At 42.5% G+C, this 71,885-nt stretch overlaps 4 protein-coding genes across 6 annotated transcripts in view; 3 read left to right on the top strand and 1 right to left on the bottom strand.

Moving 5' to 3' along the window:
- The window catches only part of LOC139910690 (prostaglandin D2 receptor 2-like), a 9,993-nt gene extending 3,860 nt beyond the window's left edge, over positions 1-6,133 (bottom strand). Inside the window, exons 1-2 of the mRNA XM_071898068.2 lie at positions 6,009-6,133; positions 101-2,840 (exon numbers count right to left, since the gene is read on the bottom strand). Of these exons, the coding sequence (XP_071754169.2) occupies positions 1,457-2,833 (1,377 nt within the window). The 5' untranslated portion in view covers positions 2,834-2,840; positions 6,009-6,133 and the 3' untranslated portion in view covers positions 101-1,456. The remainder of the gene's footprint in view (positions 1-100; positions 2,841-6,008) is intronic.
- A 10,994-nt stretch (positions 6,134-17,127) lies between these two features.
- On the top strand, positions 17,128-26,700 carry vwa11 (von Willebrand factor A domain containing 11). The gene is made up of 17 exons (XM_071898067.2): positions 17,128-17,310; positions 18,022-18,158; positions 18,357-18,501; positions 18,741-18,834; positions 19,356-19,484; positions 20,164-20,347; positions 20,515-20,684; positions 21,067-21,179; positions 21,317-21,433; positions 21,623-21,796; positions 21,966-22,095; positions 22,598-22,750; positions 23,644-23,736; positions 24,431-24,702; positions 24,854-24,987; positions 25,167-25,326; positions 25,596-26,700. The coding sequence occupies exons 1-17, from the start codon at positions 17,128-17,130 to the stop codon at positions 25,974-25,976; spliced, it is 2,769 nt and encodes a 922-aa protein (XP_071754168.1). The 3' UTR covers positions 25,977-26,700.
- A 9,614-nt stretch (positions 26,701-36,314) lies between these two features.
- On the top strand, positions 36,315-39,761 carry LOC139910685 (uncharacterized). Of its 2 annotated transcripts, none has more exons than XM_071898063.2 (4): positions 36,315-37,074; positions 37,340-37,470; positions 37,748-37,853; positions 38,117-39,761. In XM_071898063.2, exons 1-4 carry the CDS (start codon positions 36,801-36,803, stop codon positions 39,280-39,282), a joined length of 1,677 nt encoding a protein of 558 aa, XP_071754164.1. In that variant the 5' UTR covers positions 36,315-36,800; the 3' UTR covers positions 39,283-39,761. The 2 variants fall into 2 exon arrangements, with proteins under 2 accessions (XP_071754164.1, XP_071754162.1); XM_071898061.2 differs by having other exon boundaries at positions 38,111-39,761.
- Positions 39,762-41,932: 2,171 nt separating this feature from the next.
- Positions 41,933-46,745, top strand: LOC139910684 (uncharacterized). Of its 2 annotated transcripts, XM_078282587.1 has the most exons (5): positions 41,933-42,077; positions 42,311-42,649; positions 42,960-43,102; positions 43,349-43,457; positions 44,442-46,745. In XM_078282587.1, the coding sequence occupies exons 2-5, from the start codon at positions 42,346-42,348 to the stop codon at positions 45,674-45,676; spliced, it is 1,791 nt and encodes a 596-aa protein (XP_078138713.1). In that variant the 5' UTR covers positions 41,933-42,077; positions 42,311-42,345; the 3' UTR covers positions 45,677-46,745. The 2 variants fall into 2 exon arrangements, with proteins under 2 accessions (XP_078138713.1, XP_071754161.1); XM_071898060.2 differs by lacking the exon at positions 41,933-42,077 and having other exon boundaries at positions 42,262-42,649.
- Positions 46,746-71,885: the final 25,140 nt, after the last annotated feature.

Here is a 71,885-nt window from a genome sequence, read left to right as displayed (position 1 = left end):
AGCCACACGTCATGCATGTCATGTATGTCATGTAATATACTGTTTAACACTAGAAAACAGTAAACTGACAGCTTTTTAGAACTGAAAAACAGTATCTCACCTTTCAAAATGTCACTCTATAACTTTCCTCAGACCCACTGTAACCCCGTCCCTCCAGTCATCCCCCAGTGTCATGTTCACAGGAGACAGGAGACAGGTTGGCATGGATCCTTTGGCAAGGTTTCTAAGGAAGGGAGGGATCCTTCCTCTCTTCTCACCTCTGCCTCTTAGTCTCTTTGCACATCACTTAACTGAAAGTCTTCCCCTTGTTTGCTCTGCCACGGAAAGGCAAAAGGAGATAGAAAGAGAGAGAGAGACGGCTTATTGAACAGTCACAAAGACATGGGATAGAGAGACACATAGAGGACTGGAGAGAGAGAAGAGAGAGAGACTGGAAGGGAGGGAGGCAGAGAGAGAGGAGGATAATCTGTTGGAACTGCATGGCTGAGAGGAAAGTGGAACTGTGTATGTCAGTCTGACCCGTTAGGTTTAATCCTGCTCTCTCTTTATATTCTGGATCTTCACTCTCTAATATTCTCTCTAAATTACAACTACCTCCATGGTAATCCCACACTGCTGTGGCCTACATTACACCTCACCCTGTGTGTGTGTGCGTGTGTGTGTGTGTGCGTGTGCGTGCGTGTGCGTGTGCGTGTGCGTGCGTGCCTGACTGTGTGTGGTGCAGGCAGACAATTGGAGTGGCAGTGTTGAGACAGGGAATCATAATGTATAGCATAAATTATAAAATACAATCACACAGAAAGGTAGTCAGAAGTTCAGTGGTTCAGGCTTTGAATGGTCCTGAATTACAGGACCTGAAAAGCATAATCTGTCAGTCTACATAATCATAGGCTGCTCTCTGGTGGTTGAAATCTGTATGCAGATGCCAAAGCAAAAAGCAGTTTGCATCTCTTCTTTTTACGATCATAATTACATTTGACTGTGTCAAAGGGAAAAGAGGAGGAATTTCTGATTGGGAATTCAGGATATAGGAATGTAATGATTACATGAGATTAGTTATAGTTATTTGTGGTTTCTTTCTTAAATGTAAATATACAGGATACAGTTGCACACAAGCACAATTGCACATGGTGGACAAAATATCCAAATAACCAAATGAGAAAAAAATATGATTTTCAGTAACAACAGTGACTGAAGCCATTAAATACTGTGCAAAATATTTTGGCTCCAAGCAAAAATATCAGTGTCAGTGTCACCAGACCACTAACTTCTGTCCGTTCCAAATGCTTTTCACTTTAATTCCAAAGTGATCAAGTGACAAGCTTGCAGTGGCTTTCATTAAATTAGTCATATAATTAAGTCTTATAGACAAATATCTGGCTCGGTTACAGTTACATCAAGCCTCAGTCTTCCACTAAATCAAACATAAAGCTGTAAATCCAATATTTTGAAACTTTCAGACATGTTCCATCCTATTTTTCTCCTCTTGTCCTGCCTCCTCCATGTCACTGGCTTTGAGGCTACGTTGAAAGTTGGGGGAAGAGGGTGTGGAGGGGGCTTGGGGTGAACCTGGACTGTTTGGGGACACTGGAGTTGCTGAGCTCCCCCTCCTCCTCTTACTCCTCCCTGGGACCAGTGTTATCCCTCCTCCTCCCTCCTCTACCAGTCCTTCAAACAATGCACTTAGACTCTGTCGTATCCTCACACAGAAGTGGGGGCAGCTGAAGGCGTACAGAATGGGGTTCAGCACTGGGTTCAGGAATGCAAATGTTGTGGCTATGGGCAGCCCCTCCTCCACCAGAGACAGACACTGGGGCCGGTACTGGGCTGCCACCTCGATCATGCAGAAGACATGGTAGGGAGCCCAGCACAGTGCAAACGCTGCGATCACAGACGTCACCATCTTGGTGAAGCTCTGGGACAACAGGCCCTGATTGGTCTGGTTAGACAAGGTGGATGGGAACAAGGAAGTAGGTGTCAGGGGCAAAGTTTGTTTGGAGGCTAGAGGCTGAAGTGAGATATTTTTAGTTTTTGTGGTCCCAGGGGTATTTGTAGTTCTTGATGCCCCATCTGGGTTTGGCACAAGCAGTGCTCCATTTTGCCTGTGGACACTCTGCTTCCTCTTCCTCCTCCTGTTTCTTAGACTGAGACCAAATAGGATGTAGCTCCCTGCAATCACCACCAGGGGGACCAAGAATGCTAGCAACAGCTTGGAGATGGCTGTTGCTGCCTGCCGCACCTTACAGTCCCTGTCCAGCGTGTCTTGAGTAGATGAATACAAGGCAAAATGGTGATAGCACAGTTTCCTCCCATCCGCCTTCTTGGTCACTGACCGGAACATGAAGTAAGGAAATGCATTAATTGCGGCCCACAACCAACCCAATATGCACACCTTCCACGCTCCTGCCACTGACCGATGATTCTGGCTCCATACTGGCTTGGCTACCAGAAGGCAGCGGTCCAGGGAAATGGCTGCCAGCAGGAAGGCAGACACAAACATGTTCAGGAAAAAGATGGAAGCCTGGGCCGAGCAAAGCGGGCCACCCAGTTCCCAGCTGTGGGAGGAGTGGAGGTAGTGGGTGAAGAGGGGGAGCGTCAGGGTGGCCAGGAAGTCGGACATGGCCAGGTTGAGCACCCAGACAGAGGCCACGGTGCGGCGGTGCAGGCGGAAACCCACCACCCAGAGGATCAGGGCGTTCTCCAGAATGCCCAGGCAGGAGACCAGGCCGTGGATGCACACCACCACCATATTGGCCTTTGTGTTGTTGTTGAGTGAGTGCGCCTGCATGGTCTGTAGCAGGGGACAGAACAGCCCCCCCGTGATGTTTGACATCAGTGCTCTGAAAGAAAAGAGGAGAGTGGTGTTATGTGAAATGCACCAAGAGTTCAAAGAGCTAAAAGAGGAGGCCGAGAAGCAGAAGAGCAGGAAGAAGAACAACAAGAATGAGAGGGAGGGAGAGAGAAGATAAAAGAGAAGAGAGGCAAATCTGTATATTGGTGTAAAGACATTTTCACGTTTTCACTTCAATTTCATTTTAAATATGGCACAGTTATGCTTTGGCGTGCAAAGTTTTCAGTTTAATTTTCATTTTGGCAGTAATAATGCTTTTTCAAACATGTAAATCTATTTCATGATTGTATTTGAATTTTGTCACTTCTCAACTTCCATACAAGAAGCCTACAGTATGTACGATACAGTCAAATAGACCCAGCTATGCATGCATATGACGTGCATCACTGAATCACCGCAATGGAAAACTGATTACAACAAGAAGTTGGTGTACGTGCCTCTTCTTGTTCGAAAGTGATTTTGTGGTGAGGTCCAATTTACCTGTAAATCGTAATACCATGATGGTGATATGATGATAACGATGATGATATTGATACTGGATGTGTTCTTGCCTGCAGACAGCTGACAAATCTCCACTCAATACCCTATCCCTCTTTATATGACTAAATCAAATCAAAACAGCATAATTGTCTCTCTTGTTAATCATTTATGAATCACTTGCAAATTCGCTTTACTGCCTTGGATATTGTGGAAAGAAGATCTTATCTTAATTATGGTAATTAAGTTGATGATAGTAAGAATTAAATAAACAATATCACTGACATGAGTCAAGATAATTAATCATGTTGAAGTATTATTTCTGGCAGTACTGTCAAACTTAGTCCACTAACCGCAAATCAGCACTGCTGCAAGCTGCTGATAATATTGCCTTTTCATTTTAGATATTTAGCTGACACTGAGGCATTTTAGACATCAGTTGACTCTCATTTTAAGTCACTCCAGTGTGGCTCATAATGAGTACAATAGTATATTAGGCTTAAATTCTTAGATCTTCAATTATACAAGCAGCCAATAATAACAAGTACAAGGAAAGTTGCACTTAATGTATCATATCCTGCTCTACAGCCGTAGAAGTAGTATGATGACATGGCAACTGAATGACTGTCCTTCGGCTACACATAGACTGCACTCGACAAAGGCCAAGGGCAATTTCCTAACATACCAGCTGGTAGGTGTGAACCCAATCTCACACAATAACACTATTATACTGTATATATCACATTGGCACACAGTTTTTGTTTTGTCCCTTGTTCTTTAAAAAAAAAAGGAAAAAACAAAACAAACAAAACAAAAAAAACCTAGATCGTCCTGAATCTTTTTTCCTGGGCTGCAGAATGTCCTGTTCCCCATCAGCAGAAGCAGCATGTCAAAGCCTGTTCCCATGGCCTAGCCACATACCAGCTCTTGGGCAACTGCATGCTTTGGCAATTGTCAGGGAGTGTTAGCGAAGCCAAGAAGACAACAACATGCTACTGTCAGGGGGGGAGTGATGCAATGCTTTTTTTGTTGTTGTTGAGATAATGACTTAATGCTATGCCTTTTTCAGTAATAATGCTGTGTTTACATTTGTATGGGGGCGATGAATTGTGTTAAATCACACAACGCATATGCACACGCACTCATACACACGTACACCAACACCAACACACATACTTAGTCACAGCACTTGATGCTGACTGCCCAGACAAAATAAATACAGTGCCATGTCTGCACATGAAGACCCAGACCTCATGTATGAGCAAATTCACCCATGATGCAACACTGACGTGACCACTTTCACACTCCCACTCTCCTATGAGAGAGTGGTCTTCTTGGTGTGTTTCAACTGTTTATGGTACAGATGCAAGTGATAAATAATATGTGACTTGAATATATAGAACCTTGCAAAGGTCTTAGGCACCCTAGATGTTTTATATAAATTTTGTCTTAGATGATTATTTATTTATTTTCTGCATTAGTGTCAGTAGACTGCTCTTTATAGTATTTATTTTATATTTAGAAACGTTTCATTTCATTATTTTTGAAAGCATCTTCGCTTTACAGATTTTTTTTTTTTTGCACAGTACTGTAGTATGGCCATAAATCAGTGGTTGCAATTTCTAACAAAGTAATTGCAATGTATTTGGAGTTATGGATGTATTGTTATTAATATAGGTTCTGCCTTTTAAATCAAAGAAAACCTGACTAACACAATCTGAGAAGCAGATGTCTCCTGGCAACGATGATCATTCAGATGAATTAAAGGGCAAAGTGACCCACTCAATGGCACAACTGTTATAAATAACTAAAATTGTCTGTTGTCACTACCAAACTATTGAACCAGCAAGGTGTATCAGACAGTGCAGCTTCACCTTTTTATTATCACACTCCCTCCTCATGATCAGATTTCTACCCACACAGAGTTCTGTCCTTGCATCATGGGTCACTGTACTGGCTTTATTAATGTGTAAATGTGAGCCAGCAGTGCATTTAATGTAATTAAGTGCTATATAAGAAATTCCATTAATTATTGTGTCTGCCTAAGATCTAGGGCTGCTGGGGATCTTAGGCTACTGTTCTTAGACACACACACGCACACACACACACAAATATTATTGTTGACATAAAAATTACAATTACCTCCGAACCTCTCTTGTCTTTCACACTGTACTCCCTCCTCCTTATTGGTTTGCTCTGTTGTTGTTTGGACGCTTTTGACATTTGGTATACATTTAAATATTCATGCTCATTAAAAATGTACATGCTATCATAACTATTCCCGTTGTTATACCAAATTATATTGTGACTATTGTGCCAAATATGCCAATGGGGGAAACATACCACACTGTGCGTGCCAGTATGACTACAGCACTTTTGTTAACAAAGTTCCTATGTGCTGCATAGGAACAGGAACAAGGAACTAACATGTTAACAACAGGCTAATAAAGGGAAGACTTGCACTGCTGGCTTCATTAAGGCCCACTCAGCAGAGCAAAATAGACCATGAAAAGTCAATATTATCATAACATGCAATGACAGGGATACTGTAATAGGCATAGTTCATCGGACACACACAAAGGCGGCAGACTTCAACTTATTGCTAATGTGATCACAACTACATTCTTCCTCTGGTGAACTATGCAGCGTGAATAAATTTAGAAGTTGAGGTAGCACTCACCAAGATGTTGCTTTGCATTCACAGAGCAGAGAGAAAGCCAAAAATCTTTCAGTCCAAATTCCCGTTCTCCCTTCCTCTTTCTCTTACGGTCACAGACACTCATCCCTCCAGTTCTGTCACTTTCTACACCTTTCGACACCGACAGTTGCAGAACACACCACCCCCTAACCCCCCTCAACCCCTTTGCCCCGCCCCATATGCTGACAAACTGGCTGATGAGTGTGTGAGCATGTGTGTAAATCTGAATGGACTTGGAAATAGATTCAAACAGGTATAGGGAGATAGACAGAAGCAGCAGGATACGGGATGACAGAGAAAAACAGAAATATGATATGTGTAAACAAAGGCTTCGATTGGATTTCAGCGTCTGTCATGTGTGACAGATCATCATTCCAAATCTAGACTTGTGTGAACTAGTTCCCATCACACACACTGCATCAGGGTTAGTTTGGGATTTTTCAGAAGTCTTTAGTTTTATATAGTTTTCAGTTTTTATTTCAATGTCAGTTTAGTTTTAGTTAGTTTTCGGTGTGGGTTTGGTATTTTTGTTTAGTTTTTATTTTTATTTTACAGATGTTTACTTTTAGTTTATTCAGTTTTAGTTGTAGTTTTAGTATTTTTGGTAGGGGTGTTAGGTATAACAGTGGAAGTTCAGAACAGGTATTTTGCGTGTTTGCCACAGGTATTGTGTAATACAAACAATAAATCATACATTATTTTAAAAATGTATTTACATTCATTGTTCAATGTCAAAATAGCCAAAATTCTCCACCCCAAATTCTTGAGAATGAAAGATGAAAATGAAAAAAACATTTCACCTATATTTTTATTTTATTTTAGTTAGTTTTACTAGTAGACAAGATAGTTTTAGTTCAGTTTTAGTTTTTTCACAGGGTCTCCCTTTTATTTTTAACACTTAGTTTTCATATTAGTTTTGGTTCATGATAACCTTGCACTGCATCAACACAATATAGTCCATCTTTCTGACATAACCAATACATATACATTTTCACAAATTTTACTTAACACTGACATCCTCTGTTACATTTGGGAATTTAATAAAGCTGTCCTTAACTGTCTTTTATCCATAAGGACAGAATATAAGCTTACCTAATTGACCGTATTAACCGTATCTATAGGAGTGAAGTATAGGGAGAGGAACATTTTGTTTTGCTTGGGGGTTGCAAACATTTCTGTCACCATCTAGTGGTGAACTCTATTCTAAACAGAATAATTTTCCCCCATTTTCTCCGTATCAGTATGCCACTATTGTGCTTTAACACAGAAGAGGTCACAGATGTTTAAAGATCAGAGACCAGAAAGTGTCATAATTTGTGAATTAGACTGTAATTTTGAGTAAACAAAACTTTAGGAACATCTATTCTTTCTATGAAATTGAACGTGAGCTAAGGCTAAAGCTGGAATCTCTCACTATTTTTATCAGCTAAATCCACCTCAGTCATGAAGGGAGGATATAGATGGAGGCAAGTAGACAGGTAAAAGAAAATTTTGAAGCCTTGGGTCAGTTGAGACATGGACTTTGCAAAACAAGGTGCAGCTCCACCTTTAGAAAACATTCCTAATATTTTGGACTGTCAGTGTACACCTGACCCACACGGGGGGCTTTAATCCACAGATAGCGTCCAGTCTGATTATAAGATGTGTGGCTGAGTTGTTTGTCCTCCCTTGCTTCTCCTCCCCTTCCCTCCTCCTCTCACCTTGTTGCTCTCCTCCTCTCACACTCCTTTGCTCTGCCCTCGTCTGCTTTTCTTTCCCTTGACCCATCCCTCCCCCCCCCCCCCCTTCCCATTCATTCCCATCCCACACTCCCCCTCTCTCTCCCACTGCTCTCTCCCCGCCCTCTGTGGTCTTTGGACCTGGTAATCTGGGAGGAGATGGGATAGGGTGCAGCGAGGCATCTAAATATAGGTGGAGGTTTGGGTACAGAGTTTGTCCAAGAATGTTGTAAGGAGATGTAAAGGCAGTAAAACCGTTTCTGCCCTTGTTACAGTAACTGTTCATTGGGGTCACTTGGCTGGACTTAAGGATGGCACCTTACAGTTTCTATTTCATTTTTTTTTTTACAATTGGTTACAATAATTTCTTAATACTGAGTTCACTTTTTCAAAACTCTTCATACAGTTCTCTGCACCAACATGTAGCTTGGCAGAACAGTTCATTTCATGACCAAAACGCACCATAAAACACTGCATGCGTGTTTTAAATCAAAAATCAGCATAACAACAACACTTTGTCAGTCAGAACACAATGACCTAAAAAACACTAACAGGTAGCATTACAGTCAGATGCATCATTTTGCTGTATATCAGTGTTTGAAGTACAGTAGTAAATAATTTTGTGCTCTGTAGTTTTTCTTTTGTATATATTTTTCTTTTGTTATTGTAATTAGATTACAGTAAGTACTTTTTTTTCTTAGGTTCACAGTATAAGAAATGTATAGATTATATAGATATATATATATTTTTTTACAAACTTCCCATTACAAATCAGAATGGCAGCTCTTTATAGAATGTACCACAGTAAATGTTACAAGAACAAGTCATAGAAATGCTGCAGTAAAGGTTTCAGTGCGTTTTGTTCTTGCCAGGCTTTTTTGGCATACAGTAATTACAAATTACACAAAATGAAAATGTAATGTAATGGAAACAAAAATTCCAATACTGTAATACAGTCAAATTGATGCAGTTTACTGTAAAGTAAAAAAAATATTCTAACAAAAAAAATCACCACAAGTCATACTGTCCACTTGAATTTGTGTGTTACAGTAGGTTTTGAACTTGAATTTTAGGAGTTTTGAAAAGAGTATGTTTTTGCAAAATGGGCTGTAGATACATACAATTTTGCTAGTGGTTGAGTTTGAGTGAGACATTACTTCAAGAGTTTTGTTTTTAGTCCACATAGAACACTGTTTTGCAAACTGTGTGAAGAGTTTTGAAAAGGTGACCTCAGTATTGAAAAATGCTTGTAACCAATTATAAAAAAAAACTTCTAATAAGGCTTAGCTGAGAATTAAGTGCTTGTCCTCGGAAATAATTCCATTCTGTACCAAAACAAACAAACAAATAAAATCGAATGGGGAAATGGACCATGTTCCCAATAATAGACTTCGATACCACTTGTTCATATTCAATATACTATTATATATTTATTTTGCAGAAACCTCTAGTTCATCATCCCATATCTCTAAAATATAGAGGATCCAATCTGTAAAAGTGTCATCATTTTGTCCACCAGTGACTTAAGTTACCATCCGTCCTTTAAGTACCATGCTGTAAATAATTAATAAACCAAATTTCCTATCATAATTGCCATTCCTATCGACTGATGTGCCTGCTGACATAAAGTGAATATTATGGCACACACCTCAAAGTCTACATCACGCTGTTGGAATCATTGCCCTCCAGTCCTCCACCTCTCCTGAGGGGTGGGAAGAATGTGTCAAGTCAAATTTGAACTTGCCACTCCTTTGTTTGAATCTTACTGAGCATTATACTGTTACGCCCGGCCTAGGGGAAAACCGAGCATAGCATAAAAGTGACTCCCCTCTTTCCCAACTCCCAAAGATGACCAGTGCCACAGCAGGTGCAGTCCAAACAAAATTGATTTATTTAATCACTCTTCAATACGGTAGCAAAACGTCGGGGGGAGCACAGCCAAAATAACAAACAAAACGATCTATGGAAAAAAAAAAAAGGTAACTAACTTGCCTAACTTAAGCAAACGAAAACAAAAGTACAATCAGCTTCCCTGCCTCCCTATCAGAAACAAGAGAAAAGAAAACAAAGAAAAAAAGGCTTCTCACCCCTATGGCTACCGGGACTGCTCTTCCAAAAGTTATTTACATTCTTAATAACAAAGTCAATCTACACCACTAGGTCAACACAGTATTCATGTGGCAAAGCACAGCACGGTCCGGTTGGGAGCCAGGAAGGAGGAGGAGTGAGCCGGCATCGGACAGACGCCCTTTTTAAAATAGGCACCATCAGTCTCCCGTCCAATCACCAGCCGGCACCTGCAACTCAACAAACTGGAGAACACACAAACGGGGTGAACACCACCACCCTCAGGCAGGGAGGGATAAACAACAAAAACACACACTCAAATACAAATTATGACCCAGGGTCATAACACCCCCCCACCTAAGATCAAACATTTCTTCCCCCAAGAAATGCTTGATTTCTAAAACCCCACACGAGACAATGCATCAGCCACAATATTATCCACTCCTTTAATGTGATGTATCTCAATGTTGAAATCCTGCAGCAATAACGACCAGCGCATAAGACGCTGATTGTTATTCTGCATGCGAGACAGGAACACGAGAGGATTGTGGTCTGAATAAACATGAACCGGAATTGAACTCGAACCAACATAGACCTCAAAGTGCTGTAACGCCAAAAGCAATGCCAAGGCTTCCTTCTCAATTGTACTGTAATTCAATTGGTGTTTGCTGAATTTCTTTGAGAAGTAACACACTGGGTGATCAATACCATGATCATCCTCCTGTAAAAGAACAGCGCCTGCACCATAAGCACTGGCATCTACCTCCAACTTAAAGGGACGTGCAAAATCAGGTGCAGCCAGTACAGGCGCGCTGCATAGAAGAGCCTTGGCAGAATCAAATGAGTCCTGACACACAGCAGTCCAGACAAATTGGCTGGAGGGGCTTACCAAGCTAGTTAGGGGCACAACTACACTAGCAAAATTTTTACAGAACCCTTGATAATAGCCACACATTCCCAGAAACCGGCGGAGTTGCCGCCGCGTTTCTGGCACAGGAAAATCCAGGATGGCCTGGACTTTGGCCAACAGGGGGCGCACCTGCCCCTGGCCTACTTGTTTTCCTAAGTAAGTGACTACAGCCTTACCAAACTCACATTTAGCCAGATTCAAAGTCAAAGAAGCACCCTTCAAACGACTGAATACTTCTCGCAAACTGTCTACATGCTCTGCCCAGGTGGAAGAATACACCACAATGTCATCCAAGTACGCCTCACAGTTTTTGACACCAGAAAGAACTGTATTCATTAACCGTTGGAAAGTGGCAGGAGCATTTCTTAACCCAAATGGCATAACGGTATACTGTAAGAAATGGTCAGGAGTAACAAAAGCTGAGACCTCAGATGCACAAGGTGTAAGGGGCACCTGCCAGTAACCCTTCAATAGGTCTAACTTAGTGACGTACTTGGCTGACCCGACACGATCTATACAATCATCCATACGTGGCAGAGGAAATGAGTCTGGCTTAGTAACGGCATTCACTTTACGGAAGTCATTACAAAAACGAGGCGTTTGATCCGATTTCGGAACCAAAAGCGAGGGTGAGCTCCACGGGCTGGAACTTGGCACAGCGAAGCCATTTTCCAGGAGATACTCAACCTCCTTTTGCATTGCAGCCCTCTTTACCGGATTGACGCGGTACGCGTGCTGTTTAATGGGCTTATGGTCACCAACATCTACATCATGCTGCAAGACTGTAGTTTGGGTGGGCTTATCACCAAATAACGGTGCGTGACAACGAATAAGATGGCAAACATCACTTATGGCCGGCTCAGACAAATACGACAAATGCTCCTCCAGGTTTTTCAGAATTTTTGAATTCTCTAATCGCGCACATGGAACTGAAACAGGCTGCCCACGCAACCCGTCCTCCTCGGGACTGTAGGGTGGTGACACAACAGTCGCCACAGGAGAGACACATGGCACCGAGTTCACAGTTGGCACCTCGGAGGTTTCACGAACAAAATATGGCTTCAACATATTGATGTGACACACACGGGACTTCTTTCTCCTATCCGGCGTACTAACTACATAGTCTGTGTCACTCAATTTGCGCTCAACCTCGTAAGGACCACAAAACTTTGCCTGGAGGCTGGACCCAACAATAGGTAACAGAACCAAAACACGGTCACCTGACTGAAAATTGCGACTGAGTGTTTTCTTATCATACTGTTTCTTCATTTTAGACTGTGCAGCGGAAAGGGAACTGCGTGCCAGCTCACAAGCCGTGTGCAACCTCTCCCTGAATGAACTCACATAGTCTAAAATGCTGTGCGCGGGGCTGGGTTTGTCTGCAAGCCACCTCTCCCGCAGCAAACGTAGCGGGCCGCGCACAGTGTGCCCAAAAACCAACTCAGCCGGACTAAACCCAAGAGACTCCTGTATGGTTTCACGAATGGCAAACAGAAGCAGTGGCAGACCCTCATCCCACTCCCTGTTTGACCCAGCACAATACTTTCGAAGCATGGACTTCAACGTCTGATGAAATCTCTCCAGTGCGCCCTGACTCTCCGGGTGGTACGCACTGGAGATCTGATGCTTAATGGACAACTCTGTCATCACCTGTGAAAAAACCTTAGACATAAAGTTAGATCCTTGGTCTGTTTGAATGCGTTTGGGCAAACCAAAAGTGGAAAAGAACTTAACCAAGGCTTTCACCACTGCTTTAGCCCTCAACGTGCGCAACGGGACGGCCTCAGGAAAACGTGTGGCTGCGCACATGATGGTGAGCAGGTACTGGTGACCAGTCTTGGTTTTTGGCAAGGGACCGACACAGTCTATTATGACATGCTCAAAAGGTTCGCCAATTACCGGGATCGGATGTAAAGGAGCCGGAGGAATAACCTGGTTTGGTTTTCCAGTAATTTGGCAAACATGGCAAGATCGACAAAATTTGGTGACATCGGATTTTAACCCTGGCCAGAAAAAATATCGGAGCACCCGATGATATGTTTTCTTGATCCCCAAATGGCCGGACAGACTGTGATCGTGGGCTAAACTTAACACTTGGAGCCGGAACTCTTTCGGCACAACAACCTGGGAGACCACATCACATTCCATCCCAGACACAGGGGACCATTTACGCAACAACACACCTTCATCAAACAGATAAGACACTGGCTGTGAAGCATTTCTCTGTTCCTGAGCTGCAGACAAACATGCAGCCAATGTACCATCTGACTGCTGAGCCTGGATAAGCTGATCCTTATCTATTGCCAAACACAAATCCATATTATTAGGCAACACATCCACAGTAACAGGCACACTTTCAGGTTCAGAAGAGGGGCTGACCGGATCATCAGACGCGTTCAAAAAACAATCGGAAAGGTCCACTAAATCACCAAGCTTACGAGCCTGGGCACGCGTCACGACGCACGCCGGAAAAACGGGAGGCAAATCGAGCGCAGCGGGAGCAACAACACACACATCAGCAGTGGGGATTTCAGTGACCTCGGGAGTAGGAAACACTTTCTCACCAGCCAAATCATTCCCGAGGATGAAATCTACTCCTGCAACAGGTAGCTGATCACGCACACCAACTCGCACTGTACCAGACACAAAGGAGGAGGAGAAAATAACTGTGAAGCGGCACGCGTAAAACACTCAGTTTAATTCCCCACACCAATAAGTCTGAACCACAGTACGACTGGTCGGAAAAAGGCAGGACACCACGTCGAGCCACAGAATACTTCGCACCGGTATCTCGCAGAATAGTAACGGGAACCCTGTCCACCTCATGGTCAGTCAGAGAAACAAAACCCTGCGTAACGAAAGGCTTAAAATCATCGTTAATTTCTTTTGTTGGCAAGGTTGCTGTCAAAAGTTCAGGTTGGCTAGCGACTGGCCCACACTGAATCAGACTAACAGCAGAGGGCCCTTTACCCTTCATCTGTTCTTTTTTTTGTAACACAGGACAAACTGCAATGAGGTGGCCAGGTTCATGACAATAAAAGCACGCACGGTTTTCACCCCCGGGGGAAAAGTTGCCCCGAGAAACTCTTGGTGAACGCGTTCTTCTATTGTCACGTACCGGGGATTCGCGACGCACGGGAGATGGAAAAACACTCTTGTGAGTTAAAGCAAACTCATCTGCCAGAACAGCAGCTCCAGCGAGAGACGCAACCTTTTGTTCGTTCAAATACACGACAATGCGCTCTGGCAAGCACTTTTTAAACTCCTCCAGAAGCACAAGCTCTCGCAGCTGCGCGAAATTCTTAGCTTTACTGGCGTGACACCATTCATCAAAAAGCACTCCCTTCTCACGCGCGAACTCAACATAAGTCTGGTTGACACTCTTTTCACATTTTCTAAATTTTTGTCTATATGCTTCAGGCACCAATTCATAGGCACGTAACACAGTAGCCTTAACAATCTCGTAATCCAAGCTCTGTTCAATTGTGAGGGTGGCACACACCTCCTGAGCTTTCCCTACCAATTTACACTGAAGCAATAATGACCAAACATCCTTTGGCCAATTCAAAGTGGCTGCAATGCGCTCAAATGCGTTGAAATACGAGTCCACCTCAGACTCCCTGAAAGGTGGAACCAGTGCAATGTGCCTGCTCACATCGAAGCTTCCACGGGGAGAGTACGGGGTTTGCTGCATGACAGGTGAATGGGGAGCAACACTAGGCTGGCGTTCCAGCTCTAAAGCCTTCACCCTAAGGTGCATAGCCTCCACCTCCAACTCCCGATTTCTCACCTCCATTTCTTTAATGCGGAGAGCCAGCCGGAGCTCCTCAGCCGACATCCCCGACGTAATAGGAGGATCTGTGGGAGTAGTGGGCGTGACGGGCGGCACTAGACCTCGGAGCTCCACGTCACTTTTCCCTTCTCCCTCTGGAGTGGATGAACCCTCAAGCAAACCCCCCTCCTCCAGCTTCCCAACCACGAGCTCTCTCAGCTCCTCTTTCCTCGCATTTACCGGCACTTGCACATTAAACAAATTCGCAATGAGCATCAAATCCACTTTTCTACATTTATCCACTTGCTGCAAACTAGGATTTCTTGCAAAACTGTCCAAATCGAAATCCATAGTGCCACTCAAGAAAAAAGTGTCAACCAAAATTATGAAACAAAAATAGGTCAAAATACCTACCGAACCTACCCGACGAAACACGAGGAAAAGAACGGACGAGCCCCCAATTTATGTTACGCCCGGCCTAGGGGAAAACCGAGCATAGCATAAAAGTGACTCCCCTCTTTCCCAACTCCCAAAGATGACCAGTGCCACAGCAGGTGCAGTCCAAACAAAATTGATTTATTTAATCACTCTTCAATACGGTAGCAAAACGTCGGGGGGAGCACAGCCAAAATAACAAACAAAACGATCTATGGAAAAAAAAGGTAACTAACTTGCCTAACTTAAGCAAACGAAAACAAAAGTACAATCAGCTTCCCTGCCTCCCTATCAGAAACAAGAGAAAAGAAAACAAAGAAAAAAAGGCTTCTCACCCCTATGGCTACCGGGACTGCTCTTCCAAAAGTTATTTACATTCTTAATAACAAAGTCAATCTACACCACTAGGTCAACACAGTATTCATGTGGCAAAGCACAGCACGGTCCGGTTGGGAGCCAGGAAGGAGGAGGAGTGAGCCGGCATCGGACAGACGCCCTTTTTAAAATAGGCGCCATCAGTCTCCCGTCCAATCACCAGCCGGCACCTGCAACTCAACAAACTGGAGAACACACAAACGGGGTGAACACCACCACCCTCAGGCAGGGAGGGATAAACAACAAAAACACACACTCAAATACAAATTATGACCCAGGGTCATAACAATACACTTTCATTGCGTCATTGTGTGGTTGTCATTATGTTAAACTAATAAAAGATTAATTTCAGAATGTGTATTTGTACAGTATCACAATTCTCTTATATATCAAATTATGACTATACACACACCTACATGCATGGATGTACGATACCAGCTGTGATTCATTGACATATACATGACTGACTGTACCACTGACGGTGATGTTAAATGGAAAACATGGGGAGTTAATCATTAGTATGAGCACATGCGCGTGTATACACACACACACACACACACACACACACACACACACACACACACATATACACACACACAGAAACGTATCCATACTTCCTCCTGTCTCCACCTGCTGGTCTGCCCCCCTCCCTATCTGAGTGTGCCGTATATATTCAGGTGTAGATTTCAGGGCGGTCTTGCCTGCTAGACTTCTCAGAGCGTCATTGGGAGAGGATTTCATAACAGTTGAGTAGCCTCAAGGTATGATGGTATTTCATAGTCATAATTTAGTTCATTTAATGAACAAGGTATGGCACAATTTTGCTTTTGCTTTTTGCAACATTGCTTATGACATTTTGAACTGTTCTATGTTTCCAAGACTTTTTCAGAGTTATGATGATGATGATGTTGATGGTATTATAAAAAATGTTTACTTTGATCAGATATTGTTTCTTTTGTTTCTATATACCTCAAAATTACTTCATACTTGAGATTAACTAAGAATAACTTTATTTTGCTGTTAAATTAAGCAGCCTATTTTTCTGTACATATATACATATATATATATATATATATATATATATATATATATATATATATATATATTTATTTATTTATTTTTTATTTTTATTTTTTTTTTCATACTCAAGCAAGTAGTTTGCAGTATTGTTTATCAGAGGTGGAGCCCACTATCCAGAATCTTTCAGTCCAATATTTACATTATCACTTTGTTGAGAAATCTATGTGAATAGCAACAAAAGGACAAAGCAAAAAGTGCAAGAATGTTCTGGGCTGGGAGGGGCACAGCTGTACATTCTTCAAGTTTATGCTTTAGGGACACAAATGTGTAACTTTACCTTTCTACTCTACAATTCCTTTTTTTCAATTTTCTGAGAGGAACTTTGGGACTTGGACTTAACATCAAAAGGAAGGTTTATGCAGTTTGTTATGTATTGATTTCCTAATGCCTGCTTCTTCACACAGCGGCAATTTTGGATTATGGCTAGGCAGAATCTTTTGATGTCTGAATGTACGTGACCATAAATTCACTTTTCTTTTTCTCATTTCACATTTCACATGCTCATTTCATTCAGGACTTTGGATTGTCCTAAGATTTTAATTGTTTGATTCAACTGTAAATTAATCTGATTTCAATACTATCTTTTAATATAGCATCAAAAAACACTGAAGCTTTGGCAGTGTGAGAAAGAAGATTGATAGCGAGAATGAAGTGAATCATTATTGTAATTTTCCATCACTTGTCATTTAATCAATCTGACATCTAATTATTAATCAATTTCTCTCAACTTTTTACAGACTGATCATGTCACCAGTGCTGGGCATCGCCTTGATGGCCTTGACTCTATCAGGCTCCACCATGGCCTTTGCCCCCATCGGGGGTGGGGCGTCCACTCATGTCAGCATTACGGGAGCTGCTCTATTACAAAAAGTGAAGGAGACGTGTCGGGCGGTGGCTGAAGCCTCTGGTCATGAGTTCAATCCCACGGTAGGCAGGAAGCACACACCTGTACACTGCACAAATGCAAACACAACAAATACACACACACCAAGAAATGCACACATACACACTCATCCATACGTGTGTCAAATGTGTGCCATAATTTAGCCTGGATTTCCTAGCACCTTTAAATTCATCATCCAGTGAATCATATTATGGAAAACAGAAAAGTGAGATGGAACAATGGAAATGATCGCTTTGCATTTGTATGTGTGTGTGTGTGTGTCTGTGTACATGCAAGTACATGTGCATGTGTCAACAGGAATACAAATCCTCCCCACTCCAGTGTTTCCACTTAGCATAGGACAGAAGGTGTACAATATGCTAGATAGAAAGTGTAAGACAGTCAGAAAGAGAGGAATAATGTGCACTTGATTAACACTCCCTTTGCAGTTTATTCCTAGCCACATTTTTTAAGCGAGAGCAGTCACGCCACTCTCCTTAGTATTTTTTTTAGTAAGACAGTAGTAGGGCTGAGAGCAAGGCAGAGTAATAGAGGCGCACAGGAGTAACTTCTTTTCTAGACCAGCAGGGATAGGCTCCAGAGCCCGGGGTCTTAAGCGATAGATCATCTTTGGGCATTCCAAGTCAGGCATTCTTCCCGTCGAGTTTGTGTGTGTACCTAGTTGCATAATCTTACCACTCTTCATTGCCTATTACTGGATCTCTAACCTCTAACCTTTTGACCTTTGACCCCAGGGTAACTCTGCGGAGGAGCTGGTCCAGGCCTGTCTTGGTTTCACGGCAACCGGAGAAGTGTCGGCCGCCAAGTTCCGCTCAGCGCTGCAAGTGATCTACGTCCAGAATGGACTGATAGACCGTGACTTTATCAACAGGTGGGAGAATGGTGAAAACAGAACTGAACAGAACAGAAACAATAGAATAGCATAGAACAGAATTATGAGTGGCTCGATGGTAAAACTAAACAAGATGATATGGGATTAAATGTGTTCCAAGGCTTGTGCACAAATGTATGTAATTTACTGACCATAGACCCATTAATCAACTGTAAATATATACTGTATATATTTCAGTGCTCCACACCACTTCAACTCGGAGGCCTTCGTGGAGGGGCGGCGCCTGATCACAAACGGTGTGGCCAGCATCAAGGCTAACCTTCGCAATGAGAACTTCCAGGCCGCTAGGGAAACACTGGGCAGAGTCCTGCATACCCTACAGGTGAGAAGGATGGAGGGAGACAGCTTGGGGTAGAGTGGCTGAAAGGAAAGATGGGGGGAAGAGATAGAATAACAAACAGGGATAGAAAGGATGCAAAAAACGATGGGGGAGAATTGGTTTTAACGTGACTGAGAGGGAGGAATGGGAAGGACGGAGAAGGAAAAGTTCTAGATTCACTTTACCGGGTGCATAAATTACCGAGTATGAAATTAAAAACTCTTTGCATGTGTGTGTGTCAGGACTTCTACAGCCACAGTAACTGGGTGGAGCTGGGAAACACAGAGCCACACATCAACCTCATACGCCCAGACCTTCCTCTGGAAAACCTGGCAGGTGTGTGTGTGAGTGAGAGAGAGAATGAGTGAGAGAGATCTATGTTTCAGCTGTTTCTATCTCATTGTCTGTTCGTCCTTTTGCCCTATAAGAATAAGCACTAATAATAAGCACTACTAGTAATGCAAGAGAAGCTTTTATTTGGTGTGAAAGATAGTGACCACCTATCCTCTCCTGTAATTATGGCACACTTAAATGTTTTACAGGTTATCTAAAGGGCAGAGTATGTGTTTGTGTATGTGTGTATGTCAATGGGTGTGGGGGTTTGTGTAAAATTGTTGCCATAAACATAAAGTAGATAATGTCCATTATTATGGGTTGGGTAAAGCTCCACCTATGGAGCATATCTGAGGACCAAAGAGCGAAGTGTGTGCACATGTGTTTTTCTCTCTTTATAGGAAACCTGTGTGGCTTTCTGAAGGCTACAAAATGGCTCTGCTAACCAGAAAACATTATCTGAAACTGGTTTGTCTGAGGTAGAATTTCTTGTTTACTCTGCATCCTGTTTGCATTTTTTTTAGATGTTGACACTGCCACCTGCAGTGACTGTGCCAGTGGGACATGCCCCAACCCGATCCTTCCCAACATTCTGAAGGAGAAGAAACTCACCTCAGGCTACATGGGAGTCTTCTCCAATGCCAAACCTAAAGGTATCAATGACATACATAACACTATTAGATACTTCTATAAGATATGCACACACACATTCCTCCACAATCACAATGAGCATGCATGGATTATCACACAAGGGGACCAAGGGGCAAGCATGTTCTGTGGGCCAGTGGCCGCTGCCAGTGGTGTGCCTTGTATGTCCTGGTGGTAATCCAGTTATTACACTGAACCATAAAATAAAACACATCACCACTATCACTCTCATCTGACATTCACAGCGACTCTTAGAGTGATGTTGAACTTTGGTAGTGCCTTGGGTTGTGTAGCTTCCTGGCCATGGCCCCAAAATTGTCCATTCTCTGTTATCTGTTGCTCTGGTAGAGACGATTGGAGAATTGTTTTTTTCTTTTACACTTTTAGCACATAAACAAATGCAAACAAAGCAGATTCTGACAATACATAAAAAAACTAGTACTGTCGCTCATGTGTTATGTTATTAAACCTTTAAGTTTGAACAAATTCTTCCAACCAGATTTCGGTGTTACACTTACCAACTGAAAGGTTAAATAAACAGGTATTACCAAAGTTCAACATCACTTTAAAGTAAAATCTAAAATAAAAACATGACGAACACATGATTTAATTGTGCCAAACCAATCTATCGCAGAAAAGTACATTGAGCCCTGTCTCTCTAACCTCCCTTCTGCCCTGTGCCAGGCAAATGTAGCCATGGAGGTGCATCTGACCTGACCAGCACGGTAGTCCCTCGCGGTGGCATCAACAAAGATGAGCGTCACCCAAACCAGGCCTTCCACACAGCTGCCGTAAATGCAGCCACCACCGCCAGCCTGCAGCTGCTGGAGGACATCCGGGGAGCCGCCGGGGACAATGACTTCCTGAGGTACAATGTTCAGGCGCAAAAATATATCCATACAGTGTGTGCGTGTGTGCCAGAGAAGGTAATCTGAAATTACTATTACATATGATGAAACACAAATGACCAGAGTGAAAAGGCACATTAGGTCTAACCTGTCCTTCTGTTTTTCTATCTCACCTTCTCTTTCACAGAATGATGGGGATCGCCCGTTCATCCGTCTTGTGTTTTGTTATTGACACGACAGGCAGTATGTCAGACGACATCGACGAGGCCAGGAGCGTTGTTTACGAAATCATTGACAGCAAAAAAGGAACGCAGGACGAGCCCTCCGAGTACATTCTGGTCCCCTTCAATGACCCTGGTACGATCTCTTGTACCCTATCGATCATGTTTAGGACACTACAGGTGCCCTTAAGCCACATACTATTGCACTCTTGTCACACTCCAACTACCTTCAGTGATGCATGATAGCCGAAATTCAGTCCAAATTCTTTATACTGGCAGTGTGATAATGCCATAGACTTTTTTTTCACAGAACATTATGCTTCACTGTACATGTACTGTTCTGGCCCAAAAACTGTAATCTCACTTAAAGTAGATTTAGTGATCTATAGTGCATAGATCTGCATAAAGCCACAGCTTTGGTTTAAAATGATCAAAGAAAAAATACTATGTTGTGCCAAAATCTCTTGAACTCAGAAATGATTCTTCTCTCAGTCACCTCTTTTCGTGCTTACGTGTAGACTTTGGACCCATGATAAGGACAACAGACCCTAATGAAATGAAAAAAGAGATCTCTAAGCTCAGAGCAAAAGGAGGTGGTGACGCCCCTGAGATGTGCCTATCAGGGCTCCAGGTATAGTGACTTTGTGATCATAATATCTTACAGTCACAATTGGGATAATGATTGATTGGGTTAACATTTTCCAACCAATTAATTTTACAGATTCCTTAAGGACAGGTAATTCATTGTCTGCCTATCTCGTTCTCTAGTTGGCTTTGACTGGTGCCCCTGCCTCCTCTTACATCTATGTATTCACTGATGCCATAGCCAAAGACATCGCACTCAAGGACACCATTGTTGCTCTCATTACGAGCACCAAGTCAACGGTAAATACTGTCACCCAATACTGCCCCCATATTCACTGAGAGGCTGTGTTCAAATCACATCTCTGCCTTTCATTCCCTTACATGCCGATACCCCTTATCCAACTCCCTCTGCCTATCAAAAGATTTACATCCTACCTCCTTTCCACCTTGTTGCCCGCTTCCTTCCCCCATGCCTTCCTTTCTCTACAGGTGTCATTCTTCATGACGGGGGCCAGTAAGAGGCGCCGTCGTTCCCTCAGTGCTTCCTCCTTCAACGACTACAGCGACCTAGCTCTGGCCTCTGGCGGCCAGGCCATCAAGGTGTCCAAACGTCAGCTGCCTCAGGCCACGCAGGTCATCCTCGACACCTCCACCTCAGCCCTGGTAAGACCATGCAGTTCTTTGGTCAGCAAGTCCTATATCCATTGATCATTCTGTTTCTCTTACAGTGCTTACTAAGTGGTTCCACCAGAAGACACAGACCTGCTATCTCATTTTACAGTTTGAAAAATTCAGTGGTAAATTGCTCCCCCTGCTCTCTCCCCTCCATCAGGTAACGGTTCTTCAGCGAGCAAGGGAGTCTAAGCAGGAGACCTTCCCCTTCATGTTGGATGGATCCCTGAATAACATCACTCTCTACATCACAGGAACCTCCATTACCTTCACACTGACCAACCCAGCAGGTAACACACCATACCCAACACACTGTTCGCATTTATTTGAGTCTTGCGTTTGAGACATGAAGGGCAGCCAACTTTCTCACTAAGAACCACATTAAAGGAAAATGCGTACATTTTGGCAGATAAGCTCTCGAATTAATTTATTATCACACCACACAAACTAGTAAAAGTTTTGCCTTTTTATGTCCATTTTGTATGTAGTTTGCCACAGTGCTGTTTAACACTTAAAAGGTCAATGAGTATTGTTTTGTGGATGAGATGCACTAGCATAGCATCATCACAAAGTACTAAATACTGAGCACACAAAGTGGACACTTCTATTAATCTTCTAGTCATACAATATTGAGGTGATCAAAGAGTTTATTTACGAAAAGTCGTTGTATTCCTTTAAGGCCAGTGTTTGTGCATATGTTAGTATGTGTAAATACAAAAGAGGCTGACATATGACTGATAACATCCCTATAATGTATGTTATCATGATATAATGCATGCTATAATTTTCCAGGTGTGAGCCAGAGCCACAGTGAGGCCAGTGGTAAGCTGGGCACCATTCAGTCCGTGGGCAACTTGAGGAGAGTTCGTCTCAATGCCGACCAGCAGGCAGGAACCTGGCAGATCACCATCAACTCCAACCAGCCCTACACACTCAAAGTCACAGGTCAGATACTGTATATCCATCTGTCTGCGCTTTATCACTATCTGTTGGTTGCACATTGTACTTACATTACATTACGTTATGTCATTTAGCAGACGCTTTTGTCCAAAAAAACTTCGAATAAGTAAGTCGCTTATGAACACTTATGAAGTTGCTGTTGAAATTCTGTCCTTTACATACAGTACGTACACAGAGATTTAGGTAATTTGTTGAGCCCATATCATATTCACACTGGCCCTGTATCTACTGTTTACTGTTAACCCAACTGCAACTGTTTTCTAACCAGTAACATGATTGATTGATTGATTGATTTAATTTAAGTGTCATACACACACATTGCCCAGCCCACATGGACGTACATGACACTATCACTTAATTATGGGTGTACAACATAATAGTAAAAGAAGAAAAAACATGCCGCAAACTCAGGTATCACACAAACAAAATATTTTGCCTTTTTTTCCATGCTTTACAAATGAAGTGAGCAATATGGAAACTGCCCTTTCTAAAACGTACTTCTTTAGTTTTTCATAATCATCTAGCCAGAAGAAATTCATAAAGACGGAAGTCATTTCGCAATACAACACATTTCAAGCAGGACAATAGAACATAAAATGAATCTTGTTCTCAGCATATTTCATATTGATATTTTTTCCCACAGCTTTTTGAGCTATGCAAACTGTGCCCTTGTTGAGGAGAGGCAGGCGGATTATGCTGCTTCTAGTGTCAAAATAGTTTGATTAGCACAAACTATTCCACAGCTGTTGGTAGTAAAATCTGTTTTAAACCAGAGTGAAGACACAGTATCAGGCTTCATTTGTAATTGTTCACTGAGTGCTTCTTTATCTACTGTATGTTTCTGTACATACTGTATGTGTGCATGTGTATTTTTCCAGGCCAGAGTACTATCACCTTTATCTATGACTTTGTGGAGGCCTTCCAGGGACCTCACCCAGGTTATGCGGTAATCAGTGGGCGTCCACAAGCAGGTACATCCAATAAAGCTATTATACAGTAATTAACACCATTTTAGAGTCACAAGACTTATCAGTTTCACAACACTCATTTACTGTAAATTATACTGACAAAAAAGTAATTATATATAATTATCAGTGGTGGAAAGAGTACTAGAATGTCCTACTCAAATATAAGAAGGCCTACTACTGATATTTTACTCAAGTAGAAGTAAAAATACTGGTGTAAAAATCGAATTAAGTTAAAGTAAAAAGTAGCTCATTTAAAATGTACTCAGAGTAAAAGTACACCAAAAAGCTACTCAATTATAGTAATGTGAGTAAATGTACATAGTTACTTCCACCCTTGCAAATTATGTGTTATGTGTAAATAATTGTATAAAATGTAATGATCTTAAATTAAAACATGAACAAATGCTCTCTGATTGAAAAAAACTGAAAATGTATTTATGTTTTCTAAAAATCTTTTTCCTTAAGCCAATCTGGTTTCTTGTAGCCAAACTGCAAATTCATGAGGATCATTGGAGGCTGAGGACGGGGCTAAAACCATCCACAATTTTTCTAAAACTGATTGCAAGACTATGTTTGCTTTTTTGCAATTAAAATTATCCAATGTTTACTCTTGAAGCAACCAAATAATCATTTATGGCCAGAAAAATGAATTTTCCTTTTATCATACGGTATTTACTCCTTTGTTCTGTATACCCAGGCCAGCCTGCCACCCTGTTGCTATCAGTAATGGGTAGGAAAGGTCCATCCTCGATGACTATTGGTGAGGTTGGCTTGGTAACGGTCTCTGGTCCTGAGGATGTCAGCAATGGCACCACAACTGACATGGGCAATGGAGACATCCTGGTTACTATTGCTAAGGTCCCTGAGGGGGAGTTTGTGGTCATGCTGAAAGGAAATGACATAGTGTCAAACAGCCAATTCCAAAGGCAGTCCACCACCCAGATGTCGGTCTCCAAAGTGAACATCAGGGTCAGTCTCTTCACTTCCTCTGTATACATTATTCAAACTTGGGAAGCATGAGACGCATCTCAAGATCCAACTTTAGAAGAATATGAGGAAGGATATTACTCTTCTTCACCTCTATTTCCTCCCCTTCTTCCTCCCCTTTTTTCTTCCTCAGGCTGTGGTAGACAGCAGTGTGGAGCCAGGGGAAACCTTTTCACTCCCCTTCAGTGTCATGACACAGGGCTCTGGAGGTACCTACACCATCAACGCCAAAAACGACAGAAGATTCCCCATTACCTTCCCAGCCAGGTGAGGGGAGGTAGCTCAAAGCATATTTCAACTGGGTGCCCTTATCAACACTGACGCATGACTCTAAATCTTAAAATTTGCTTTGTCTCAAGTTACTGAATTAGTTTCTACATTATGTGAATAGAAATTAAACACACTCACAGTTTCTATAACCTTAAAGTTTGTTCCTATTTTGACAGTCTCACCTTGACAACTGGTCAATATACTAATGCTACTTTGACCATCACGCCACCTGTCAACACACCATCAGGCACTGATGCTACTCTGACTATTGAAGCCAAGTCATCCAGCGGTGTGGACTCCAATTACATCGTGCTAAGACTCTCTGTCATTACCAAGGTAACCTGGCACATTCTTGGTGCAGAACCTTTGCACAATGATTGTTTTGTGTGCAAACTACCTATATTCTTCACCAGCCTGGCACATTTTGGAATACACTCAGTTGGAATGGAAAAAAAACAACCTGTCCAGCCACAAAGATGGCCATAACTGAGGCACTCCTACCAAAGGTCGAAGTCCTGATCTAAATAGTAATTTCTTGTTTAAATTTCATGCATTATTAACTGATGCACAACTTTCCCTGCCCTTTTTTTCTATCCTCTCTCCAGGTTACAGATTTTGTTCAGCCATTGTGCGAAGTGGTCAGTGTACTAGCTGATAATTGCCCTGAAGATGTGTCTCAGTGTGAACCTTTCCAGTGGGAGCTCTCGGCCAACCTCACCGATGGTAACGGCACTGGCATAGAGAGCATTACCCTGCGCCAGGGTGATGGAAACCTCTTTCACACCTCCCTGAGTGTTCCCATCATTCAGGCAGCATACAACGCCTCCTGCTGCTCACAGATAGTCGAGTTTGTCGCTGTCGATAAAGTTGGCAATGTAGGCAAGTGCTACCATTCCATTGTGCGTTCTGGTGGCCCTCCTGCCCTGACCCTCTCCCTACCACTGTGGTTGTGTCTGTTGGTGTCTGCCTTCATGGCCAGGAGTTGAGGGGCGTACAGGTCAAGTTGCTTAATATTCTATAAATGTCTTTACTCTGCTTCAGATATCGGAAACAACATGGGCATTGTTTCCACTTTTTTACAATGTGAATGACATTTCACACTTTTCGGATATTATTTAAAACAATACACTTTCTCTATAAAGTGTTGACAAGAACCATGACACCAAATTCACAGACCCTTTCCTCTATGGACACTTACCCTCAGGCCTACACTGAGCGAACATTTGCCAATCAGTTCTATAGTTTTGAGAGGCTGAGAGGATCACTCTCACACTACTACATGTATGAAGTAGCTTGCTTATGCTTATGTGGCCAACTGTGGGGATCAATTAAGCAAACAATGTTTTTCTTCTAGGCAAATTGTGTATTATGTAAAAAATAATAATAATAATAATAATAATATGTACTATGTTTTCCATGATCTTAAAGCCATTTTGATCTAAAGGCTTATGCTTGAAATTTGTTTCTTAGACAAATATAAATAGTGAAGGTGATGCCTATGAATGAATTTCTTTCCAAAGCTTTTGCCTTTCCATCAAGGCAAAGGGCGGCTACTTTAAAGAATCTAAAATATAAGATAGTTTTGATTTGTTTAACGCTTTTTTGGTCACTAGATAATTCAATTTGTGTTATTTCATAGTTTTGATGTCTTTGCTATTATTCTAAAATGTGGAAAATAGTAAAAATAAAGAAAAATATGGTGTGTCAAAACTTTTGACTGGTAGTGTATATATATCAAAGTTATTTGTTTGGAAGTTTCCTTTGCCGTACTTTGTTACTGGTCTGAAGATGAATCCAAATATTCAAAATACATGAGAAAATATGTTGTCCTGTCTTGTGTTACATTGTGTATACTGTGCAAATGCTATTCAAGGTACATATCCGAGTAAAACGTTTTCTCTTTACTATCACAATTGACAATATCTTGCCAACAGAAACGTTTTTCGGACAAATCTTTAGTTAACTTGACCATTCCACATTTATTAGCTACTAGTTATCAAATTAAATCAAATTACAGAACCAATAAAACAAACATGAGCTGAAATGTTATACACAATGTATTTTAGTTAGCAAATCAAGCTAAATCTATATGTACAATTTCCTAGTACAGAAGGTAAATTTTTGCACAAGCAGTACAATAAACCCTTATTGCCAGGTTTTTTTTTAACACGCAGTAGAATGTAAATAAACAAAGTAATAGAGGAAACAAAAGTGTATAAACAATTCAAACTATTGACATTTTTACAGTGTAACAAATAACCATACTTACAATTTAATCAGTTTTCATACAGAAATTGAGAGCATAAATAATTTAGATGTTCACAACGGTATGAGATTTTTCACATACATTTCATTGGCAATACATAAAAGTGGTGACAACAATTATTTAAGATGAACTGATACAAACAGAAAATTCATTAGATGAGAGCTCTAATGTTTGCACTAATGCCTATGTCCAAAACAAGGGTTCCATATACAACTTAAGTGCTCTTTGGAGGTGATGTCATGAATAACCTTAACAATTTTATATAATTTATGAAAATTTTTGGCTCTGTACAGAATTAGGCTGACTTGTGAAACATACAGTCCAATATGCAATATTAGATGCAAAATCTTAATGTTACAATGGTTGTCTTGTGAGGACCACTTAAGAACCATTTCTGTGTATGTAAAACAAGCCTATTGATCTTACGGTTCATTATGAAAAACTTGGGATTCTTTGTTCAAACAAATTATTAAAACTAAAATTTTCACCAACCTAGAGGCCCAAGAGAATTTTTTTGTTTTACATTCTTAGCATTCTTCTTAGCATTAATTAGGGGTTCAAGCACGTAGTGCTGGAACCCTATTGTTTTTACATATATTTTTACCAACGAACCTCAGCTTGAAAACAACAAAAATCCTGGTGTATTTTTTTTTTTTTTTTGTCTAGCAGACATAGTTAGGCACTGATGACATATGTCCCTATGTTTGTATGCTCTTTATTTCACTTTCTCATTCTAAAATAGCACTATTGACTCTCTATGGAACAGGGTGCCATTTTAGGTGCTGACCTCTCAATCGTCTTTATGTACATTTTTCACATGCTTCTTTAGGTGACCTGACTGTGTGAAGTTCTTAGAGCAGTGGGGGCAGGAATGTGGTTTCTCCCCTGTGTGGATATACTTGTGCCTTTTCAGATTGTTAAAGTCTAGAAAGCCTTTACCACAGTATGGGCACCAGTGCCTCTTCTCCCCATTGTGCCACCTCAAATGCACATTCAGTTCCACTCTCCTCTTGAATCGTTTTTCGCAGAGGTTGCAATGGAACGGTTTCTCCCCAGTGTGGACCCGTATGTGGGCTTCCACGTCTCTTTTTGTGAAGAATCCCTTGCTGCAGATCTGGCAGACAAAGGGTTTCACTCTGCCGTGCACCATCTGGAGGTGTTTGGTGAGACCGAAGCGATACACAAAGCCTTTCCCGCACTGCGAGCAGATATGGATTCTCCCATTGCGGTGCACCCTGCCATGCCGACTGAGGCCCTTGGAGTCTGGGAAGTTTTTCCCACAGAAAGTGCATGAGAAAGGTCGACGACCTGTGTGGAGGCTGACATGGCTCTCAAGGGCAGCCATGCTACTGAGGATGCGACCACATTCCCCGCACTGGTTCTTGAGCAGACGCCTACCAATGACCGATAAAGGCTGTAATGGTGATACAATAGGCGGTGCTTTGACAGGTATGGGGTGAAGAGAGACACTCGGAGGGTAGACGACTGTACGAGGGGAAGAGGGGCGCCCTTTAGAAGCAGATTTAAGTCTAACTGTCTGGGATCGATTTGGTGGGGTGGAACATATTTGATTTGGCTGTGTAACTATGCGAGGGCTGGTAGTTTGGGATCGCCGCTGCGGAGTTGTGGGGGCCTGGGCTTGATTCTGGGATCTTGTGTCTCTCTTTGCTGGTAAGAGGGACAGACTCCTTCCCCTTGTCAGTGGTGATTTATTGGCTGACATTCTAGGCGGGGTCCATACAGCTTTAGCCTTTGCTTTCTTCAAAGCCTCACGGCGGGCATGGTTCTCTGCTAACTGTCTTGTTTCAGCTCCATTCTGCGACTTTGACTGGTTGGATTTTTTAATTTTAGCTAACTTCTTAGCTTTTGCTGCTTTAGCCAACTTCTTAGCGTTAGCCAATCTGATACTCTTTTTAGGGCTGGTGAAATCTTGAATTAATCTGGGTTTTTTAGCATCTGTGGATTCCCCAGTCTTTTTTGGTCCAACACCATCATTAGCTAATCTGGGCCACCGAGGGCTGAGAGGACTGGGTTCACTAGTAGCGTTTTTAGGACTAGCACCATCTTTAGTTAATCTAGACCTCCTAGGACTGACAGAAGTGGGTTCACTTGTAGTCTTTTTTGGGCTAACACCATCTTTAGATAATCTAGGCCTTTTAGGACTGACAGAAGTGGGTTCACTAACAGTCTTTTTAGGGCTAGCACCATCTTTAGTTAATCTAGATCTCCTAGGACTGATGGAAGTGGGATTGAGGGTCATCTTTTCAGGAGTTGCAACATCTTTAGCCAATTTGGGCTTTTTAGGACTGACCGCAATGGGTTCACTTGTAGTCTTTTTATGCGTTGCACTGTCTTTGGCTAATCTATGTGTTTTAGCACTGACAGGGGTAGGTTCTGGTTCTGTGAATGATTCTGGATTTGATTCAGTTTTACTGGCCTGCAAGCGGGTTCTGAAGTGACTTCGGAGTCGGGCCACGAGGGAATCTTTTTTCAACTGTTTCAAGTCACCAGTGCTGGTCTCTGCGTGAGCAGTTCTGGTATCCACAGCATCGCTGGAGAGGGCCTAAAAACATAAATAAAATTTTTTTTAGCATAGAAAAACAAATCACATTGCAGAGGCATCACATTACATTTTACATGACCTCCAATTAAATATGAAAACATTAAAAGATTGAGTTGCAATGGATAACCACCACTATTTCAAAATACACTATACTAATATAGTCTACGGATTTCAATATTACATGCATATTGATATTACCTTTTGTTGGACATGAACTACAGGTGACACTGCCAGTTGTGCCAAGAACTGGGTTTTAGTCATCTGTAAATGAGGGTCGGATGTTGTGTCTTTTAAGGTGATGGAGGTCAGCCTTAGGGGGGCAGTTGATGGTTTCTCTTGTATAATAGCTGCCTCATTTGGTAGCACAGAGGCATGCACATGTCTGTTGATAGGCACCTCTTTCAAATTGGAGCTAGTTTCTCTAGATATAATTGGTGTCTCAGAAACTGTGGCATTTTCTGCTGTAGATACAGCTGAAGGCTGAGTCCTGTTGATGGTTGCTGGTGATTTCTCTAGGACTGCCGCTGACACCTTTGGAGGTACAGATGGTTGCACACACTTGGTGATAGATGAGTCTTTCAAACTGGAACACGTTTCAGAGGATGATGTTGAGATCTTAGAATCTGGGGCAATGTCCTTTGCAGATGCAGCCGAAATTGACTGAGTAGATTTGACTGCCAATGATGGTGTCTCTTGAACAGCATTTGGTTCTTTTGACAGTGCAGAGGCTTGTACAGGCATGGTGATTGGTATTGCTTTTAAACAAGGGTGAATTTTAGTGGCTAATGGTGGGATCTTAGAAAATGGGATTATTTCTTTTGTAACTGCTGGTGACAGCTGAGTTGATGCTGATGATTTCTCTTGTGTGGCACTTGGCACTGGCCTAGGGATAGGTGAGTCCTTCAAACTGGAGAGAGTTTTGGTAGATAAATTTGATGTCTTCCAAACTGGGGCCATTTCTTTCATTGATGCAGGTAATGACAGCTTGGTCAATTTGACTACTGCGGGTGATTTCTCTTGGAAAACAGGAGGTCCCTTTGGAGGTCCAGAGGTTTGCATAAGCACAGGTGAATCTGACTTTTTCAAATTGGAACAGGTTTCTGTAGATACAGTTGTCATCTTAGAAACCGTGGCAGTTTTTCTGGGAGATTCCAAATTGTCCCATATATTATCCCACTTATGAGACAGTATTATACCCGATTCAACTGGAGCTGTTGGTGTATCCATGGTAACACTTGACTGCTGTGACAAGGAAACCGACTGTGCTGATGACACCGCAACAGGTGTTTCTGGCGACTGCTGCTGTCTTGTCACTAAAACTGTCTGTGGGGCTACAGTGGACTGCTGTTGCCTTGGTAGCACAGCTGGCACCTGTCTTGGCACTACAATTGTTATTTTCGGGTGTGGCAAAGTCACTGACTGCTGATCAGTTGAGGTGGCAGTTGTCTGTGAAGTGACAGCAGACAGTGATTGCCTGGGTGTAACAACTATTGTTTTCAGAGGAACAGAGGAAAGGGAAGGGGTTCCCGCAGCTGTAGAAGCTGGTGGTAAAATATTCTTTTGTGCGGCTACAACTGTTGACACAACAGTAGAAAGCTGTGTTGGGGACAGAGCAGCTATCGAATGGGGAGTAAATGAGGACATTGGTCTTGGCACGACGATTATTTTCTGAGGGGTGGCGTTACCCAACTGTTTACTTGGTGTCACCACTGTTATTAGAGGATGGAGAGGGCGTTGTTGAAGTGATTGCACACTTGTTGCTACAGTTGATGGCGGCATTGGAGATGCAGTAGTTTTGGAAGGAATGAGCGCATACTGTTGTTTTGGTATGACAATAGCTTTTATGATGGTCTGAGCTACACTGGTTGACTGTTGGTTTGGAGACACTGTTGTTTGAGAACTGACAGTGAATTGCTCTACTGATGATTGGGCTGTTGTCGACTGCTCTACTGTGGGTAGACTGAATGATGCTTGGGGAGGTACAGTAGGAGGCTGTGGTGATGGTGGTGATGCTGAGGTTTGAGGGGATATGGGAATAGGTAGCTGCCCAGGGGCCACAGTAACAGTTTGTAAGGTATTCAATCTTTGCGGAGAGGAGAATGTGTCTTCCATTGCCAAGTGATATGCTGAAGCTTGAGCATTCATGGCTTCAACTAGTAACATTGCATCCTGAAGAGTTGGATACGAGGCATGGCGTTCTCTAGGCTGAACAGATGGTGCTTTTGGCGACTCAGTAGATGGGGTCTTCACTGTTTCAACTGCAGGCATAACTTGAATGGTTGGAGATTGAATTGCCTCTTCCTCCATTTCCATGGGCAATTGTTGGGATTGAGGGGGTTCCTTTTCTGAGGACCGTCCTCTGCTTGAAGATTCTGCTGAAACAGGCAGACAACTAACCTTGATCTTCTGCACATCTCTTGAAGAGGTGTTTACAGCCTCCTGGACTGAGGCAATGTTAATGGATGGCAATGAAGTCAATTCTTGCACTGGCAGCTGAGATGTAGAGCGTCTTGCCTTCTCTGATGGTCGTCCTGCTTCTGAGAAAGGGTGAGAACGGACCCCAACCTCCTCCACTCCTATTAAACAGGAATTTACTCCCTCCTGGTCTGTGGGAACACCAATAGATGGAGACTGAACTTTTTCTTCCACTGGCTGTTGCTGAAAGTTATAGTTTTTTGCTCTCTTTGGTGGCCGTCCTCTTCTACGGCGTACTGGCAAATCAGGCTGGGAACTAGCCGCAATTTCTGCCATGCCAACTTCTAATTCTTGAGAAGCTCTCTCTTTTGTGATTGGTGCTGCCTCTGACAACTGTTCATTTGTGGAGGGCACATCTGCATGTGGTTGCAAAGCATCATAAAATTGTTTGTTTACTGATGTTTCACTCTCTCTTTGAAGTTGCTGGGCGATTTCTGATGGTTGCTCTTTTTCAGGGAGTTGGACCACTGACTGTTGCTGTGCAACTAACAATGGTCGTTCTACAAGTGTTGTAACTTCTGCCTGTGTTGATGTTTCTGTTATCTGTTGATTAACCTCAGGCTGTTCTTCCAGATCATCCTTTAGGCCTACTGCGGGGAGCGTGATGACTGGTATATGCTCTGGTTCAGATGCTTGGCTCTCGGCTCCTCCCAGCCCATTGTCCCCTGCCAAACAGGGTGTCTCCAGGGCCACTGGCGTCTCCTCATCTTTCTGAAGCAAAGTCATTCCCCCATCTGAAGATGGCTGGCTAATGGGAGGCCCTTCAGGTGTGATTCCATTAATGAAAGCCTCCGATGAGCCTAGGAGCGGAGGTGATAGCATGTGTGACATGAGAGAGACGAGAGGATAGACAAATGGTGAGGGATACATAGCTATATCATGAATTTGTTCAACAGAACAAATGAAATTGAGGTCTATTAAATCCAAAAGAGATAATTTACATTGCATAATTTGTAATTGGATCAAGTTTGTCCTTGTTTATTATATGAAGGCCAGTTTTAATTCCTCACCTAGAATTTCACTGGGCACTTGTCTGCAGACCAGAGCAGGTTCAACGTCCTCCTGTTTCAAAATATACAGAGGAAAGGAATTATCACAATCAGATTCCTGTGGATGGCCAACACACACTCCAATTTCAACAACACGTAAACAAAAGAAAAATGTATTTATCTGCAAGTCTCTAATACACACCCACCTCCTGTTTGATAAGTATAAATGCCATCTGAGAATTTCCCTCTCCATAGCGCTCACATTGCTGCTCCTCCCTTTGCTGGTCTTGGGTTTGCACTGATGAGTTTCTGAACTGGTAACATTGCTCCACCAGCATGGTTCGCAGAGGAACAAGGTCTGTTAAAGTAAACAAATAGGAAAACAGCCGATTGTTAAGACTAAGGTCCTGAATTTCCATTGAACAGGTTATACCCAGGAATTGCTGAAACTAAAACAGATTGTTTCACTCAATCATTTTAAGCTTTTATTGAAGGATATGGTAACAGTGGAGTGTTCCTGTTTCTATTGATCTGCAAAGATGCTTTGTCTTATATGTATGAATTTATGTATTTTCTATATATTGTGTTTTTTTGCATTTTTTGTTTTTGTTTTCTTTGTGATGCTTTATTGTTATTGTATTGTATCAGGGCGTCATTGTAAAAGAGGGCATCCGTTCTCAATTGATCACCCTGAATAAATAAAGGTAAATAATAAGAAATAAAAATACTTCTGCTTGCACATCTGCCCACAATATCTACAGGTCTGACTCCGAGTGACTACTTTTACAGGCAACCTGGTAATCTGCTAGGACTGATTGAGCCCCACTCTAAATGAAACAACCTCATTAACACTTCAGTCTGAAAAGATTTATCTGATCAGCCTAAGCCGGGTTGAAATTTCGATCCTGTTGAAAGAGTTAACATTTTGAAAATCTCTTCAGAGGGAGAATTTAAGGTAAATCGCTGACTGCACTGAACAACTTACGCAAGAATGTCATCCACACACCAGATGACAATGTGGCATTTTAATTATATCATTCCTTGTTAAAAGAACATCATGGAAGAAGAAGATTCCAAAAACCTACCTGTTAAAATACATTCAAGAATTTAAAAGTATGCGAGTTTGAGTTAACCTAGTAATGACAGTTGAGCAAATATATGTGTATGTCATATGGCAAATTCAAATGTTAGTGTAATTTGCAGTGGGACCAGATCACTCGCCCTCTGATGCGCAGGTGTCAGCACTGCCGTCACTTAGACTATACTATGTTTCAAGCTACCAATTACCGTAGAAGAGAGACACAACTACAAAAAAGTATATTCCAGTTACATGTTTGAGACATGGTTACAGCTACCCAAACTACACAAACTCCTATGCATGTCAACAGCTAGCTCACATCAGTATTCAAGCTACTTTGACTAGGCATGAACAAATAACCTATTTACATTGTCTATGTAACGCCAGTCAATGTAGAAGCTGTGGAGGTTTGTTAAAATCACTCATATACCGCCTGTCACTTAAAACATTTGACTGGAAGCATGTTCATCTTGCTGGTGAGGACAGGACTGATGAGTCTGAGAGCAGGAGTATAGTGGTAGTTCTTGGTATCATGTGCAGCTAATTCTTATAAAACTTCAAAGAGTATGGCCTTAAAGTTCAGTAGGCATTATATAAATACTGTAAAGTGAACAATCTAGATAAGTAGTTCTCAATCCTGGTCGTCGGGTCCCAGAGTACTGCTAGCTTTCTATTGTACCAGGTAGTTAATCGCATTTACCCGGCATCCCTAAGAGTAAATCAGTCCCTGATTAGAAATTGCTAGAATAAAAACCAGCAGGGCTTGAGATTGGGAATGAGAACCACTGAATTTTTGTTCATGCTGGTTGAACTCCATTCTAATGGAACTCGTCACGTTACAGTTTTGTGAAATTAAGAAATTTGAGATATCAAATTAAAAAGCAGAGGTGGTAATGGATGTACACAGTATTTTTTTTAGGTGATCTTGTACATGAATAGTATTTGAAATCGATTTAAAACCGCATATTTGAATGATTGCCATGTTCTAATGGGTGGGATACATGGCTACTAACGTCTAACCTCTAGCTAGCGCGGACTGGTTTCCCTCCTGTTTGGGATCCCTCCATACACTGATTTGCATTAGACTCACTAGCCGTTTAATCTGCAGAAAGCAGCTGGCATATTGGTGTTCCACAAAATACGAATCCGCATGTATTCTTAGCTAAAATAACATATCACAACACAGGCCAGTTAAATTAGTTAAGGTTAGTTAGCTTACAGTCCGTGCTAGTAGCTAGCACGCTAGACAACTCACCACATTGAACGCCCGTGTCACGTCTGTCAGAAACGCTGCTTGGCCCCGGATCGAGTTCACTTTCGTTAATGTTAGTGGTCGGTTGATTTTTCGCATTCTCAAATTCGTTGCATTTAGATTTCAGGTCTTCGTTCTCCTTCTTGATCCTGGATATTTCTGCCTTCAGCTCATCAACCATAGTTTCGAAAAGTTTCGTTGTCTCTGCGACTGCACTTTTGAGCATGCTATCCATAACGTTGGCGTAACGCGCCTGAAAATCGTCCCCCGACATGATGATATGGGTAATCCTACATTCGTGTTCCGAAATAAGTCTAGATCGTTTGTTTCTCGTGAATCTACTTAAAGTAAGCTATTAGGATCTGATACATTCGTCAACATGGCTTCTTCCCATGGACGCGGTTCTCTCCTTAGTGCTTTATGTGACGCACTAGTGGGTGAGGGAGGGAATTGTGCATACATCCGGTGTCCCTGTCAAGCCGTAAAACGGTTGATTTTTCGATAGCATAAATAGGCAATCGATCGATAAATGGATGCTCGTGGTAGTGCTTTCAGTTTCACGAGTCGTGGTCGCACCTTTGTTGTGTTTTGTACAAAGTTTAATGAAGGACATGTCTATCAACCGAGAAAGGATGAAGATTGTCCAAGCTCACGACCCGTATTTTATACCGGAAGTGCGATTGTTTACGGAATAAAGAGGAAATGCTTGTGCTCAACGGAAAAACAATTCGTAGATTACAGCTAATCATTTGATCTCTCTTCATTACGAAAATAGTTTTCCAGTGAGAATCGACTATATACCATTTCACTAATATATTCTGTATGGTATTTGTATTTTCCTGATCATACTCAGACAGTAGCTAGCTAATTCTATATCAAAACTGGGTTTAGCAAGCTAGTTAGCTAAGAAGCGTCTTTGCAGTTTGACTAACGTTAGCTTCGGCCTGGATGCTGTCTATGCAAGTAAATGTGGACCAACCAATCTCATTCTACAACGTTGCTACATTGGAATTTGAGCTAACAACATTCAAACTAATAGAAACTAAGAGACCGACGCTAGTTGGATCCGTCAAATGTCCCTTATCTGCAGGCTTTGATTTGCAAGTTAAAAGCTATCTTAGCTATTGCATAAGTTAACAGAGCTACCCAAAACTAAGAGCCGGTCCAACGTTCAACACATCACTGTCATGATGTCTGAGGCCATTGTAACGTTTCAGTCCCAACTTTCTGGTGTCATGGAAACGGTCTTCAAGGCTGCCATGTACGAGATCACCCGGCTGGTGGAAGACAGTTTCCTGGAAGAGGTAACACGGAGCCGGGAGCAGGTGGAGTCCCTGAAGAGGCGGCTGAAGTGGTCGGAGAGTCGACGCAAGGAAAGAGACGGAGACAGGAGGGGGAGATGTGCTGACTGCGGAAGAGTAGGGCTGTCTAGCCAAGAGAAAGCCAGAGCGATACAGATAGGTGAGTCTAACAAGACTTTTTTTTATGTTTTATTCTAACCTCCTATAACTGTGGGAAGGGCAGTGGGAGTTGGAGGCAGAAGACGTGTCAATCAAGAACATTTAAGAAGGCCTGCACTTGACACCAGGTCAGGCCTTACTCATGGAATTTATAAAGAAGATTATAAAACAGATTCCTCTTCTCTTATTAACCCTAATCTCTTATTTAGCCATAAGTATCTACCCAATATAAAAACAACACTCTTTTACCTGTATTTCTATTACAGAGAAGAGTCTGAAACAGGAGAGTGTCCCGAAAGAAGAGATGAACAGCTGTCAGGGCATTGCTGGAGAGACACCCAGTCATGAGCTGGAAGAAGCAGAACCTGCGGCCCACAGTTCCATGAAGGCACCGCAGGTAGAAGACCACTAATGACACTTTTTCAGCTTCAGTTATTTAGGTTGCTGTAGAGGAGGAATGTGGTAAGCAGAGTCAGTGGACTTTTTGCTTTTACACACTCATCAGGAGTTAAGTAATCTCTGTAATCTTCTGTCACTCTTTTGTCTGACTTTGTCTAACTTGTGTGGAACCTTACTTGTTGTGTCCAGTCAATGCTCAATTTTAGACCAAAAGCTTATGGTTTAGGTGAGTAGAGATTGACTGACCAAATAACTTTTGTCTCTCTGTCTGTCAGTCCCCAGATGTAGGAAGTGAAAAGCTGGATAGACTGCTAAAGGAGGAGGCCCTCCGCATCACACCTGATAGCATGGAGCAAGAGAGATGGGGAGTCCATTTGGATGGTCAGTGTCTCCATATTTGCAGCTACATACAAATAATCATTTTCACAAGGAATATTCAGCATCTTAAAATCCAAGTACACAGACTCTATTTGACTACCACTGTTACAGTATTATTTTATTAGCGAATGATAAATAAGATGATGCACATTCTGAAAACTGGCTTGACAGCTGATCAGTAGTTGATTGCATTTTGTTCATTATGTTTACTGTGTCATTGTAGTTTATGAAAATCTTGTTTTCCTCCTCTCATGGGTCAGGAGCAGAGGGGTCAGATCTGTCTGGGCCTAGTAGAAGTTTCAGTGACCAGGAGATCCAACAGTGTCAGGACGACTGGGAGCCTGGCTTGGACCAGAGGCCAGAACCGGGGCAAGATGGCAACCCAGTTGACCCATCTGAACCTCTTTACCGGAACCGGTACGGCATGGAAGACCTGGGTGGCTTTGACAAGGCTGGGTATGGGGGTGCCAATATGATAGACATGGGTAGCCTGGATGGGTTACAAGGGTCACCATCCCACCTAGGTGAGGAGCTGAGTTACATGGGTCACTATGAGGGGGATCTGGGAGCATCTGAGGGGGCTGACCATCGAGCTTACCAACCAGGTCCCCTACGGAATAGAAGGGGTGCATTAGGTTCACCTGCAGGTTCACCCTCAAGGGCCAACATAGAGGTGAGTGGAGAGTTCAGCTGTCTGTTGATCAACGAGGAGGGGTATCTGCAGGACCCGAGCGTCTTGTACCCTGCACACGTGTCTGGTGATACAGGCAGCAGGGTGAGCTTCCGGGGGCAAGGCATTCGTGCTGGAGACCCAGGTTTAGACAACACAGAGGATCTCTATGGGCCCTCGGAGACATACAGCCACACCATAAACCTGGGAGAGAGGGTGCAGCATCAGACAGGAGGGAGAGGAGGGAGGAGGCACAACTGTAACCAGTGTTCCACGTCCTTCTCCGACTCTGCCTCTCTCAAGGCCCACAAGCAAACACACAAAGCCGGACAGGGGCCGCCATACTCCTGCAACCAGTGCGGGAAGACCTTCACCCAAGCCTGCAACCTCAAAGTCCACCAGAGAATTCACTCCGGACAGGGGCTCCACCTCTGCAGCCACTGCGGGAAAGGTTTCCCCACCTTCTCTGACCTGAAGACGCACAAGTGTAGTCAGACAGGTGACAAACCTTACTGTTGCACTGTATGCGGGAACAAGTTCAGCCGTCTTTGGAATCTGAAGTTGCATCAGCGCATTCACACGCAGGAAAAACCTCACCGGTGCACCATGTGTGATAAGAGCTTCACACGGGCAGACATTTTGAAGGTTCACCAGCGTACCCACACAGGGGAAAGACCATACTGCTGTGCTATCTGCGGCCTCAGCTTCAAACGCCTGGATCATCTAAAATCACATCAACGCAAACACAGGACAGATCTATGAAACTGGAGAGGGTTGGGAGGAAGAGCATTAGGGAATTTTGGGGTTTTGCGTTATTAGGGGAATCAAAAATGTATGCTTTTAATTATGTTATGGGCCATGGATGTTTTTCATCAAGACCATGGCAATGTTAATTCACATTTTCTTGTCAGATCAGTTATTTTTAGTTCTCCATGATTCCAAGTCCTCTGATTTTCATTTCAGTGTTTTTGTTGGAATGAAAATATGTCGTACAAAAATAACATCATATAAAGTATTTCTTGTGTTTGATAAAAAGGTATGTCTTATTTGTATACATGATACAGTGGTATCACTATAGCTGCATTTATCGCTGCATATTTGATTACTGAAAAAGTAATTCTGCTCAGTAAACTTATGATCCTTGTGATTACACTGCAGATTCAAAATAAAACAAAAAACGATTTTCTGCTCTATTTTTTGTTTTTCTTGTTCATTTTTGATGGAGTACTCTACCTTATCTGTAAGTTGTGACTACTTATACATTTTTAGGTTGTAGTTATGGGTTTTAGACCCATTTCAATTACAAATTGCTGTAAGTACATTGTTTGCCAATAAACCAGATATCAAGTCCCCTGATGGCCTTAATGCCATTTCAGTTTTCTTGTGGCCATAGAATGATCACGTAAGAGCAAAGAAGTGCTGTGAAAAGACAACAAAAGCCGAGGAGAGGGACAGAAGGGATTTTTTTTCATAGAGCACCCAATGAGCAATGTCACATTGATTAGCCATTTAAAAGATGTCTAAATGGTTTACAGCCATCTCGGCTAAAATTAGGCTACATAGGGTGTAAATGTGAAAGTTTAGTAGACATCTGCATCTTTAACTATGTATTATATATATATGACAAAAAATAAAGCATTATCTTGTACATATGGACTTAAAGGTTAGGTTTCCTGAGAAGAGGAGTGACTGTAGCTGGTTTGCAGGTGGTTGGTATGCAGCCAGATGTCAGGGAGGAGTTGATGATGATGGTAGGCAAGAAGGGCAGCGGATCTGCAGCAACAGTCTGGAGGAGAGAGTAGGGGATGGTGTCACAAGGGCGGGACGTAGGTGGAGATGACGGAGATGAGTTTGAAGACCAGTGTCAGAGAGGTCAGGGAGTGAATTAGGGGGAGGGATAAGGGTAGTCAGAGAAGGAGCCTTGGATCTAATCAACCCTCCTCTCAAAGGTGACAAAGTCTTTTGCAGAAAGAGGTGGAGGGGGTTGAGGAGAGAGAAGATTATTTGGTTACAAGCAGATGATTGGATTTTAGAGCAGTATCACCAGAGACAGAAGCAGAGAAGGAGGAGAGGAGAGATCGAAAGTGGAAGAGGTCATCTCATTTGACAAACCGCTAATCTATGTCAGAAGCCTTTCACGTTCAATGTGCACGTCTTCAGGAAGCCACTGGGCAGGAGGGGACAGACAGAGCAAGTCAAAAGAGGACGATAGCGCAGACAGAAATGTGGAAGTGGTGGATCAGGAGGGAGAAACAGGAAGAAGAAAATGCAGATTAGGCCAGGTGGTGAAGGTGTGAGGAGAGACCAGTTTAAAAGGGCAAGTAGAGAGGGAGGGCTGGGGCCCCTACATACAATGTATTAAGTGTGGAAGTGGATATTTAGAACCATCTTCTGACTGCACGCACACCAGATCTGTTGTGACGTTATTTTAGTAGTAAGCATGGTTTAAAAACATTAACGTCATATCTAACTATAACCTAAGACTTCTGATGCCTGTTAGGTCTACTTAGGTTTATAGGAAATTACCACATCACTTTAGTGTCAAACTACATAAATAAAATTGCCTCACAGGATTACTGTCTGTTTTCTCAACCCACATAAGTTCTTGGTACAATGGAAAACTGGAATTCCATTAATCACGGGGACCATGATTTTATACCAATAATTTGTCCATACTTTACAAAGAAAACAATGAATTTGCATTGTTTTTTCAGATTAAAAACAAAAGCCTTGCAATCAAGTAGTTAACCTTGCTTAGAACTAAAATATATTTAGCAAGAGTCTCATCTATCTCATCAAGTGCAAATAAGCCGTTCACAAATCATGTTGCATGTTGTCACTTTGGCTACCTGTGTTACTTTACTGGTTGGCCTACTCTGAGGACAAACTTTACATTACAGTGCAATGAACCCTTCTGCACTTTCGCACAATACCACTTTATAGATACTTTACTTTATACTTTAATTCGACTTAAACGTCAATGGCACTGTTTAGTACGGTTACGATGGCCGAAATGCCATGTCAGTTAAACAATAACGACACCAGACACACTGTAGTGATTTTTGGCGCAGCCTGCGGGTTTCACTTTAGTAAAACGCGTTTTGTTATGTTATGGGACTCAGGAACGGCTACCGTACTGCGTCGTTGGTGACGTCATCATCAACAACAAGACCTGAGGCGATTGTCAAGTAGCTAGCTTGGTTATATGTTATTTATACACGAATCTCCTTGGCTAACCAGTTGTTAGTCGTGGAAACCAGAAACGCAGTTGTAAATAGATCGCAATTAGACTATGATGTAGCAAACCCGTAGAACTTTTGGAATTCTAGATAGCTGCTATAGGTTTGCTAACGTTAGTTAGCTTGTTAATGCTAAGCTAAGGATAAGCTAGTTAGCTGACTCTGTTCGAATTGACAGAATTTCAGCCTAATAGAGTTAAAATTGCCGTTGAGTAGTTTATCGTTTTAGTCATTATGTATTTGTGAATGTCTCTTTCATGCCCATTATCTGAAATACCGACAACAACATCTGGGTACAGTGCACCTGGACAGAAACAGGTCTGTGATAATGGTGTCCAAGCTACACAACCTGTGGTAGCATTTTTCTTGATTTCAATGGCTAGGATCTGACCTTTAAATAAAAAGCGCTCTCTCTCTCTCTCTCTCTCTCTCTCTCTCTCTCTCTCTCTCTCTCTCTCTCTCTCTCTCTCTGTCTCTGTCTCTCTCTCTCTCACACCCCACTCTCTCTCCCTCTCCCACACACACACGGATTCCCGGTGTGTATTGGACAGTGGCTTCTTAAACTCACACCGACAGAGTATCCATCATGTCGGACCTGGACACACTCATTGTCGCATTCCAGACCCAGCTTTCAGATGTCATGGAGACCATCGTAAAGACAGCGATGTATGAGGTCACCAGGTTGGTGGAGGATGGCTTCATGGAGGAGGTGAGGCGCAGGAACCAAGAGATGGAGTCGCTGAGGACGCAGCTGCAGTGGGCAGAGAGGAAACTAAGTGACCAAGGGGAGAAAGAGGGGGGAAAGACAGGGAGGTGTGTTGACTGTGGCAAGGATGACGTGGAATTGTCCCCAGACGTGGCTGACAAAGGGTCTACAGAGTTGCAGTACGGTAAGAACAAATAAAATAAGTTGAATTAAAAAAGTTCTATCCCATGCGTAGTTGGCCTCCCTACTTTTTTTGATTGCTGTATTGTCTCATTGCTATGTGTGGGACTTGGTGCATGCAGTGCTGTCTCCTACCAACAAAACACATTTCCAATAGGCTAAGTGGATGTTTGCTTAGGATTAAAAAAAAAAAAAAAAAACTTTCATTGTGTGTGCCTCATTTTGAATGAACCAGAATGAAACCTTTCTGAACCTCTGAACTACGGAGAGCAATATGGGCTCAGTAATAATAATGCTGCTGATTGTTTTTTCAGATATTTTGAGGGGTTGTGGCTTGAAAGAGGAAGGCGACTCTGTGGAAAGGTGGACAAGAAGCTGTAGACAGGAAGTGGTATCAGAGTCAGCACAGGATGTTGACAAGCCCACACCCATTCTCAGCCATGCAAGGGAGTCACAGGTGGGTGACATATTGAAATATAAACATCTGAGAGCAGAAGTGCAGACATATGATCAGAATTACCTTTCACATAATCCTAAATGAAATGTTCAAGGAAACATGGTCAGTGATTCTAGATCAGCGTTGTTCTGAGAGGCTTTGTGAGTATTGGATCAGACAGAAACATTCTGTACATAACATCCAACTAATAAAGTGAAAGTAAACTGCACCCTCAGAATTTTCTGATGTGTTCTCTGTCAACTGCAGACAGTAAAAGAAGACAGTGTGATGCCAGCTGTGGACATGAAGGAGGAAGAAGTAGATAAGCCATCTTGTTCTGCTGTGCAGCCGGGAGGATGGGCTGTTAGCTGTGATGGTGAGTATTGTTCTGCACTCACCCCATGTTCCTCGGTCCATTTTTCTCTGGAGTATATTACGCATAGATAGACTGTGCACAGGGAGAATGTTTTGTCCAGCACTATGGTATGGATGGACATACGTTTGGATAGAGGAAACCTTAAGGAATATTAGAGCTCCAGAGTGTGACTGTTTGATCACACTTTTCTGCTGTTTTTGTTTTCTTAGTGCTACTAAGTTTTTTCCTCTGGTCAGGTCAGTGGCAAAATCCAGCCAATACTCTGACATTTTTGAGTCATTAAATTTCCCTGAGGATAAAATACTAATTTAGTATGGTAAAGAAGCATATAAGCTGTTTGTATGGGCACTCAAGCCCTTCTTAACTGTCCCTCGCAACACAATTTGGTGTGATTGCACATGCAAGCTAGTATTTGCTAAATTAGAATTTAAATGGCAGTAGCCTGCTAAATAAGCCAATTTATTATAAGGTATTACAGTCTAAATCAGTCTGAAGTGGCAAAAAAATCACTGAGAATCACTGAATTTTGCTTTTGCATTGTTTGAGCAATACTCAATTCTCATGTAGCCCATTGATGATAAATATTAAATAAGAATTGCTGGAAGTAAAAAAAAAATTACAACTCTATTGGCATTGAGATTATTTTGGAAAAAAAGCTTTACAAAGTTCCTTACAAGTTTGTCAGGCCTGTTTTATAAGGCAGGCCATTCATATTTGATTGTCTGGATTAGACTTAAAGAGACTTAGGAGTTAAAAAAGAAAAAGATTTCAGTTCATGATTTCACAGTCCTATACTGTTCAACACTGTCTAATGGCATGGATGTGAAGCAGTCTCTGGACCAAAATACTGGTCTCAGCACATTATCTGTGGGTGCGACCAACTTAAAAAACTTTTTTCTCTGTGTCTACCCATTGAAAAAGGTAGTTTCAAATCATGAATGTACTACAGCATTAACATGGAGCCTATTTCCATTAATTTGACAGGTGAAGCAGGATCTGAATCCCACAGCTCTAGTGAGATGACTGACACACAACCGAAACAGACACAACAAAACAGTGAGGAGTTATTGAGGAGTGTCATTAAACAAGACCTACAGAGCTCTACTGCTTATGTCTTTCCTGAAGACCAGGAGGACACGCACATGGTTACAGATCCCTCTCATGTGTCACCTTTGGAGATGGACTCCAAATGGGCTGGTCGGACTCTAAGAACAACTGGACTACTCCAGAACCACACGCTTGGAACTGACAAGGATTGTGAAACAGCCATAACCAAAGGTTCACTAAAGCGCATGGACCACAAACTGGTGGACCCAGCCACAGCAGATGAAGTTCTTGCCAGCCCACAACTAGTTAGGGATCAGATTTCATCCTCAGGGTCCCCGAAGGCAAGACAAATTTGCGATGTGGGAAGTGTGGTTATCAAGCAGGAGGTTATTGTGGATTCTGACGGGGATGAGGAAGAGGAAGAGGTGGAAGAGAGAGAAATGACAAGGTCAGGGACGTTATCCTTCTCATGTTCAGTAAACCAGCACAGGGTGAGATCACAAGTTCTCAAGCAGAACCACATTTCCTCTAAACCCACTGTGCAGGAAGTTATGAAGCTGCACTCCAAAGTGGGTACGAGTCTCACGTTGCAAGCTGCTGTACAACACCTCCGCCGGCCAATGAAAAGGCCCCCTCACACACTCTCGAACAACACCAGCACAGCACCGCCCATGACTCACTCTCGCGTTGCAAACTTAAATCCCCTCAACAGAATTCCCTCCACATCCAAAGCCGCTGCTCCTCCTCCTCCTCCTCCCCTCTCTGTGCAGCGAGCTCACCTTGGCGACAAACAAGCCGCAGCGTTTACCCGGACCGGTGCCCCATGGGTCAGCATCAAGTCCCACCACCAGACTGCAAACTCCCACCACCCCCACCCGCACCCCCACCCAGGCTCTCACCCTCAACCCGGCCCCAGGTACCTCCTGCGCTGCGGACAGTGCGGGAAGTGCTTCCCCCACCCCAGCAACCTGAAGGCCCACGTGCAGACGCATACGGGGGAGCGGCCCTTCTGCTGCTCCCTCTGTGGCCGCAGCTTCACCAAGCTGAGCAACCTCAAGGCCCACCGCCGCGTCCACACAGGAGAGAGGCCGTACTGCTGCTTGGCCTGCGGCAAGCGCTTCACCCAGAAATGTAACCTGAAACGCCACCAGAGGATCCACCTGGATGTATGATGATGCACAACCAGTGACAGAAAGACAGTTTTGATGTGGTGTGTGTGTGTGTGTGTGTTTCTTTATTTCAGATTAGGATGCAAGGTTGTTTCCTTTGCATTGTAGTGTAATTGATGTGTTGCATCGCAAGACTGCTTCCTATGTACTTGTGTGTTGAAGTGATTATTCCAAGATGTTATGTGTATTCCCGAATGATGAACATTTATCCAGTAAGGGTTTTGGTTTTATGGATGAGTTCCAAAAGGCAGAGTGGTCACGAAGAAAAGGAATTGTGACTTTTGGTCAGTAAAAGACTATCTATTCTGTGAATATTCAAATTCTTCCATAATGTGAATTGCAATGTGCCTCTGAGGACAACAGCACTTATCTTGGATCACGGACCAGGTCACATGACCATATCACTCACCAAAGGTCACAAAAACCTGTAGTTTCATTTGCAAGACTTTTTATGTTTTTACTTGAAGGTTTTTGTGAGTTTGTTATAGTTTGAGCAAGATTCATTACCCATGGGTCCGTGGAAACCATTCACATTAAAAATTTTAAAAATACCTGGCTGATAGTCTGCAAAGAAGGCTGTTTTTCTAAAATCCTGAAAACTACTTTTGGTTAAACAGGGTTTTGATCTGACAGCACTGAGATGAATTTCACACAAACTGTTTCTGATTAGCACATGTAATCTAAGTTACTTTACGGGTCCTGGGGCTGCATTGATTGAAAGGCTTTATGGCCAAATTATGATTTGGTAGAAATCCTCATCTGCGTTATCGTCATAACTTGAACTTGAGATGAAAAAGTTTCCTACTCTGCTGACTGTGTTTCTCACTGCACTGCAGTAGTTCAACTACAATAGCAAAATGATGAAGGTGTCCAAATACACTTTGATATATGAGGCCCCTGGTCTTATAACTTGGCTGTGTTATATTAGCCGTTAGACACAAATGCAGCTCTTTGATGCACCCATTGTGAATTTATCAAATGTTCCACCATTACATAAATTATTTGTTATGATGTATAAGGTTTGAGCTTAAGTTGTGCAGTGCAGAGTTGAATCATCACAGCTTTTCAACCATGTTATATTTGTTAGTTTCATGAGTGATGAATTAATTTGTATCTTTACAGATGAAAATTATAAACTGATCATATACAGTACTGTATATATTGGTTAAGTTAATAAAAAAAATCGTACCAAAAGCCTTGTCCTTTTTTTCAGTAACAATGTCTTAGGTTCAGCTGACAAAGTGAGCAATATCACCCCATGACTGGAAGAAGGCTGTACATCCAAATAACACTACTATCAAAAATAACAATGTAGTTTTTTAATTGGCCACTTGGTGCCAGCCTTTCACCTATCTATTTGCTTTTGTCAGGTTCCTAGCAGAGATGTGTAGATGACAAGTCCACTAGGCTTACTGCTAACGTATTAATGGAAAGGAGGAATACTATCAAAGAAAATCACTCCATTAGTGTTGCAGTTCATGCTTACAAGTGTCTGTAGACATTATTTAAGTGGGCCTCTGCCTCAGTGCACACAGTTGTATGTGTGTGTGTGTGTGTGTGTGTGTGTGTGTGTGAGAGAGAGCGTGCGTGTCCATGTCTTACACATCTCATGTTCAGGATTAAGCTCAGTGTGTTGGTATCTCTACTTAAACTCAGAGCAGCGCTGTGCAGGTGGTACGACTGATAACATTTTAATCTTATTTTCAAGGTGAGGAAAAAGAGCTAGCGTGAGGCTGAACTCAGTGCGTGTGTGTAGGTGTCTGTGCGTGTGTGTACAGTAGTGTTTGTGTGCGAGTGAGACTGGATTCAAGCAGTGTTTCTGTTCTAGATGATATCTTTTTCTGTTTGATGTTTGAATCCAATAACAAGAGGAGTTATCCATGAAGAGCAAGGGAGAAATACCTACTTAGTTGAATCTGTAGAGTGTTTTCCTAGCATCTGTTGCTGTGGCAGCAGGTCAGGACCACAGAGCCCAGAACCAACCTATATGAGTGTGTTTATGACTTTGTGTGTGTGCGTGTGTGTATTTGAGTGTAGGCTCATGCGAGTGCTCGCTTTTATGTTCTTCTTCCTTAGTCTCTCTCTTTCTCTCTCCTCTTTAATTGGAGCACTGTGGTGTAATCGTTACCACTGCAGATGTTTAATTACTCTTAAAAGCAACACCCCACAAAACACTCTGATTTCCCACTCCTCCTCTCTTTAGCCTCTTTGTTTGCTCACTTTTCTTGTTCTCTGTGCAGACTCTTCTCCTGTTCAGAAACTCGTGTGAGGAATAAGAACCTGTGTGTGTGTGTGTGTGTGTGTGTGTGTGTGTATGTGTGTGGGTATGTTTGGCTTATCCATTAGTAATATCTACAGGCTGCTTGCACCTGTGTTCCTCTTGAGTTGGATTAAGTTAAAAAAGTAAAAGAGAGATCTTGGAAAAGGTTGCACAAAGAGAGAGATAATGGGTTTGGACAGTCATGGAGCTCTTGGGGATGTTGTTACAAGCTTGAACAAATTGGCTACAAGATAGTTTGGCGGGGTGGCGTAGGGGTTCGAGAGACGTTCCCATAACTAGAAGGGTGCATGTTTAATTCCTGCCACTGCCAATGTGTCCATCAGCAGCCATGTATCCTGTCAAAGTGTCCTTGAGAAAAACACTGAACCCCTACCTGCTCCCTCATTGTAAGTGAGTCTGGATAAGCGTATCAGCTAAATGCCTAAAATGTAATGCTTGTTGAGTCTCCCACACACAAAAACCTCCAGTGGATTCCTTCGACTATCAAGAGTTGCTTTAGCATTGTTCAGAGCGCCCACTGTTTTTAGTATGTTTGAAATGGTTTACGTGTGCAGCTGAGCACCGTCTATTTTTTTTTGTCACTGCCTTTCATTACAGAGATCGTTAACGTCTCCCCAAGCTGGGAGAGAAAAAGGGAAAATGAGAAAACAAGCGCGCAAAGAAAGAAAGAAGACAGAGAAAGTGCCAAAGGATAATGCTGCTTTGTGGGAGATGACAAACCCCTCAGAGAATCGAAAAGTGTCTTCACGATTTTTATCTCAAATTCTCAAGTATCACACACAGCATTATCAACCTCTTTACCTCTACCTCAAGTTTCCACATTTACAGGACGATCAATAGTATTAGCAATGCCTGACCGGACTTGGAAAAAATGATCTTCCCTACGTTCATTGATGGCTACGCTTCTTCTTTGCTTTTTTATGTCCAATCCTTCCAATATTACAGCCAGTGCTCAACAGGCTCCGGAGTGGCCTGTGGAGGATGTACGCATAAGTGTACAAGTGTAAGCGGATGTAAGTGTTGCAAGGCTAGTGTGTCTTATTCATAACGTCTTCATATTTCATATAAAGCAGCTCAGGCAGAAGAAATTGAACTTTGACGTGTTCTTCCATCTAAATTTAATACCCATTTGTTGTAGGTCCAATAAATCCATCAAGAGGAGGTAGATCTTCACCTTCTTTTATATTGTTTATTAAGGAATAAGTGCAGCTATGAAGTAGGTACTGCTTGAGGGGTCTCCTCAGGTATCCTTTTTGTTTTCCCTTCTTTCTCCTAAGAAACTGAAAACAGGTCGCTGGGCCAAGCTTTCTTCTCATAGGCCATACGGCTACACAAACACATGCGTCAACACTCATGCATACATAACCTACACTACGTATCCCAGGGGATGTAAGAGTTAGGTAAGTTGTTCTCGTTTGTAACACCTTGACACATAAAAGCACTTTTGTTCCATACTCCACGAGTGGGACGGAGAGTGGCCACTTGACATTGGGAGTTATTATGAAATGGAGGGGCTCTCTTTCTATCTCTCTCTCTCTTTCTCTGCACCCGCAGTCAAGCATACCAGCGGGGATCACACTATGTTGGCGTCAATGGACAGTCACGCACATCTTTCATCATTATGTGTGCGTATATAATAATAGCTGTGTCGGACTCTTTCCCCTGCCAATCTCACAGTTTGACACTTGTTTGTCCTTCAAGTCTGGCAGAGGCTTCTGAAATCACACATCCTGTGTGTATATGTATGTGTGTGTGTGTGTGTGTGTGTGTGTGTGTGTGTGTCTGTGTTAGGCCTTTGCATGGGTGCTGATTTTCCAAATATAATATGTCCACTGTATGTGCGCGTGCATACAGTGGGTGGACAAAGTCATGGAAATACAATATAACAACATATGAATATCAAGTACCTAATCAGTAAAGCCACCTTTTGCCTTCAGAACAGCTTCAGTTCTCCTTGCAATGCCGTCATACAAGTCCTGAACTGCCCATACTAGATACAGATCCACCACCGTTTAACAGTCGACAACAGACATTGTGAGTCGAAAGCATCCTTTGTCTTTGCCAAAACCTAAACCTATCTCCATGTAGAAACAGACTCATCAGAACATATTACTGTTTCCATTGCTCATGGGTTCTGGTTTTATTGTCCTTATATCATGTGTCTTTGTGCATTGGGCAGTTTCTGAATGGCATCCCTGCCATAAATACCAGCTTTGTGAAGTTCATAATGTACAGTTTTTGTTGAGACTGTCACAGAGGTGGTGATTAAATTATGTGCTAATTTCTGAGGCTGTTGTTTTGTGGCCTTTAGCGACTATCCTGTCATGTGTCCGTCTTCACCCGGCAGTGAGCTTAGTGTTGTGACCATAATGTGCCTCTTAGCTGATACAGTTTGTCCATGTTTGGCATATGTTGTTGATTTTGGAGACAGTTCCCTGTTGCCACACTGAATAATTTTGCAGTTTTTGTAATCAGTGCTCCTGCAGTTTGTGCATCGACGCCTTGGCCTCTTTGGAACTCCCTGTGAGTTGCCTCATGTTGCTTTGAAAACTCACAAAAAAAGTGGTGATTGTCAGTGTTGCATGCTCATTGGCATCCAACTGAATATAACTTGGCTGTGCCCTTCCTTCCCTCCTTCCTTCCTATGTGTTGTAGTTGTGATTTAGTTACTTCAAAGTCCTTTTTCATGTGCTGTTTTTATTTTGTCCACCCCCTGTGTATCTCATCATATCTCTTGATCTCACTTGCCTTTTCTCTCTCCCTTCAACTCTGCACTTCCCCCATGTTTCGTCCAACCCATTTTCTTTTTTTTTTCCCTCCCTCTCTTCTCTCCTCCATCCATGCTTGGTTCTGCTCCACCCACACCACATTGTGTCTCTGTAAATCCTTGGTGTAAACAGCAATTATCACTGTATGGGGTGGACTACAAGGGCTCAACATGTTGATCAACCTGCAATGCATTTGTCAATGGTTTGCAACACACACGCACTATCTCTCTCCCTGTGGTGCGACAATGTCTAAGGCCTATGCATATCATGTTGAGTCGGTAGCAACAGCACTCCCAGCATCTTGAACAATGAAAAGTCCCATTTTGACTCGTCATAGCCCCTTCATTTAGCCGTAGGCACATACCCGCCCACACTCCCACAACACAGTGGCGGCTGTCGGCATTGTCATCAGGCGGTGGTTTTACTATTCTGTTTATCTCCTCGTCAAAAATCTGAAAATGTCAGTTGTATGTGTCTGCATTATTATGGCACCCACTGATTTTTAACATATTTACACTTATAGAGTATGGGTTTCTGAATTTTCCTGTCTTTTGTGTCTTTTGTGTAGTAGTGATTGGGTGTATTTGTGCATGTGGGTGTGTATGTGTTGATCGTCTCTCCACATCCACCCAAGTTTGTAATTCAAACGGCATTAGAATTTCCCACTTCTGCACATGGCTCCATCCCCTGTTTGGTTTTATTGGTATTTCAGCAAACCTGCCTGCCTGTCTGACTCTGGCTTTCTAACGTGCGGCGCCACACATCAAAAACAGACTGACATTAGAGGTTCAATCAGCCTAGAGATTGCTGCTGAATCCCCAAACCGCCGTTTGAAAATGTCGTCAGTGCTCCTTGAGCACCATGGGGGAAATATACCGGCTCACTCTCCTGAACAATCATTACTTTGAAGAGACCAGGGACGAGGTCATTAAAAGTTTATACCACCAAAACCATAGACGATAAACATGGCCTTTAACAGTTTGAATAGACTGGCGAGGGAAAGGAGAGAAGAAAAGGAGAGAATAGAGAAAGGCAGAACAGGGCAGTAACAGTGTTCAAGAAGAAATGGCAAGGTGAGAGGACAACTGAGATCAGAATAACAGAGAAGGCAGTTGTTAATTTAATACCTAATTGTTATTGTGCTTTGTTCTTGAAAAACAGTTTTTCCTTGAGTCTAGTGTTTCACAGGCTTGGTATGTATGAGCATCAGTATCATACTGATGCTGATAATGTCCATTTTATAAATTATTGCAGTCAGTAGGGGTCAGTATTGCTCCATGCTAAATGTTACAGACCACCAGCCTCTTTCCACTGTTCGTTGATTGAGCTGTGCGTGTGTGTGTGTGTGTGTGTGTGTGCGAGTGTGTACCAGCTCACACACACTGTTGCAGTGTCATTTAGAACAACCCATGTCAACCTAAATTGACATGACACACACACACACGCTTCTCTTGTCTCTCCTCTGATTTCTGATACTGCTACTACCAAATGGATGACATATTTTTCTTTACTCTAACTGCCTCTCTCTTTTCCTCTTCTCCAACTTATTGGTCTTTTTCTTCCCTCTGAAGTGTTCTACCCTCTGGCCACACACACACACACACACACACACACACACACACACACACTCCATAGCAAAGCGAGGGAGGAGAGACAAGACAGACTATGAGTGTGTGCGAGAGTGGAGAGGGATGATAGCTATGGTTTGTATTTCCCCTTGTCTCTCTTGGTAAAGTGAGCTACCCAAAGCGGAAGGACGGACACACACACACACACACACACACTCACAAACAATACCTTGGTCTTTTCTTGCTCAGGAGGGAATAGAGCAGACAGAAACCTAGGGATCCTGCATGAATCCCTACAAAGTGGCAACAAGCAGGCAGAGTGGCTGCAGAAATGTCAAACACACACTTTCCCTCGTGCCTTTCTCTAAACAGAATGAAAGTGTGGTCGTTTTGATGTGGGAGTCTTTCTATTTCTTTTCCTCTCTCAGTATCAGTAACAGTAAGTGTTTTTTTAATACACAACTATAAGAATACACACGCATACATTTCACTGCTGGGTTGTGCGTGTGTGTGTGTGTGGGTGTGTGGGTGTGTGTGTGTTATCAGTGTCAGCCAGGATGATTTAGCCCGCTTTAGCAGGGTAATGTTTCGTCTGCTGTCTGGTTGAAGCTACTTTCTCTCTCTCTCTCTCTCTCTCTCTCTCTCTCTCTCTCTCTCTCTCTCTCTCTCTCACCAAAACCTATTAAACTTGTTGTGGAAGCTGAGGAAAAATCCAAGGCTACATTTCCTCTCCCTGGCTAAGCCTGCTGCCACTATCTGGACAATTTATTGACAGTCTTAGAGCCAGACTTAGGTCTGTCTCTCACTGTACTGAGAGAGAGAGATAGAGAGAGTGAGACAGGGGTTGGAGATGGAGAAAGAGAGAGAGAAAGATCGGATTAGCTGAGTTGCAGTTATTCCATTACCTCTACATCACACATACACATGAGTGTGAGTATGTACACACACACACACACACACACACACACACACACACGTGCACGCGCACACACACACACACACGGTCCCCACATTACGGTGTTTGCCCAGAGACCACAAATTTCCCTTGCTCAACACTACCCAAATGAAAAAAGAAGAGAGAAAGGAAAAAAATAAAGAGAAATGGGGAGAAAATTGATTGAGCAGCCGTTCCTTTAATTGCATTTCGAACGCTGGTTCTGGAAACTCTATGAATTCTGAGCTGTGGAATTAGAGGGATCCCGGGATGTCCTCTGACGATTCTCTCTTTTGAGTAGCTTAGCGGCATAATATTTAATAACCCCTGAGTAAACACAGGGAGGAATTGCTCAATAAATAATTGAAGGGAAATTTATAAATAATTTTTCCCCTTAATCTACTCCAGTGCAGCTCAGCCAGTTCCCCGAAGTGATGCTCATCCCTCTGGACAGCCGGCAGTTCTGCCTCCCCGCCTCATGGGGGGGCTCTGGTTACACCGAACACGTCAGCAGGCCTATCGAATAACAAATAAATAAATAAATGTGTTTATGGACAAAAAATAGTACATGCTTCTAAGAAACAGGTCCTAACCCTCTATTAAAATCCTGTTTTTGAGAAGACTACTTTTGTTATCGGCACTGTCTCAGATTTCTGAGCGTTTTCAGGAAATGAGAGAAGTTTTCTGCTCCCCAAACAACCGTGGATTTCCACAACCTTTTTCCCGGGTCTACAGAACGTCAGGAAATACAATGAGGAAGCCCTGTTTGACTTGGCAGCACATTTGGGATTGAGCTGTCCATCAGAATATGGAGTTAGTCCAAAGATCATGATTAATTAGCAATATCGCACCTCTCTGTCCTTCCTTCCTTCCTTCCTTCCTTCTTTCCTTCCTTCCTTCCTTCCTTCCTTCCTTCCTTCCTTCCTTCTTTCCTTCCTTCCTTCCTTCCATTTTTTTTTGTCACTTTAGCCAACAGGAGAATTTGCATGTACAGTGTGTGAATAAGAAGGTCAGCTGGTAGTAGCCTGGCACACACTGAACAACTGCCTGCTAATGAGTGGAGGCTCAGGCTATCATTATATCACCAACAGTTAATAGCTCCATGCTAATCCTAATACTCATCACACTCAGTTTACTCAATTGTCACTTTCTGGTCCGGCCACAAAGTCAGTGTTAGGGCTAGACAATTCCAATTCAACTGGGGCATTGGAATTGGAATTTGGAAAAACCTACAGAAAACAGAATTGGAATTGAATTGGAATTTCAGAAAGTTTAATTGAATTCAATGAAGTTCTGTGAAATTCCATGTTTTTTTGTTTGTTTGTTTTTTCTTACCACATATCTGAGATTATACATAGTGTTATCTATTATCAATACTGAATATCATAAAATGTTAAAAGTATCTTTAAGGTGGTATTTGATGCATAACATGTAATCATAACACATACAGTATGATTTAATATATTTGATTTGTTTAACTGTAACTCAAGACAACCTCCCTTAGATGTGGAAGTTCATGGAATTTCATGAAATTCAATTCTGTTTCTTGTCATTCCAATTCAGTTCCAATTCTGTTTCCTTAGAGCTGGGTGCAATTCCAATTCCAACTCCAGGGGTTGAATTGCATGCATTCTCAGTTCAATTCATGAACGGCCCTAACCATGGTTAAGGTGATGTTTATGAAAAAACTTCAGGTGAAAATTGTGATGATTTGTGGCTTTGGAGCTCCACTACAGCGTAATAACCAACAGAGACCCACCCTGTCTCCTCTGTGTGTGGCTGCCTTGGAGAGTAATCCTGGATGAGTTGCATGGATGTCAGACAAATTCCCTTCTAGCCTAGCCGCTCATCACTGATATAGTCTAGCTAGAATGTATAGCTTAAGAGATGGTCTCTGCATTTCCTTTGCCTCTCGCTTTCTCTCTCTTTCCTTGCCTCGCTCCTTCTCTCTCTGTCTCTCTTTCTTTCCCTCCTTCACTCTCTGTCTCCTTCCCTCTCTCTCTATCTCACTCTGTGTTTCTGTCTCGGTCTCTCTCTCTCTCCCTCCCTGCCTCTTTCTGTCCTACAGCTGTTCCACCCATTGCACATGGCCAAACAGTGGAGGATGGAGGAGAGGTTGACGCCGTGAGTGGCAGGAAGGAAGAACGGAGGCAGGATGGGTCCTCCCTCCATCACCCATCACCGGAGAGAAGGGGGGAGACGTGGAGAAAGAGAGGGAGGGATAGGGAGAAAGACTGCTAGGGACAGAGAGAGGGACAGCGATTACAATAGAGAGAGAGGAAGAAGGAGATGGGTGTGGTGTGGGGTGGGGGGTGTGGGGGGTGAGAAAAAGAGAGTGAGCAGCCACCCAACACAGTCATCAACTCCCCTCCATCCATCATCTGTCTCGGCCCAAAGGCTGCCGCTGCTTCATCAGCTTCTTGTACATTATGTGTATGTGTGTGTGCAAGTGTATGAATATATATATATTTTTTATGTATTTGTGTGTGAGACAGTGAGTGTGTGAGTGTATGCGTGCTTGATTGGCCTGCTCAACCAAATCAATTCCCCATCATGGTTAAGCCTGTCAGCCCAAAACTGGAGTCTAACACTGATTTCAACACATGCCCGTACCCAACGACTCTCATGCTGTTCCAACAATGTTTGTTCAATTTCTTACTTTTACATTACTTATGATTCTGTATTGATTAGGAGCTTGTGTGTTTTTGGTGGGGGCATATCTATTTGCCAAACAACATAATGCATTATTTAATGTTTATCTACTTGATATGGTTGACTTCAGCTAACCATCAAAAGTGTCTCTTTCACATGTCAGTGTGGTGCCGTTGCTCTTTAGAGAGGAATCCTTCAAATATGTAACAAAAACCAAAGAGCTATACCATTTTCTCTTGGTTTAAGGTGAATTTGTTACATTTTTTCATTCTAACCTAAACACTTAAGCCCTTAAATACATAAGACCCTTAAATAGATAACAATAGTTCATGGGCTATTGTTTCACTTTCATTTGTTTGGAAGAGACGCAATGGGCAGTCATGTGTTTTTTTTTCATGTGTGTTTTTTTTAGTCATACTCACATTTTGAGGTTTACTTTTAATTAAGTGTTGTAATATGAAATATGCAACAATATTATTATTGTTATCATTATTATTATTATTATCATTTTTAGTAGTAGTAGTAGTAGTACACTGTTGTAATCCAATATAATAATGACATTTGGATAAAAATATGAAAAACAACACCCTCACAGTTACAATAAATAATTTAAAAAATCCTGACATTTCCATACAAATTGTGCTCCACTTAACTTAACCTTTTTGTTTTCTTTTATCTCCACCTCTCTCCCTCTCTCTTTCCTGTCTCCCGTTGCCTTTGGCACCATATTGCTAATTGTGGTTTAAGAGCAGAGATCTAATTGCGCAGAAAGAAATCTGGGCTGACACAATTATCTCAAGCTTTTAGTACCTGTTTATTATTCAGCCAAATGCCAAAACCAGTGGCTAATGCCTTCATTGTCATCACAACACAGGCGGCAGACATTTTAAGAGTTGATAAATAATAGACTTAGCACTTCAAGTTAAGTTTAGTTTAGTTTTCTTGTGTTTTTTGCTGTTGCTGGACTGGATGTAAGTCCTGATGATCTTCAGTTGGCTTAATAAGGCTTCTTTTCTTAGTTTTAACAAACTAAGAACTTAGTATTGCACTAGATGCCACTTTACTGTTATTGTCTTGTTTTTTTGTCTGTCTGCTATTTGCACCACACCAGCATAACAAGCTAAATTCCTTGTATGTGCATATGTACTTGGTGATAATAAATAGTGTGAATTTCATTATATTTGCTCTCTGCCCCAAACTCCCCTCTACCCCTCTCAGACAGTCAACAAAGCCGCACAGCCAAACTTCCTACAACATTCCTCCTCTCCTCCTTCTCTGAGGAAAGGGCGAATGAATGATGCTCACTGTATTGACACAAAACTTTATCTCTCTCTCTCCTCTCTACCCCACCCTCCCTCATTGCTAATGAGCGATGCCAGCTCTATTGACCTACTTGTGGACTTAAAGGAAATCCAATCACAAATGCCTCAGGTCGCTTTCTTCCCACTTTGGGAGATTAAAAGATTCAATTCTCCCTGCCTATCCACACTCATCATCATCATTTCTCCTTCCTCTCCTCCCTTCGTCTGCCTGCTCCGCCGTCTGCCCCCCCCGTGCACCCCCCATCTCTCTCTCTCTCTCTCTCTCTCTTTCTCTCTCTCTATCTCTCTCTAACTAAGTTTTGAGGCTCTTTTACAAACTTGCTCTTTGTCTTTCCTATTCAGACGCAGGAGAGGAGAGTCGAGGAGAGCAGCCGTGCAGATAATTATCAGCAGGAGACAAGGGTGTTATTGGGACACAATGGAGCTGGCGGACAGAGTCTGATCTAGTCGGCTGCAGAAGGACAATGAATCATTGGCTGCAGCACATCTGCAATGTGTATATAAATATGTGAATGCGCGCGCGCACACACACACACACACACACACACACACACACACAGGCACTCATATATGCACATTAAGACGCAAACACAATTTTCCCTCGTATTTACACACACAGTTAGAAACCACCCACTCGTCTACACACACCCAAGACTCACACACATACAAACACACACACACACATGCACACACACACACTTTTCTCACATTCATCAACTTATTGGGAAATTGTCGGCTAACCCCTATTACCCTAACCCTCCAAATACACAAACACACCCGCAGCACAGACCCCATACTGTGCCTTAAATGGCAGCGTGACGCTGGGCTGCCTATTGCAGGGGTGTTTGTTTTGCCTATTGCCATGGTGTTTGTTTGTCCGCATGCATACTGCGCATTAAAAGAACACAATGACCCAGACTCCAAAGGGGGTCTGCTAACAAACACATTGCGGTGCAAAAGCACAAGCTCTCTGTGGGATACGTACAGTATTTCATTGATACGTGGCTCGTATGTCTGCGCACGTGAGTGTGTGTCTGTGTGTGTGTCTACAGATAAGATGAAAGCATGTGCGATGCAATCAAGTTGCCCATTAGATATCATGACTTGTTTGAAATGGCTTTCAGACCAGCGACCTTGAAGAAATGCCAAATCTGACTACGGGAGAAAGAAATGAAGATTTATCTGAAATTTGACTAGGGTAAAATGTTTGAACTGACGGGCTGCACTGAAGTCAATCAGAGGAGTTGGGAGCAGGGGGGTGGGGTGGGGTGGGGGTGGGGGTGGTGGCGGGTGGTGAGATGAGGAGGAGGGCGAAGTTTTCTCACTGATGTTTTGTGTTGATGCTCTTTTGTTTTTCTCCTTTTACAATTGTCTGTCTACTCATGCAAGACAGCTGCAATAGTGAATGAACTTTTTAAAGCAGCAGCCTCTTTGTAAACACAAGACAAATCAAGCTAACCCTTCAAATGAGACGGGTAAGACAGATAATGGGAGGGTGAGACGGATAAACAGGGTGGAAAACAGAGGAACGTTATGATTTTCAGATGAAGAAGTTTTCATATATAATTATCCACAGACTGCAAGTCTGAGTGTGAACGGAAATTAATTTTGAGTACTTTTGGGTGATGTACAACAATCACACACACAAAATGATTTGGATTGATCATGCAACTGCAACTACGATGCCTGCGTAATAATGATCAAATGTGAGACTACAGGTATTAAGAAAGGGTCTAATGAAACCACTGGAAGAATACAAAGGAAGGAAACGATAAGAAGGTGACTGACAAAGTAATTACTACAAGCAAATTTCTACCCTCAGCCACAGGAACTCAAGATAGAAGTCAATAAGTTACCTTCTAAAAAAGATGTGCAAAAACTACCTGCACTCATCAAGCACACAAATTAATGCAGGTGTGTGCTGTCACATGCACACACACACACACACACACAACACACACACACACACACACACACACACACACACACACACACACAGAACGTTTTCACCTTCCCTAACCCTCCCTATTCTCTCTCTCAGACTTGCAGTGGGCCCACTTATTTTTATAGCTAGACTCAAAAAGTGAATACCATCAATTGCCCGTGTCAACGCAAGAGCTTCACGTCTCGCCCTTTTGACAAGAATATGCCCGCAGCCTCCATCGGCAAATTAGTGGCAGGAGACAGCAAAATAAATTTGATTTATGTGGAACATCCCACCACTTCTCTGCTCTCTGCCGCTCCCTCTGAGCTGAAAAAACAACTAAGACACTCCTTCTCTCTGTCCTCTCTTCTTAATCAGCCTTTCGTTTTCCACTGCCAAGACTGAAAGAGTGCACAGCTCAAGTGCATATGTGCTCCCCAATCGAACTGACCGTGCTCTCAACAGTAAAAAAACCCCACCTATTTCCCTGTTGTGTCTTCTCTTTTTTTTCCTCTTCCCTTGCTTAACTTTGTCTTCCATTTTGTTATCTGATTGATCCCTGGACCTCTGTACCCCTCATTAACCGTGAGTGCAAAAATGTTCATGTTCTTAGTATGTGTGACTTTGAGCAGTGTGTTAGTGTGTAATTTCAGGTACCATTCTATAAAAGCTAACGGTTTGAACATAGATCCACACATGAGAGCTTCCTTTTGTACTGTGTTTGAAAAATCGATATTACAGAGAGCCTTCAATGCATTTTTGTTCCAGTGGTCTGTTTGTGTGACATGGTGAATCTATTTATGAAGGAGGTTATTTAAGGCTGTTGTGACTGGAACATCATGCTCAACAGTGCCATCAGCATTGATTCATCTGCACTCAGTATGGATTCAACAAGGTGCTGGAAACTTGGTCACGCTGCATGTGCACATTTTTTTGCTGGCACATTTGTGCTGTGAACATTCTATTCCACCTCATCCCAAATGCTCTATTGGGTAGAAATCTGGGGACTGTGCAGGCTATTGGAGTGAATTGAAATTACTGTCATGTTATGAGTTATTTCTATCTGGTAAAAGTGGCCAACAGGTGGCCTTGAGTGAACTGTTTACAATGTGCATTTATTTATTTTTTTCTAAAATGAAAAATGTCTCCAACAAATACAACATTTGAATATATCTTCAGACAAACCCCACCCCTCTACATTGCCACGTGCAGACTACCACCTGACGACGTCACCGAGTTACGTCGTAGCTACGGATCCTGGAAGTTGTAATGTCCCCACGACGAAACTTTGGTCATCTGACTACATTGTCACAACAGAATTTGGTTAGCTGGGATTGCATGCTTTTTTGTAAATAGCCAACTATTTGTCATGTTTTCCCGGGTCTTGTCAAGTGGTAAATATGGCAGAATTTGTAGTTTCACACCAACACTATTGGTTCTAATGTACTCTTGTTTTTGTCCTCTCCTTGCTCTCTCTCTGTCTCATGTATGTCTGTTGCCTGTCTGTCGTCTGAAGCAACACACTTGCCCTACATTAATTGCCTCCCTGGTGATGAAGTTTAATTTGAACTGAACTGAAATTAAGCTGAACTGAACTGAACAGAAAATGCAACCCATGTCTGAAGGTTGGTGAGCAAAAATGTCCAAATCTGGGACTGGGTAACTCAAAAGAATGTTATTAGTAAGATCACCAATGTCCCATTTGAAGGCTCAATCTGTAATTGTGGCATGGCCTTCAATGTTGAAACAAGGTTGCCTCCGCTGAAAGAGAAAGCAATGAGGAAATATGAAAATGTAGACTTTCCTTCTACAATGATATGTAACCAGATTCATTTTGTAAAAAATACATGCTACCTCAAGTTCAAAGCTCAATATTATAATTAAAGGATAAATACTTCATGTGAAATATTTGTTTGTAAGCAGTGGTGTTAAGATAGTGAACAACTTCAATAATGTTGAGTTTTGCTTTCATGCCTGGTATCATTTACATAGGAATAGGTATGAAATATTGGGTGGGTGAATCATTTTGGAGTTCCAGTGTATCTTAGAAAATACTATGGGGCAGAGAGAAAGCAAGAGAGGAAACAAAGGGGCACAGTGTTGAGCCAGAGAGACACTGATGGACATAGAGGGAGAGAGAGAGAGAGAGAGAGAGAGAGAGAGAGAGAGAGAGAGAGAGAGAGAGAGAGAGAGAGTAAAGGGGGGAATGGAGAGACAGAGGAAAGGAATGAGAGAAACAGGGGGATTCTCAAATGCAGGTGTATTTATAGCTGGAAAAGGAGAGCAACACATACCCACACACACACACACACACACACACACACACTGGAGGCTATCCTAGTCTTGCTGTTAAATAATGCATCTGCTTCGAGATCTGAGGGACTCCTATTATATTAAGCTTGTGTGTGTGTGTGTGTGTCCATATGTGTGTGTGTGTGTGTGTGTGTGGAAGCAAGCTTACACATGTGCATGTGTACGTCATTGGGAGGCGCAAACCCTCCATCTCAGCACTTTGTAACAAGTCCTTATTCTTTGTTAGTCGGCTTGTGTGTGTGATGGTTTGTGTTTGTGTGTTTCTGACAGAATTTATTATATCCAAGTTTATGACTCTATCACATCCTTGTCTGCTTTGTATCTGTGTGTGTATGTGTGTGTGTGTGTATGTGTGTGTTAGCAATCGCGTGTAATTATCAGCGCCTCTTTATATGCCTCTCCCGACATGTTTTTATTAGAAAAGTGTTTTTGAAGTATTCCGCCGCCAAACTTGTAAGGCCTCTTGTGTCCAATTAGGCAGCTTGTTTGAGCCGCCATCGTCACATGGTTCCCTCTCCTGGCATCTCTCCTTTTCTCTCTTCTACTTCATCACTCCATCCCTCCATCCCTTCATCTGTCCACCCTGCATTCTGGGAGTAAAAAAGAGAACATAAATGAATGTCAATCTTGTGGCGCAAAAAGAGTAAATGTATGTTTTTGTCCCTCTGAAGATATGCCTCAGGTTACTGTCTTACAAACGGTTGGATATTAGACTTTACAGTGCGTGCACACACACACACCGATTGCACAAAAATGCAAAAACGCAAAATAGCTACACCCCACACACACATCTCACTCTTACTTGTTTTTCTTTGCCCTGACATTTTAGGGAATGACAGGGGACAAGACAAGAGTGCGATGGAGACAAGAGAGGAGGAGAGGAGGGAGGAGGGGAGGAGGAGAGGAGGGGAGGAGGAGAGGAGGGGAGGGAGGCAAGAGAGCGAGAGAAGGAGTCAGATTCTCTGCTCGCCTTTTTAACTAGTCAGTAGATCTGTCTCAGAGAGAAGGGGTGACACTGACAGTGGGTTGGGTCTCAGCCAGCTGGCTAGGCCACACACACACACACACACACACACACACACGCACAGGCCTACTCCTTCTCCCAGGGTGCAATGAGACATTCTGTGACCTTGGTTGGGGCAGCAACTGTACAGACATGGGCTCAGCCCTAACAAGAACCAGGGGAGAGGTATCACACACACACACACACACACACCTACACACACACACACACACACACACACACACACACACTGACAAGCCACCTGCTCTCATCTAAATGGCACTCCATGCTGTCATTGACCCACAATGAATTCAACAGGTTGCTTTGTGAGTGTGTGTGTGTGTGTGTTTTTTTCAGTGTGCGTGTTTGACAAAAAGCAGGAAAAAGGAATAGCGGGCAACTCTGCAGGCACCACTTTTCTCCTCCACTGCAGGGGTAAGCAACTGGAGAATTTTGCTGTGTGTGTGTGCATGTGTGTGTGTGCATGTGTATGTGTGTGTGTGTGAGCCATAGCACAGGCTCAAATGCTAATTAACACCACTGTGTGAAGCGTGATGTCATGGGAGAACATTCTTGCAATTACAGGTAATGGATTCTAAGTTAGGCTTTTTTGCTGGATTTATTCTTTCACACACAATCTTCACACACATTCAAATGCACACAATAGCGATGGGATGGCAGATGCTACAAGGAAACATGAAGTGTGTGTGTGTGTGTGCGTATGTGGGCATGTGTGTGAGTGAGGGAAAGTGGTATGTGCTGTGCTTGCTGCCAAGCAGATGTTCATAAGCATTTCAGAGTGTTCCTGTGAAGCCATTAGACTACATTACCAAGAACACACTAATTACGTAGGTGCATGGGGAACTGAAGGAAAACAGGCCACACATACACACACACACACACACACACGCACACACACACACACACACACACACACACACACACAGACAAACACCATCGGCGACATGAAAACTTTATGGGGCACACCCAATAATGAAAAAACACTATTGAAAACAAATATTGCAATTTGTAAACCCATAAAAACACAAAGACCAAATGAATGTGACTGTGTACGGACACACAAATATACAAAACATCACGCACCCACACACACACACACACACACACACACACACACATATATTTTTAATGTCCCCTCAAGATGGCCAGTAGCCAACAAGAGCAAAATTGGAAGTGAGGGAAGGTGGACAAATAGGGCAGCGAAGGTCTGCCCTCTCCTCCTGTGATCTGACTGATCAGAGAGAGACACCCCCCCCCCCCCCACCCACCCCCCATCCACACACACACACACACACACACCGCCCACCCCCTCTTGCCTTTTCCCTCTCTGTCCCTCTCTCCTCACCGCCTTTTTCCTTCCTTCTCCATTTTTCCTCTTCCCTCTGACCCCCTCTTCTTCTTCTTCTTCTTCTCTCTCCCTTTCTTCTCCTCTCCTCTCTCCTTCCCTCAGCTCGTCTGTCCTCTCTCCCTTTTCCCTTATCTCTCCACCCCCCACCCCCCCCCCCCAGCCCCCCCCCCCCCCCCCTCTCACACTCGCACACACTTTCCCTCTCCCTTTTTCTCCCCCCTGCCTCGCCCAGCATCTATCTAGTTCAGTGGCCGGGCCTGTGGTTAGCAGCAGTATGGTTTTATGATCACCCTCTGAGTACACAGTGACCTTGGACATTATTCACACACAATGGATGGAGCTGTCCGCACCGGGCAGCGCCAAAACTGCTGTGGGCTTCTGTGTGTGTGTGTGTGTGTGTGTGTGAGAGAGAGAGAGGGAGAGAGAGAGAGAGAGAGAGAGAGAGAGAGAGAGCAAGCACCCATATAAAATACAAGCAACAGAGGGAGAATATGGACTAGAGAGAGCATTGTTCTGTTTGTGGAGGGTGTAAATGAATGTAAGTGTATGTGCATGAGCGAGTGTGTGTTTGAATGATGACACCCTCCCTCGTCCTCTTGGGTTCTTTATATCCAGTGTTGTACCCCTAATCTCCCCCGACCACCAGCAGTATGAGGCCGTTTGTCCACCTCGCAGTCCACACACACACACACACACACACACACACACGCATGCACACACACGCTCACTCACACACACTCCTTCTTGTCTTGTTATAACACCAATCAGTCGCCTGTCAGAGGCGCAGAGGGTTTATGGCAGCTTTATGGGAGGTGAAGCAGCAGTCTGTAGTCCATTTGGCTGCTCATATAACTGTCTCAGCTGTATGCGTGTGGGTTTCTGTGTTTGTGTGTGTGTGTGTGTGTGTGTGTGTGTGTGTACATGTGCATGCATGCGTGTGAGACACTGAGTGACTTTGTAGCTTACTGCTGGGCATTTGTGCGTGTGAAATGCCTCTACCATAGCCATGCACATTTTTGTATTTGTCAGTGTGTGTGTGTGTGTGGGTGCGTGCGAGTTTGTGTATATCTGTGTGTGCTTACAGAGAGTGCTTCCATAACCATGTGTTGTGAGGGCATATAACTGTCTGTTCTGTCTGGGAGCAGAGTAGATGAACTGAACTGTGAGTCTGTCTCTGCACCATTTGAGGTGTAAGATACCAAGTAAGAGTTAGAGACACAGGGAGCGCGGGAGAGGGGGAAGGAGGGAGGGACAGAGAGGGGTGCTACATAGAGATAAGGGTGAAAAGTGAGGATATGAGAGAGAAAGAAAACAAGAAAGAAGGAAAAAAAAGAAAGAAAGAACTAAAGAATCAAACAAAGTAACAAGGAAACAAAGAAAGAAACAAATATTTGAATTAAATCTATTTCCAACCAGCGTCCGTAAAGCCACCACAGGCGTTGAGGAAGCAGACGGTCGGCACAGGTAACCTGCAATTAAAAAAAAGTAAAAAAAAAAAAAAAGTAAAAAAGATGTTTTTGAACGGTATGTTGCACATTTAGCTTTGCTGATTTTTCCCATTTCTTACTGCTTTTCGCCATTGTTGTTGTTGCTATGTCTTCCCTGTGCAAAGACTGGTAATGTATAATATATCCTTTTTATTATGTAAAAAAGTTGCATTTTGCAGCTTTAACTCACACACAAAAAAACATTATGTAACCAACTCCATCTTCCACCATCCCAGCGATCTTGCTTGCTAGCGAGGTTTACTCACTGTTGGTGTGGGTCTGAACTTTGGATAGTTCAGGCAGGAATAAATGTATAAATGGAATGAATAATATAAATGCACAGATGTTCCACCCACTCTGGTGTGCAAAGACTTCCACGCTGACCCACGTGTTCTCAGCTGCACTCAGCGCTCTACTCCGTCTACACCGTGACCCCAAACAGACACAAAGCATCACTCACTTTCCTTTTAATCTGCTCAGATAAATGAGGATTTACATTTAATAGCCTCTTTAAAATTTAAAGACTTCATTTCCAAAACGCCATATATCCGTTTTTGGAAATACATGATGACCTGAATTCCATCATTCACAATTCGCTAAAGTCTATAAGGATGATATGATTTGGTCATGGAAGTACTCATGCTAGCTAGTATCCTTTAAAAAAGTTCCATCATGATGTTCTGCCTGGGGGGGGGGGGGGGGGGGGTGCTGCAGTATACATACAGGGTCACACTAGATATTACAATATGCATGTGTTTCACTAATAGTCTACATAATCATGAATACAAGATCAAACATCATAGGAATATTTGGTACCATCTGAGATATGGGGCCCAGGAGACAGAAAGTGCTGCATGTGCATTGATCTGATCTGAGCATCTGATCTTCAGTGAGCATAAACACAGATTAAACAAGGTAAGAAAAGGGAAAATTAACTTGACAATTAACTTGTAATGACTGCCTAAATGTTGCTGATACCACTTACTGGCAGTCTAATTAGTTTCATTTTATGGATCCTAATTAAAACTGTAAACATCTTCTTTGGCTAAATTAATCAAATGCATCATCACATGTGTATGCAACAACAACAAACTTTCTAAATACACATTTTCTGTTTGAAATTCTGTGCAAATTATTTTCCATGTTTTCTGCCTGTCGCCTGGTCTTTTTAACTTTTTTTTTTTTTTTTTAAGAATCCAAAGCTTTACCGTTAACTTTGGAAAAAAATAAGTCAATTATCTTACATTTGTACTGTTCAACAAGTGTATTCCACATGTTTTAGTCAGTTCTAACTGTAGAACTAAACGCTGCAGAGGGCGGTTTACCCTTTGTTGGCTGCTGGCCGCTACAGAGTATGTGTCTCATTAGGAAGAAATACTGTAAAGCTGTGTCAACTGATCAGTGATCTTGCTACCCAATTAGAGGTGTAGAGCAACAAGCCAACAAGCCCCAAACCAAAGTTGACCCCCGAGGGAGGGAGAGAGAGGAGAGAGAGAGGTTTGTTTTGGGTTGCAAGAGTAAATAAGATATAAGCAAGGTTCCTCTTGTTGATTGGCCAGGAGGAATCTCCAAGACGACCGGGTAGAACAGTGAAATTGCAGGGCCTGCACCGGCTGCCTTTGCAAAGCATCTTGGGAGCCGATAGGCAGAAAGATATGGAGGAATGGAAAGACAAAGACGGGGGCCCCTGTGGAGGTTTTGATGAGGTAGAAAGAAAGGCCTTCTCTATTCTTTTGCCTTCCCACCTCTTAAATGGTTCCCTGGGTGGGCTCAGAAGTGTCGGAGTCGGAGCTAGAAGTAGACTGAAGAGAGGCCCCACTTATCCAGACGAGAGGGAAGGTAATAGCAGGGTAGTTGAACCCAGCATGCTTACAGCGCTTTCCAATCAAGGTAAGAAACTTTGGCTGAATAGCTTGAAGGTAACACACACACACACACATGCAGACGCATGAACATACAGGCTTGCAGATAGGCATGCATACATTACAGGCAACCAACACATCATAATCATCATACATAGCATCACACACACACTCACACACACTCACACACACACACACACACACACACACACACACACACACACACACACACACACACACACACACACACACAAACACAAATGTACAGCCAACCTCCAAAACTGTCACTTCTCTCTTTTCTTCATCAACAGCAAGAACAACATCTGGTGAATTTGCAGTTAGATTGGAGAATGTCAGCATCATTTTTGAACATGGTGGGTGTGACACAACAATGTTTGTACATTCTCATAGATGATGACAAAAATGATAATATGTCCAATGTGCTATGTAAAGCCCCTTGTATACATAAGGATTTAATAACTTGCTCATGATCATGGTGCAAACAATGAAGGACTTGAGTGTTGGGGAACCAGACAGAGAGGTTCAGTCAAGTTGGAAGGACCCGCAATCTTGATGTAACAGTGAAAATGACAATGTCCTCGTCAATTGCAGTATTCTTAAATACAGAATGTGTCAGTCTCCCAAAAGTAGCACCTGAAGCATTACATTTTTAATTGCAATAGAGAAAGGCCTATGGCTGTGATGAACGACATGATGTGGCGGAGCAGCATCATGGCTGTAATTATGTTTTTTTTTTTTTTTAGCAGAAAACTGAAGGTTTCCACAATTCTCTCTGGATAATCGAAATAAATACATCAGTCATGTAAACGGGATTATTATGGGGAGTTGTCAGTTTATGCAATAATGTGAGTGGCTTAAACAGACGGTTGCTTTACTTACATTATTAGCAATAGTGGCATTATTATGCGCTTGTAAGCATAACCAAATATGACTCATTGAATGCAACCTTCGTAATCACTTTAGTAAAACAAACTATAAGCCAACCAGCAAAATAATGGAAACACATTTAATTATACTACTTTAGCTGTAACTGCATATGTTGTTACTGTGTGAATCTTACACATAAGATAACAACATAACATAAAACGTCTTACAACATAAAACTGTCAGTGCACATCATTATGCATGGAAAACATGGTGACCAGGCTTTCAATATCTCCAGAAACATAAGTTCAACTTTAAAAGGGACATCATCTGCCCATGGTGGCATGTTTGAGTGATAGTATATTCATATTTGGGGTGCCGTATATTCGCTTCTTGCAACTCAACAACAGTGGTTTCCTCTTGGGAGAACCCGGTCTGGACTGTCCTCTCCATTACAAAACAGTCAGTACACTGTGATGGGGAGCGCACTGCTTTTAAAGGGGATGAGAGGAGCTGATTTGAGTGGCCAGGATTGACGCCCAGCCCCTACCACACCTACTGATAATTTATTCCTCCTAATCCAAACCCTTCCACAACTGCGCCTCCACTGCGCCAGCACCTCTGGACATGACATTACAAAAAATTCAGTTGGTCACACTTTATTCACGAAAATAGGGCCCAAAACAAAGAGGAAAAGTTAGTGCATTGTACAGTGATGGATTGAAGACGTTAAGCTGTCCCTCTGTTTGGCTTTCATGGTAATGTGATGTGAACCCTTCATCTCAGGTTAGAAAGTTAGAGCTAGAAAAGTTCATCTCTGGTTACAAAAGCCGGCATCAATGTCGCCACATTCAACGTCACTGAGGCTAAAGTTAGCTACTGAACATGTGTGCGCCCATTAACACATGCACACACGTATAATTCCTCTACATGCCCATTTGTACGATGAGATCCAGTCTAGCTCTGACTCACAGTCCAGGTGTGGCACTTTCCTTGAAATACACTTCCAGTCTTGATTGCTTGTGGTGAACATGCTGGTTTATAATAGCTACAGCATTATAACAGGGCTTGAAGTGAATTGAATCAGCTTTAATCCAACCCCCCTGTGGCCACAGAGATTTAAATGAAAAAAAAAAAAAAAAGGCTGAATGGAAAAAAAAAAGTATTTTCGACCTGTAGCATTTTATCGCCTGTGGCCCAGCACTTCCTTTTCTGGTGCCTTTTCACTGCAGAAAAGACAACAAAGGTTATTGTTGTTATTATCATATTTTTTTTACTAACAATTTCTCTTAGAATTGGATAGACAATACCTCACTATTGTAATTTGTACTTGATTTCTACCATAAGTATATCTTTTTATCTGATAATCAGTGCTACTAAGAATAAAATGCATGCATTAAATCATGTCTGCATAAAGAATACTAATACAACTGAACTCATGGCATTCTCAGTTACAGTATGTTTGTGTAGTCAGTGTTTCCCTTCCTTGAAGGTTAAAAAACAATTGATTTTGATATTTACAAAAAGCATTTGATTAGTTCATTCTACAGTTTATTACAGTCAAGTCCGACTGTAGGTTCCAAAGATAATGGATTAAATTGTTGAGGAGCTGAATGCGTCATCGGCTATAAGAAATGTTAACATTTACAAGAACTATTTTAACCCCCACCATGAATGAATCTTCAATATCCTGTCAATACAGTGTACAGTTCTATTCCTGACCTCAACAAAAGGTTTCCTTGGAGCCACAGGTGCGTTTTAAATCACTTGCCTCTCATCTGGTCTTCACCCATGCTTCATTTATATATTTATACTCTCAAGGCATCTGCTCCATCTCTTTCTCATCTTCGTATCCATCTTCCTGTTGCTTTCTAGAAACATCCTTACCTGTTTTTCTTTTATTCTCCTGCTCTTTTATCTTATTAATTTATTTACTCTGATCCATCATCCTTGGCAGGCTCTGAGGAGCTCAGCTGGGGAGGAGCGGCAGCCATTTTCTCCAATGAGCCATCGCCATGCCAACGGTGAGGCAATTTACCCTGTCTTCATGGATACGCCAGCTACTGTGGTTAAATCATGGAACCTCCAGCTGGACCAAGTGCAGTGTGTGTGTGTGTGTGTGTATCTTAAGGTTTGCTGTCTTGGCATGCTAGAACTATGAAATCCTGGAAGAGATGATTGTAATCAGACAAACATTAACATCTGCTCGAGGCCAGGTCACACCACCTTACTACACACTTCATTATCCATGATGGAGGTGTTTGTGTGTGTGTGTGTGTGTGTGTGCGTGTGCGTGGAGTAATATTTAGATTAGGAATTATGAGGAGGACACAGTGGCTAGTCTGTGTGGGCAGATGTGATTATACGGTGAGATATGAGTTTAGTCCCTCTATCCCTCACATGGACAGATGAACTGCTGTGTGCTCGCTGCCTGGGGAGCCAAACCTCTCCAGCACAGAGCTTTGGCTTTTCTTCGTTCCTTTTTTTTTTTTCATTTCTTGAAGGAGAACTCATTGTACACCCATCTCCTGCACTATTATACAAAGAAGCAGAAATCTAAAATGCAATTTAGTATTTCACATTCATAGGTTCAATTCATTCAGCAGTTACCTTGGTCGGGATCTACGTTTATGCAGTGGATTTATGCAAAACTTCCTGGTTTATCGAGAAGACATGTAGGATATTCCTAAACCACAGCACATTTAATATAATATTCTATTTGATGTATACATAGATGTATACATAGGGGGCAGAAAAGTTGAGGTTGCCATATTGTCATATTCACGTCAACTAAGAAAACACTGGAATGCTCTTTTCAGAAAATAATAATAAAAAAAACAAGATTGGATTCTTTTTCCATATAATGCAAATAGCGATACTGCACAGGAACATGGTGGGCAAACTCCTTTTTCCATTTACGAATGTCCTTGGCAACATTGTCATGTAAATTGTATCTTTTAAGTAAGAAGATTAACGTATTTCATTTTTGCGCTGTTCTAATCCCGACACTTTCGCTTGACTGAATAAATAGGAAATTCTTCTCCATTTTGATACCTGATACAATGGTGTTTGAAATGGTTTGTATTTGTTGAGAAGTAGTGAAGAAGGACAAAGGAGCGCACAGGGGAGTGTAGATGAGAAACACTCATCTACTAGCAGAATGAATTTTGTCAAAAAGTATCACAAAAAACAACAGTATTGTCAAGACTAAACAATGTTGTTACAGGACCACAGTTACTTTAACAATAGCACTGAATAGTAATAAAAATTATAATGGTTTGAAACAGTTTTTGTCAACCAAGAAAACATACTACGTCAAGTCTAAAATTTGGTAAGAGTCTAATGGGCATTCAATCAAATGAAGCTGTTTTATAAAGCATGATATTTGATCGTGTTCATACCTTTAGAGAGAGTAGAAATACATATTCTCCACTCTCACCGTTTCCCTTAACTCCCTTCACCCCAACCCAGCTCTCACACACATTATGCACGTCCCACATCCTTGAGCACGGACACACTCTGAAAGCTCTGAGGAAACTCTTAGGAGGTCTATAGCAACCGGTATTGATGTTATAAAAAAGGGAATGAGGCTGGAGGATTATGTGACTAAAATGGATATGACAAAAAGTGACTAAAACATCCAGGGGGCTTTCAGACTTAAAGTGAGCAAAACATATTAATGTTGCATCAAATAAGCATTGTAGTCAAAAGTCCTAAAAATGCGGCTAAAATTAACACTGCACTATGGTTTAGACACACAGCTGCATCCACATATGTGTACAAATGGGCTACAGTACAATACCCCCCTCCCCACACACACACACACACACACACACACACACAC

Source organism: Centroberyx gerrardi, chromosome 3, assembly GCF_048128805.1.
Source record: "Centroberyx gerrardi isolate f3 chromosome 3, fCenGer3.hap1.cur.20231027, whole genome shotgun sequence".
Taxonomy (NCBI): domain Eukaryota; kingdom Metazoa; phylum Chordata; class Actinopteri; order Beryciformes; family Berycidae; genus Centroberyx; species Centroberyx gerrardi.
The sequence above is the reverse complement of the archived record's forward strand: the minus strand, read 5'-3'. Positions and strand labels throughout refer to the sequence as shown.

Bases quoted from the DNA above. Each gene is read 5' to 3' on its own strand.
- LOC139910684 (XM_078282587.1), top strand. From the start codon at position 42,346: ATGTCGGACCTGGACACACTCATTGTCGCATTCCAGACCCAGCTTTCA. The intron at 43,103-43,348 runs GTGGGTGACATA...TGTCAACTGCAG, and splicing joins GCCATGCAAGGGAGTCACAG to ACAGTAAAAGAAGACAGTGT. The intron at 43,458-44,441 runs GTGAGTATTGTT...TTAATTTGACAG, and splicing joins ATGGGCTGTTAGCTGTGATG to GTGAAGCAGGATCTGAATCC.
- vwa11 (XM_071898067.2), top strand. From the start codon at position 17,128: ATGTCACCAGTGCTGGGCATCGCCTTGATGGCCTTGACTCTATCAGGC. The intron at 18,835-19,355 runs GTGTGTGTGTGA...CATTTTTTTTAG, and splicing joins TCCTCTGGAAAACCTGGCAG to ATGTTGACACTGCCACCTGC. The intron at 21,180-21,316 runs GTATAGTGACTT...CTCGTTCTCTAG, and splicing joins TGTGCCTATCAGGGCTCCAG to TTGGCTTTGACTGGTGCCCC.
- LOC139910685 (XM_071898061.2), top strand. From the start codon at position 36,801: ATGATGTCTGAGGCCATTGTAACGTTTCAGTCCCAACTTTCTGGTGTC. The intron at 37,075-37,339 runs GTGAGTCTAACA...TTTCTATTACAG, and splicing joins AGCCAGAGCGATACAGATAG to AGAAGAGTCTGAAACAGGAG. The intron at 37,854-38,110 runs GTCAGTGTCTCC...CTCATGGGTCAG, and splicing joins ATGGGGAGTCCATTTGGATG to GAGCAGAGGGGTCAGATCTG.